Source organism: Eulemur rufifrons, chromosome 16 (assembly GCF_041146395.1).
Source record: "Eulemur rufifrons isolate Redbay chromosome 16, OSU_ERuf_1, whole genome shotgun sequence".
In the NCBI taxonomy this organism is placed as follows: domain Eukaryota; kingdom Metazoa; phylum Chordata; class Mammalia; order Primates; family Lemuridae; genus Eulemur; species Eulemur rufifrons.
Window position 1 is genome coordinate 87,202,896 of NC_090998.1, and position 61,411 is coordinate 87,264,306.

Below are 61,411 nucleotides of genomic sequence, written 5' to 3' on the forward strand. Positions count from 1 at the left end.
TGACGACCTTGTTAAATGTGACGCCCTCATGACACCTGCCACTTCAGCCCCCTTCCTTTATTTTTCTTCCTAGCACCTATCAGCAGCCACTGTACTCCACGTTTGCTTTTTTATCTTGTTTGAGGTCTGTTTTTCTACACTATAATGTAAACACCACAAAAGCAGGCAATTTGGTCTTTTATTCACTGAGGGCTCCAGAAATAAATACATATGTGTATATGTACATTTTAGAGATGGGGTCTCACTAGGTTTGCCAGGCTGGTCTCGAATTCCTGGGCTCCAGTGATCCTCCTGCCTGCACTTCCCGCCTTCGCCTCCTGAGTAGTTGGGACTACGGGTATGTGCCACCACTGCCATACCTGGCCCCATAAATATTTAATGAATTGTCAGGACTGCCACTCTGAGTTGGCTCTAGGTTTTACTGATTGGGAGGACTAGAGGGCTAGGGCCATACCCGTGCTTCAAACTCAAACCAAGCATCCACCCCATCCTAGGCTCAGAGAGATCAAGTAACTTTCTCAAGATCACACAGCCAGGAAGTGCCAGAGCCAGATATGGAACATGGGTCTCACTGGCTCCTATTTTACTTACAGTAAGAGGAACAGGCAGAAAGCTCATTATCCTTGTTAAGCAGCTATGTGTAGCCAGTTCTATGCTGGGCCAGGATGACTTGATGAGAGGTCTGTTTCCCCCACTGGTCAGTAAGCTCCTCATCTAGAAGGAGTCACATTGCATTCATGTTACCATCTCCCCAGTGTCCAGCACAGGCCTGGCATATACCAGGCACATGTGATTTCTAAGTGACTTAGCAAATGAAGATGCTCTGTAGTGGCCTGTGGAGTCAAGTAATCTTCCTGCCTTCCCCTTCCAAGTAGCTAGGACCATAGGTGTACACCACCACACCCAGCTAATTAAAAAAAAAAAATTATAGGGACAGAGTTTTGCTATGTTGCCCAGGCTGGTCTTGAACTCTTGGACTCAAGTGATCCTTCTGCCTCAGCCCCCCGAAGTGCTGGGATTACAGGCATGAGTCATTCCACCGGACCTAAATTAGTTAACATTTCTGATCTTCGGTTGCTGTGAAATGGGAGTGTTTGTAATTAATCTTTCAGGTTACTATGTCCTCATAAATGTAAAGGTTTCAGAATAGGAGCTGGCATATAGACAGTGCAGAATAAAGATTAGTTGGGAGGAAACTGCATTTTGAGAGTGAGCTGCAAGTCAGTGGAAATGTTGAAATGGAAGTTGAAAACCACTGGGCAGGAATGTTTTGTGGTCTCTGGGGCACTGACTGCAATAATAGATCTTCATGCTGTAATTTTAATACTACACATCCATTCAACATTTACTAGGTGCCTGGAACTGTTCTAATATGATCCTTACCTTTTACTTTGCACTATTTCATTTCCTCCTCACAGGTACTATTATACTATCCCCATTTTACAGATCCCAGCACTTTGGGAGGCCAAGGCAGGAGAATCGTTTGAGCACAAGAATTTGAGACTGCAGTGAGTTATGATTGTGCCACTGCACTCCAGCTTGGGTGACAGAGCGGGACCCAGTCTCTGGTCAAAGAAAGAGAGAGAGAGAGAGAGAAGGAAGGAAGGAAGGGAAGGAAGAAGAAAAAGAAAGGAAGAGTAAGAAAGAAATAAAGCAAAAAGAAAGAGAAAGAGGAAGGAAGGAAAGAAAGAAAAAGAGAAAGGAAAAGAAAAGGAAAGAAAGGAAAAGAGAGAGAAAGAAAGAAAAAAGAAAAGAAAAGAAAAAAAAGAAGAAGAAAGAAAAGGAAGAACGAGAAAGAAAATCAGGCACAGAGAGATTAAGTCTCTCACGGACTGTGGCCACAATGAACCAAGGAGAAAGAGATCAGGAGTCAGACCCGCCCATGCCAGCCCTCTGAAGAGCCCTCTGGGGACCCGGACTGGGATGGGGACTGTGCCCAGGCTAAACGTGCTGCGAGTCCCGCGCTCGGAGGCATCCGGGCGCCGCCCGCCTCCGCCCCGCCCCTTGTGTTCGGCCCGTCCAATCCCATAGTGTTCATGTAAATGAAGCACTTAGAGAGAGCCTATGCGAGAGCGGCAGGGGCGTGGTCTCCCGTCCACCTCCCGGGCAACGTTCTGATTCATTGTTATTAATAAAATAAAGAGGCCGTGACCCTGGCACTCCCACCCTGGCAGCCCCCGTGCGTGGAAACCTGAGCCGAGGTTAGTCCTGGGCAGCGGGAAAGAAGGGATGGGGAGGGGAGGCCTAAGGCAGGGGCAGGGGTCGACAGTTACGGGGAGGAACTGGTTGACTGGCTGGATGGAGACAGGTCCAGGGGTCCATTCCCTGGGTGGGGCATGCGTATCTGCTTAAGGTTTTTCATTATTATACCCACATCTCAAGTGCATTTTAGAGAAGGATTCTGCCAAGTGGCTGGGGGTGGAGGAGGAAACGGGAGCAGCGAGGAGCACATGAAGTAGAGCCCCCCCCACCCGCTCCCAGGGAAATAAGCGGCATTCCCTGTTGAAGGCGATGCTACAAGATGGGTGGGACCGATACGTTCCCCTCCACCACCCCCTTTCCACCTGGGAAAGACTGGGGAGATGTCCACTCAGGGAAGATCGGAGATCCTGAGGCCACCGAAGGGCCAGTGGGTGCGTCCTCCGCCCCCACTGCCCTTTCCCGGTTGGTTCCTCTCTCCAGATCTGATGGAGGAGAAGGAGCCTTGGCCCTGGCTGTCCCAGGAGAGGACCTGAAATTCCTCAGCTCTCTGCGGAGATTGCCAGCAAAGGCCTGATCCCCTGGGATGCTTTGAAGGAAACACACCAGGTGAGGATAGGTATGGGCAGGTGACCTGGGGGCACCATAAAATGTGTGTGTTTTGGAATGTTAGATTCCTCCCACCTCCCCACCCCCCTCCCGGGGCGCTCTGTATGGGTAGAGAGTGCATCTTTAAGAGACTCTGCTGACCCAGTTTCCGCTTCCAGGGCATGGACATTGTAGCCCCCAGGGGCACCCAGAAGGGAGAGCCCTGGGCACAAGTCAAGATGCCAGGGTTTCTTTTGGGCTAAGCTCTGCCACAAACTTGCTGTGTGACCTTAGGCTGTTCACTTTTGTGCAAGACTTTGTCCTCCATCCTGAAAATACCTGGCCAGCCCTTTGCCTCACTCCCTGTGCCCCTTACTTCCACCTCTGAGAAAGCCAAAGGCACACAGACTTGGATTTGAATCCAGCTCAGACACTGTGACCTTGAATGAGTTAGGGAACCTCTCTGAGCCTTAGTTGCCTGATCTGAAATAGGCATTAATTTGACCTAAAATGCAGAGTAGCTGTAAAGCAAGAGTGTTTAAACTTTGGGGTGCACTAGAACCACCTAGGGCACTTGTTTAAAATGCACACCCCCAGGCCTCACCCCCTGGAGAGTCTGACTGGGTAGACTGGGAAAGGGAAGTGGGAATCTGCAGTTTTTTAAGAGACAAAGTGTTGCTATGTTGCCCAGGCTGGAGTATAGTGGCTACTCACAGGCATGATAATAGAGCACTATAGCCTCGAACTCCTGGGCTCAAGTGATCCTCCTGCCTCAGCCTCCCCGAGTAGCTGGGACTACACTGTGCCTGGCTGGAATCTTCATTTTTATGAGCATCCCAGGAGGGTGTAATGCAGGGTTCTTGAAGTACGCTTTAAGCAACACTGCAGTAAGGACTAGAAATCACACATCAAATGCTTGGCAGAATACCTGGGTGCTTGGTAGGTGCTTAGTGTTTGCTGAGTGAATAAATGAATAGATGAGTGGATGGAAAACCTTATTTCCTTGGTCCTTGTCTGGCCTGGGGAAGCTGGGACTGGGGTCCAGTTGTGTGGCCAGCCAGTCATCTGGTTCTTCCCTCCCCCAGGCCCCACCTAGAGGGTCAGCCTTTGGATTGCAGGAGCTGCCCTGGCCTGACTCACCCAATATGGAGGACATGGCTGGGGATGCCCCATGTGAACACTTTGAGGCCAACGTGCTTACCCAGAGCAGCTGTCAAAACTGCTTCCACCCTGAGGAGGCCCACGGAGCAAGGCAGCAGGTGGGCCAGCTTTCCCAAGTGGTTGGAGTGGCTTGGGATGGGGAGTAGGCGATGGGCTGGGCCTGGCTGCGGCAGTGACTTGCAGGTGAACCCAGATGCTGGCCTTCCTCCCGGCTAGAGCCTCAGTTTTCCCATCTGTGCAATGCAGGGGTTGGACCATGTGAATGTTTCCCAATCTTCAGTCACTTGCCTCCTGCTTTTATGATTTTTATCATAGCCTCATCTAGTCTGCTACTTACTTTATTGTTCTTTAAATCAACGTCTTTTTCCCCTTCTGAAACAAAACTTTACTTCACCAACACAAATAGAAAACTAAGATTATGTTCTGTATATAGAAACTTTAAAAAAAAAAAAGAGACGAAAACACAAAACAGAAATGTCATTGAATTCTAACTTGAGAGTGTTATCTACAGGAGGCTTTGAGCCTGAGTCCTGCTGTCTCTTTGTCAAAAAGGGAGATTAGCCAGTGGTAGAGAGGCGTTAAATATACACCAGCACCGGCTGGAGACTTTCTTCTCGAAGTTATTGTCGGAGTGAAAGAGGAGTCCTAGTGTTACCCTGTGGTTGATGTGGTCTGTTGCTAAGCCCCTGTAGACATAATGCAGAGCACCTGGTACCACGCTACGAGAGCCGTGGGCCCGTGAACCTTTGAGGGCCCTTCCAGCCTTCACCTCCTATGGCTCCGTCATTCTCACTGGGGTCTGAAGCTCCTCCTGGGCCAGCTTTGTGCTGGGTTAGGCTCCAAGAGGTAGCCATTGTAAGGGGTTTGCTGCTCAGCTTTGGGGCCAGGCAGGCCGGACTTCCAGTCTGAGGTTTGCCATTACCTGCTGTGTGACCTTGGATCATTTAAGTTCTCTGGCTTCACTCTCTCTTGGGTAAAGTAGGGGCACCAGGCTTCTCACTCAGGGCATCTGGCCCTGCTTAGCCCAAGCCACCTGTGGCGAATTCAGTTCCTCTCTTCCCCTGACCAGAAAAGTAAACCTTGGAGATTCCTTTTTATCTGTCCTGATACCTCCCATAACAGCTCCCCTGTGCTCACCCCCAAGTTCAGGGAACAGACGCCTGAGAGTCCTGCGAGTCCATCTCCCATGCAAAGAACCTTCTCTCAGCAGGTGGGGAGATAGCAAGTGTGGAACAGGAGGAGAACTTGCATTCAGAAAGGTCTGAGTTCTAGTCTTAGTCCTGCCATTTCCCAGCTGGGACCTTGGGGCAGCTTATGTATCCATAGTTGTTAAATAGATGCTTAAAATGTGCCAGGCATTATGCTAGATGTTGGGGAAATATTGATAAATCAGACAGACACAACCCTGGCTTCACAGGGCTTGTACTCCAGCAAGAGAAATGGAGAGTAAGAAAGTAGTCATGCAAATGCTTATGAAGTCATGGTTGTGATAAATGCCATAAAGGAACAGCAAGTAGCATTGGAATAAACAATAGGACATCAAGGACAGTGTCTCCATGGAAATGACATTTCATTTGCTTGGTAAATGCTGTGTAGGCATTAGCATTAGTCAGTGAAGAGGAGCGAACCAAAGGCCCTGAGGCATAAAGAAGGAGGTGCATTGGAGGAGAGGTCAGGGAGAGGCAGGGGCAGAGGAGCTATGGGACAGGATGGAAAATGGGTGGGCCTGGGTCTCACCAGCCTTGTGTGGCTTTGTGGACATGCTGAGGGTTGGGGTTCTATTGTGAGAGCCATGGGAGCCTCTGAAGATTTTAAACATGGGAAGACGTGATCTGATTTGCATTGTTTAAAGTCACTCTGATTGCTGGGCAGAGAATGGAGAGCAGGGTGGTGAAAGCGAATCAGGGTGACCAGCCAGGAAAAAGTACAAGTACTCATTCGTGCCAGAGATGACGAGGGCTTTGAGACAGAGACTCACAGACACATTTCAGAAGTAATTGAGTCAGAGAATCTGGGGGATTCAGGGGTGTGGGAGGGGAGAAACCACAACTGACTCTTGTTTCTCCAGCAGGGTACTGGGGATGGGTCCAGCTGGAGTTGTTTGGGGCCTGGTGTGAGGTACCCACAGGACATGTGGAGATGAGGGGAGGTTAGAGGACACAGCGGGTAGAGCTCGGGGGACTGGAGATAGAGGCTTGCAAGTCACCAGGATCTGGCACCGACCAGGGTCTTGCTCTTGGAGGAGGGTGTGAAGTGAGACAAGAGGCCTGGGTGGAGGCCGGGGAATCAGCATTTAAATGCAGGCCCAGGAGGCAGAGACAGCAAGGGGACAGAGGACTAGCCAGAGGGTTGGAGGCAAACCCAGAGTGTACCCCACTCCCCAGAGGCCAAGGCCAGGGACGGTTTCAAGATCAGAGACGGGCACTGGTGTCAAATCTTTCACTTTCTTGAGTTTGCAGTTGCTCTGATGCTGCAGAACTCCAGGGTTGTGAAACTCCTCCAAGTTCTGCAAATGCATGAGGGGTGACTGTCATGCCCCTGAGCCAGGCCCTGGGACCCAACTCTGGGCAGGAGACAATTCCCTGCGTAGCACATGTGATAGTAAACAACTGGCCCTCAGCCCCAGACAATGGCAACTGTCTCCTCTGGACCCTTCCATCTGCCTCCCTGCCCACCGCTGCCGCCACTCTGGACCCCATTCCGTGGCGCTGCGTGGTCGGGTATTGAAGGAACAGGTGGATTCTTCCCGCTGCCTGGTGCTGCTGCCGAGGTGGGGGTCTCCCACTCTCCCCATCTCTCTTTCACAGCAGGCCTCCAGCGAACCGAGTGTAGCCGTAGCCGGTTTTTCCTCCAGGGATTCTGGAACTTTGGCCCTATTTATCCCTAAGCTTTAGGTCAAGAGATTTCAGACATATGGAGTCAAAAAATCTGTATGTTGAGAAAGCGTCCCCAGCCTTCTTGGGCTGTGCGGTTCCCAGCCCGTCCCTAGTTACACTGGCACAGACTCATCTCTTGGGCCTGACGAAGGCGTCTCCTGGAGCTCAGCGAAGAAACAGGGTTGGCTCCAGTGCTGTATCTTCAGGCAGAAATGCCCGCAGGTCCCCAGGTGTCCCCGCCCGCCAGGCATGATCAGCTCTTGACCAACTGATCATGCAAATGCCTGGGAGCTCCAGCTTCCCTCAGCCTCTGGGCTCTGGTGCCTGTCCCTGCTCCAGTCTCGGCCAACTCTCCTGCCGGCTGGGGGAAGGGAGGTCAACCACGGGGCTCACAGCCCCGAACAGAGGCAGGAGGGTCCCGCAGTGTGCTGGGCACCACAGCCCCTTTACAATGTATTCTTGCTTGTATTTAACGTTATTCTGCCATTTAATATTTATAGAATTCTATTTTGTGTTCTTTCATTATATATTATATTTAAGACGTGCAGACTCTGTTGAAAGCCCTTTACAAACACTAACTCACGGAGGTGGGGCCCTCAGCGTGCTGGCTTCGTGGGTGAGATAACTGAGGCACACAGAGGAGTCACGTGGCCAAGGTCTTGGTCGCACTTCCTCCTCCATTTCAGAGAGGAGAAAACAAGGCTCAGAAAGGGGAAGCCACCAAGCGAGGTCACCCTGGGGAAGTGGAGGAGCCAACATGGGGCCCGAGGTCTGTCTGAGGCCAGAGCCTGTGCTGACCTGCCACACGGGACCCAGAGCTGGGGACTGACGGCTGGGCCTGCTCATGTGGGCGGTGGGTGGTGATGGGGGCTGGGTGAAGGCAGGGACGAGGTGCCATCGTCAGGCTGGGGGCCCTGCCAGGCCTGGCTGGTCTGGGACCCCTTGGTGATGCCTGGCGAGCCACTCCCTCCTGACTCATGCTGTGCCATCCCCTGGGTGGCCAAGGCGCCAGGCCCGGCTGTGGATCTGACACCTCCGGCTGCCGAGCTCTGATCAGAATCTGGCTGCAGGGCCTGGAGCGAAACTGAACCCAGATGGGCTCCGCTGGCCTGGATGTCATGGCAGACACCCAGGCCTCACTCCTTGGCACTGCCCGGTCCCCACTGGTGGCCTTCTTGGAACATGGAGAGCCTGTGCCCACCCTGGGGTGCTGCCCATGCTGCGGCCTCAGCCCTGAGCTCTGGGCTTGGAGTCCCCAGGGAGCCCATGCCCAGGCTCCTGCCTGCCCCAGCTCTCAGGTGAGCGGCTGGGATCAGGTTCCTGCGGTTTCATGTCCTGCATTGTTCTTGGCTGGGCCCGGCTTATGAAACTGTAATGAGGGGCCCCTGCTTCGGAAGCCGGCCCCTCTAAGGTTTCCGCTGCCTCTGCTGCCGCCGCCACCACGGCCCGGAGTCGGGGCCTGGGAGGGCGGCAGCGTGGGGGCCTGAGCCGGAGCCCCCCGGGGACGAGGGTGCTGACAGCAGACAGCCGCCACTGCCGGAGCCCGCTGCCCAGGTAACCCGAGAGGAGGCGGGGCGCAGGGTGCCATGGCCGCCGTCTCCCACCACCGGGGAGGGCCCTGCCATTCCTGGGAGGTGGGGAGAGATGGGGGGGCCTTCCTGGAGGGGAGCAGCCGTTCCCCCTGGGTGAGCCCAGCACCAGCCTTCGCAGGTGTGGCCTTGCCGAGGACAGGAGGGAGAGAGGAGTGGACGGCCAGCTCCAGGCCCCCACCCCCACCCTGGGGCCATGAGCCTCCAGTCCTGGAGCACCCCCGGCCTGTCCCTTAGTGGCGCAAACCTCTTCTTTCCTCCAAGGTCTTGTTTTCCTGTCTCCTCCTCTGTCAGACTACCTCTTCCCCCAGACCTCTCCCTGCTCTCAGGCCATATTGATCCTCCCCCGTCACCCCTGTCTTCTGCTACAAAAGACCCTTTGGGTCCTTCTACGTGCTTCTCATTCCCAAGCACAAAGTCACACACACACTCATAAGTGAACTTGCATGCGCTTATGCAAACATATGCATGGGTGCACCCGCCGGGCCTGCAGACATGCACGCACACGTGCACACATGTTCTCAATACCATGTGCACACACGTGTCCCAGACACACAGGCCTTCGTGCACACACATACCTGTACTGAGGCCCACATGTGTACACACATGCCCGTGCATGCACACACACCAGTACCTTTGCCAGCCCCCAGCTTGGATCCCAAGGGACGCTTGCCGCCTGATGGGCAGCTCTCCTTGAGGAGTATGAGATCCAGGAGGAGACGCCTGAGACTCCCACACCGCCCGGGGCCGGGAGGGGCTGTGCAGGAGGAGGGGAGCCCCCACGTGGGTGCTGAGCTGCCTCCTCTCTCCAACTCTGGCCCAGGAGCTCAGGAGCCCTTCAAGTGCCGAAGTGCCCTACTGCGACCTGCCCCGATGCCCACCTGCTCCTGAGGACCCACTCAGCACCTCAATCTCCGGCTGCCAGTCTGTGGGGGACCTGGGCCTCAGGCCGGGGCCCAAGAGGTGGGTAGAGCCCCAGGGCCCAGGGAAGGGCTCCCTGGGTAGGACACCCTCACTCTCCCCCCAACACACACCCCTTCCCATCTGTCTGTGGTGGCTCTGGCACGGGTCACGTGGTCAGTCCATGCAGCCTGGGCGTGGGCGGACAGTAGGCATGCTTCTCAGGCCACTGGGAGAACTCGGGTCAGACTGTGCCTGCTTGCGCTTGGGGCGCTAAGCCTGCCCTCCCTGACCCTGGCTCTCTGTCCCAGTGGCCCTGCCCACTCCGTAATTCCCCAAGACCTAGCTCAGCTTTGCTCTAGGGCATGTGGTAGCTGTGTGCCCACCCTGCAGTGGGCATGGCCCGCAGCCTGCTCACATTTCCTGGTTCCCTTTGCACAGCTTTAAAAGATTAAACAGTCCCTGCACCCAGGGGCCCCTGCTGTCACCCACCTACCTGGGTGGGCACTGCTTCAGACCCTAGGACTCCTTCCACCTTCAGGCGTGAACTAAAGTTCCCCTTTAGGATCATGGTACCTTGGGAGACCATGACCTGAGAGTCTAGAAACCTGGGTCCTAGCTTCAGATTCATCTCTGATGAGCTGCAGGACCTTGGGCAACTTACTCTGTCTTTCTATGCCTCAGTTTCCCTGTTTGTAAAATAAGAGGGGTTGAATCAAAACAGCATTGCTTTGGAAACATATGCTCCTCACAGGTAGACATTTTTTTTTTTAAAAAAACCACAGCTTTGCTATCAAATGTTTCAGAAAGTTTGGGATAAATGAAATTGAATAGCTTTCCTGCAGGACTTGTCAGAGCCTTTAGTTTGCAGGCATGCATTGTAGCTTTTGGGTGAGGAAGACAGAGAAATATGTAGTATGTCCCAAACTTATTTGACTACAGAACTCTTTTAGGATCATCACCCATTACCATCCTCTAGACCAATCTGTGGGTCACTGTTTGGGGATCCTGCCAGCTCTAAGCCTCTTTGAGCCTGTGGCTTCTCTAAAGCAGGGCTTTCTCTGCCCAACTCGCTGGGCATTCAGGCTGGTGACTCTGTCATGGCTCTTGGAGCCCTGTTGCCTTTCACATCCCCCAATTAGCCAAGCACGAGTCTGTCTTACTGAGCTTGGGGTTCTCACTCCTTCAGTTACAGAGGGTTGGGGCTGGGGCAGTAGTCCTGGTTCACGACACAGCTCTGCCTTTTCCTACCTCTGTGACCTTGGTCAGTCTCTTGACCTCTCTGAGCTGTAGTTTCTTCATCTGTACAATGGGAATCATTATGCTTACTTCAAAGGGAGGCTGTTGTAGCTCTATGGGGCAGCTCATATAAACAGCCTAGCACATACCTGTAATTCCGGCACTCTGGCAGGCCAAGGTGGGAGGATCCCTTGAAGCCAGGAGTTTAGACTAGTCTGGGCAACATAGTGAGACCCCGTCTCTACAAAAAAGAAAAAAATTAGCCAGGCATGGTGGTGCTCACCTATAGTCCCAGCAACTCAGGAGGCTGAGGCAGGAGGATCACTTGAGCCCAGGAGTTCAAGGCTGCAGTGAGCTTTGATCATGCCACTGCATTCCAGCCTGGGTGACAGAGTGAGACTTTGTTTCTAAAAAAAAATAAAATAAAAGCCTAGCACAGAGACAGCCTGGGTGTTGGCGCTGTCTTCCACACTGACATATGGACTCCAGGCCCCGAGTGAGTGAGCGAGTGTACTTGGGTGGGGTGGGGGTGTCACTCCTCTAGTTCCCCATTACGTTTTGGGAAAAAGTCATAGGTCTGTCTCCTCTCCCAGGAGCCTAGCCCCATCAGCAGGGCTCCCCAAAGAGGGCCCCACAGCCACCCCCAGAAACAGGAGCTGGGAGCTCGAGGCGGTGCCCTATCTGGAGGACCTGACCTCCTCCCCATGTGGCAGCTGCAACGAGGGCCCCGACTCTGACACCAGCTCCAGCCCTGACTGCGACACCCCTGATGGTACCAGCGACGCGTCCTCTGTGGTGAGCTGGGGGCGGGAGATGGGGGGACAAGAGCAGACCACTCCTCCGTCCCCAGCCCCGGGTTCTGCCGAGACCTCCAGATGAGGGCTGAGCCTCTCACACCAGGGAATGGGGGCGAGGTCCTCTGGACCGTTAGCCGGCACCGCAGGCCACCCTGAGCAACACCTGGAGGGGCAGGGGCTAGCCCAGGGTGGGCTGGGAGTCTGGCTGTGGAAAGATGGAGAAAGGAGTTTCAGTGGACCGGGAGAATCGGCAGCGGGCTCAGGCTGCCAAAACTCTCAGGTCACAGAAGCCCGGAGTGTGGGCCGTGGTGGCCAGAGCAAGGATGGGACTGGGCCCCTGGGCCCTGCCCTGGTCACACGCTGCTGTGCCCCGTGACCAGCCCTGGCGTAGATTTCCAAGGGACACAGAAAAGGAAGCAGGCTGAGGTGGGGGTGTGTCTTGCAAGGACTTGTGGGGGCATTTAGCCAGGAAGAGAGAAGACCCGGGAGCCTTTCCTCGAGTGTTCACACTTGGAAGGGCAGCCGGGGGCAGAAGGGGCAGGTCCGTCCTGTGAGACCTCTGCAAAGGAAAGTGACAGGGAAGTGAGGGGCCTCAGACTAAAACACCGGAGCCCGCACACCCACCGCGTGGCCCGCACTGGGCACTGTGCTGTGGCCTCAGCGAAGACCCGGCCCAGGGAGAGACTGTTACGGCCCCTGCGGGGCTGAGGCTTAGAGAGGGGAAGCGGCTTACCTGAGGCCGCTGTCTGGGAAGTGGTGCAGCTAGGATTTGAACCCGGTACTCTCTGGCCCCTGGGGGTGTGTCACAGGCACATGCTGGGCATACGGCGAATGCTCTTCCAGTGTCAGCTCCCTTCCCTTCCTTCTACTCCTCTCACACTTGGAGTGTGGCTCCTGGGGCCTTTCTTCTCCCCCAAACCCACTTTTTCCTCCCGTTCTCTGGCAGGAGTGGGACACCGTCAAGAGGCGGGAGGAGACCCCCAGCGGGGACAAGCTCACCACGATGATCCCGCGGAGGCCGCAGGAGGGGCCCAGAGCTGACAGTGCCCAAAGGGCTCCACCTGTCCCCACCAGGTCCCCTGCGGGAGGAGACACTGCAGCCCAGAGAAAGGAGGGTGAGTCCTTCTGCCAGTCAGTCCCGTGACTATGGGTGGGGTGATGGCCTGGGACCCCCCACATGGCCATCTCCCTGGCTCCCAGAGGAGGGCCCTCTGGACAGATGACGGCGTGCTAGCCGAGCAGACGGCCCGGGCGAAGGGTTGGAGGTGGGCCTACGCGGTGTCCTGCAGGCACTGCTGGAGCATCGATGGGGGCGTACAGTTGAGCCACACGGCGCCAGGCCTCAGGAGCCTAATCAGGGAGTTTGGACGTTCTTCTCTAAGTAGCAGGGAGCCACAGAAGGTTTTTTAGGAGGGGAGTCATGTAATTTAACCTGAGCCTTAGGAAGTTCACTAGGGCAAAGGTGGAAAGGATGGACTGGAGCAGGGCGAGGCTGAAGGACGAGAGCAGTCAAGAGACCCCTGTGCGACCGGTTCAGACAGGAATGACTGGCTGACGCTAAATCCCTGGGTGAGCTTTTCGGGGAACAGGATATTCACAACCTCAAAGTGTCACCCCTCAGATTATGTGTTGATTATAGAGGAAAAAGGCACCCTTGGGATGGGAGATCTGGCAGGCACCGCCTTAACCAAGCGGTCACATCCCCAGAGTGGGACAAACTGGCATCAGACCCCCCCCCCATGTGCTACACCGGGTGGACACGGCATCCCTTCCCTTCCAAGCCGTCCTGCTGAAAGGGCACTGGCCGCCTCTAACCCAAACAGAACATCGGACAGCCCGAGAGCGGAAGCCGTTCTGCAACATAACTGGGCGCCTCATGAGAGACGGGAAGGGCTGGGGAGCTGTTTCCAATTAAACGAGGCTACGGAGACAAGGAAGTGGAGAGCCGTGTGTGACCCTGGTGGCATTCCAGACAGAAGACAGAGCTATGAGCAGCATTACTGGGCCAACTGGGGCATTCTGAATATGGACTGTATGTTAGATAGTAGTATCGTATCACTGTGCCATTTCCTGAGCATGACAATGGCACCGCGAGCGGGGAGGTGTCTGGATGGCTTCAATTGCCTCTCACGTGGGTCAACAAGATAGTGAGGGGCAGGTAGATGGGAGGGCAGAGATATGGTGGATGGATGGATGGACAGACAGACAGAGCAAATGAGACAAGAGACAAACTTAGGAACTGGTGACTGCGGGAAGGAGAGCCATACGGATGGTGGCCATACCGTTGCTGCCACCCCTCCTAGTGCATTGCAGTCACGCAGGTGACAGAGGGAGAAACCTGGATTAGGGCCATGGGCGTTGGGTGAGGAGGGGACAGAGAGGAGAGAGCTTTCGGAAGCGGACTTGATGGGATTCGAGACGGAGGACACACAGCTGCAGCCCCTGGCCCAGGTGTCCGCGTGGCTGGCCGTGCACTTCGTTGAGAGCGGAGGGCAGGGGCGGGGATGTGCCTAGGGCTGGCCACGCTGGATTTGAGCGCCCCAAGGAAGAGGTTTCAGGCTGTGGATGCTCAGCGAAGGGTCAGGGCAGGGGCTGGAGCACGGGGGAGGTGCTCAGCGACTGACTTACTGCCCCCAGTTGATCGTGGCTGAGGAGACGAGATGGTGATGAGAACAGCAGCAGCGTCTACAGCAATGCCTCACTCTCCCGGATATGCCGGGCATGTGCTGAGTTAGTGCCTTGCACAGGCTCGCTCTGGATGCCCCTGACCCCTCTGTCCTTCCTCACTGGCCACTCCCTCTCGCTCACCTTTGCTGACACCTCCTCTGCCCCACCTTTATTTTTTATTTTTTGAGGCAGAGTTTTGCTCTGTTGCCCAGGCTAGAGTGCAGTGACATCATCATAGATCACTACAACCTCAAACTCCTGGGCTCAAGGGATCCTCCTGCCTTAGCCTCCCGAGTATCTGGGACTACAGGTGCACACCACGAAGCCTGGCTAACTTTTCTATTTTTAGTAGAGATGGGGTCTCGCTTTTGCTCAGGCTGGACTTGAACTCTTAAGCTCAAGCAATCCTCCCGCCTCAGCCTCCCAGAGTGCCAGGATTACAGGCTGAGCCACCGCGCCCGGCCCTCTGCTCCACTTTTAAATATCGGACGCCCTGGAGCCCAGTCCTGGGCCCTTTCTGTTCTCATCCTGCACACCTGGCTGCTTGGCCTACAGTACTATCTGGAAGAAGCTGGTGACTCCTGAGTCCCCACTCCTCTCCTTGATTTCTTCCCTGAACAGCAGCTCTTCTCCACAACCCTACTCTCCACTGGGTGTGTGGTGGCCTCTCCAGCTCCATGCAACATGCCTGTGTCACCCACTAAGCGGTGCCAGCCTCTGTCCAGTGCTGGAGAAACAGCAGCAAACAAGACAGGCAAGGCCCCACCCTTATGGAGCCGACAACCGGAAGGCGGACAGAAAAGCACATTTAAAATAGATTGGAGGCCGGGTACGGTGGCTCATGCCTGTAATCCTGACCAACAGTGAGACCTTGCCTCTACAAAAAAATAGAAAAATTAGTCAGGAATGGTGGCGCATGCCTGTAGTCCCAGCTTTTCAGGAGGCTAAGGTGGGAGGATCGCCTGAGCCTAGGAGTTTGAGGTTGCAGTGAGCTATGATGATGCCACTGCACTCCAGCCTGGGCAACAGAGTGAGACTCTGTTTCAAAAAAAAAAAAAAAAAAAACTCAGAGCGTGGTAACTGCCACTTGGAGAATCAGCACGGGGCTGTGAGCGTGACTGGTGGGACAGGGGGTGGGGGGGCCTTTCTGGGGTGGGTGAGATCTGAGTGGCCAGAGGGAGTCGGCAGGGCAGAGGCCGTAAAGCATGGACAGAAGTGGGGGTCCGAGGAGTGGAAAGAGGCTGGAGCGTGGGAGCAGGTGGAACATGGGAGAGCGCGGAGAGGAGGCTGGTGCAGGGGCGACCTGCAACTTGATCCCCCTCCAAACTGGTTTTGATGTCACCGGCTGGCCGGTGGGTCAGGCCCCAAATCTTAAGTGATCCCAGTTCCCCTTTCCTCACTCTTTAAGTCATCGGTAGTTCCCATTAGCGCCTTGTCCAAAACACACCCCAAATCTGTCCCCTTCTTGCCATCTTCACGACAACTCCTGGCCAAGCCACCGCTGATTGGGATTCTTGCCAGAGCCTCCTCCGGGTCTCCTGTTTCTGCCTCCGTCCCCCTCGGGCCATTCTCCCCACATTGTTTCAAAATATTAATCAGATCTTGTCCCCCGCCCCGCCTGAATCAGGCCCAGGGAAGAGGGTGTGTGGAAAGAAGTAACAACACTAGGGAACCAGATGCCTCCCCAGGGTGCGAATGGTCTGACGGGCCAGGCAGGATTTCTTACTTGCTCTTAAACACGCTGAGCCCCGGGTGGAGGAACCTCCTATGTGACCCACTTGATCAGAGGCGGTCACCACTGCCCACCTGGTGGCAGGTCCCTGAATTGCAGGCCGGGGGCCAGGGCCCAGGGGAATTAGCCAGCTCTGTGACACCGGGATTCTTGACACCTCTCTCTCCAGGCACCTCCCAGTTTGCACAGCTCTCTCCACGGGGCGGGCTGTGCAGAGCCCGGCTGGCTCAGGGACAGGACACAGAATGCCCAGAGACATCTGGAGGGCCTACTGTGTGCCCACTAAGGGGCTGCAGGAATGAAGTCAGATCCTGGGTGGGCCAGGCTCAGAGGAGGCTTGAGATGGTGGGAAACAGAAGTTTCTGGGGCCGAGGTTCCAAGGCAGCCTCTGCTCCCTGGGAGTGGTGGCAAATGCCATCTCGGCGAGCACACATGCCCAGTGGGCGGGAGGCTCCAGGACGAGGCGGGAGGCAGAGCTGGAGCACGCAGCACCGTGTGCACCGGGCACCCACAGCAGCTGAGCGCTCTTCCACACCCCGCAGCTGGGAGGGAAAAGGCGAGGCCCTACCCTAGGGCCTTGCTGGGGAGTGAGCAGTTAAATCATGAGACGGACAGGGTGAAGGAGATGGATGGGGAAGGCCTCTCTGAGCAGAGACCCCAAGTCCAAGAGGAGCCAGCCAGGCAAGGAGGGAAGAGGCAGGAACAAAGGCCCTGGGGAGGGGAGCTGTCTGTGCCATCTGAGGAACTGCAAGGAGAGTAAGTGGGGGAAGGGGCTGTGGGGGTGCTGAGGCCGGGCGGGGTGGGAGCAGAGACCAGACCCTGCAGAGCCCTGCCAGCCCCGGGAAATCCTGGATTTATTTCAGTTGCACTTTGGAGCCCCTGAAGTTTTTTGGTTTTTTAAAAAACTTTTTGTTTTGTTTTGTTTTGTTTGAGACAGTCTCCCTCTGTTGCCCGGGCTAGAGTGCAGTGGCATCATCATGGCTCACTGCACCCTCAAACTCCTGGGCTCAAGTGATCCTCCTGCCTCAGCCTCCCGAGTAGGTGGGACTACAGGTGTGCACCACCATGCCCGGCTAATTTTTCTATTTTTTTTGTAGAGACAGGGTCTCACTCTTGCTCAGGCTGGTCTTGAACTCCTGACCTCAAGTGATCCTCCTGCCTAGGCCTCTCAGAGTGCTAGGATTATAGGTGTGAGCCACCTCACCTGGCCAAAACTTTTTGTTTTGAAATAATCTAAGATTTATAGAAGAATTGCAAAGATCACACAGAGAGTTTCCATTGTACTCCTCACCCAGGTTCCCCTAATCTTAACATCATATATAACCGAGTACAATGACCAAAATTAAGAAACTAGCACTGGTCCAACACTATTAACCAAGCTATAGACTATTGGAATTCACCAGATTTTCCACTAATACTCTTTTCTCTTTTAGGATCCAATCCAGGGTCCCACATTGCATATAGTCACCCTTCTCTGTGTCCTCCAATCTGTGACAGGTTTCCTGTCTCTCCTTGTCTTCCCCTGAAGAGTTGTGAGCAGGGTGATCTGATCACCTTTGCCCTTGGAAAGGGTCACCCTGAATGGAACGATGACATGGGGACAGAGCACACATTTTGGGGGGCTACTGCAACCACCCAGTGGAGAAATGACGGTGGCCTGGATTAGGGAGCGGGGTGGAGATGCGAGAGGCAGGTGGATACGACATGTATTTTAGGATGGCCGTGAGGGATCAGCCCAGCAGGCAACAACAGCACAAATTTTGAGTGTGCCGCATGCTCAGATCTGTGCCAGGTGCTGGAAACTCAGACTTCAGGGACACCAGCTCAGAGGCTACAAAAGGGATAGAGAGGATCTTGATGCATGGATCTTACGTATGTATGCAGGCAGTTGTGGCTTCTTCACTTCGCTCCTGAAGCAGCAGCCCAGGGACATGCATGTAGCTGGTGGCCAACACCTACTCAGTGACTGAGGGATTGAGGGGGGTGGAGGGTGACACTGAGGTCACAGTGACCCCATGATGGGCTAGGAGTTGTGAAGGGGTCCCTGTTGAGGGCAGTTACAGTAATCCCTTGGGCCAGTGCTTCTGAAACTGTAAGTTGCATGCATATCACGCAGAGGTGTCCTCAGTGGGACCTGAGATTCTACGCTTAGCAAATTCCCAGCTGCTGGCTCACAAGAGGTTGTCCATCCCTTTGTCCATCCCACGCTCATGGCAGCCCTGGGAGGAACCTCTGTGGCAGGAGCACCTGGGTACAGGAGGATTCTGGGGCTGATACATGAAGAAGGCTCATTAGCAGAAATCTAGGGAATTTCTCAGAATCTGACAGCAGGAAGTGGAACTGCGAAGGGAGAGTGGTTAGGTAGCCATGCTGGGTCCACCTCTCCCACTCTGGGGTCACACGGGCTATTGTCAAAACTGCTGTCCACGAGATTGCTTCTTTTCTGACTTGTCCATGGACCCCAGACTATGTGGTCGTCCAGCTCTGGAACCCACCTCCTATTGACTGAGTCAGTCTGGGTCTCAGTTTCAAATTCCTGACCTGAGCTCAAGACCGGCATCCCAGATCTTGTCTAATCAGCATTAGAGAGCTGGAGTCACTTGGTATGGACAGTGAGACCTCTAAGAAGAGGGTATGGAGTCTGCCCTAATCATTGGTCCCAGGGGACAAAGGAAGGTCGCATGTGAAAGCGGCCTGGACCCCTCCGCTTACCTCAAACCTTCCTCTTCTCTCTCCAGACGATGGCGGTGGGAGCCGGAGCGCAGGACAGCACTGGGCGAAGCTCCGTGGAGAAAGCGGGTACTCCTCCTTGGAGAGGCACCGGGCGGCACTGACCGGGGCTTCCTCCATGACACCACAGAGTGGGCCTCAAAGTGCCACCCCCCAGGCTTCCTCTGCCCAGAGGGACATTGCCCAGGCGGTCTCCACACAACGCGGTACCCCCCGAGCTTCCTCTCCTGCCCGAATCACCCAAAGGGAAAACCCCAGGACATCATCCACCCAACAGGACACCCCCAAGGCCTCTCAGTACACCCCCAGAGCTTCCTCTCCCTCAAGAATCACCCAACGGGACAACCCCAGAACCTTATCCACCCAACGAAACAATTCTCAACTTTCCTCTCCCCCCAGAGTGACCCAGCAAGACAACCCCAGAACCTCTTCTACCCAACAGGACAACCCCCAAACTTCTTTTCCTGCTTGTACTTCCAAGCAGGAAAACCCAAGAGCATCCTATGCCCAATGGGACAATCCCAGATCCTCTTCTCCCAACAGAACCACCCAACGGGAAAACCCCAGAACCTTCTGTGCCCAACGGGACAATCCCAGATCCTCTTCTCCCAACAGAACCACCCAACGGGAAAACCCCAGAACGTCCTGTGCCCAACGGGACAATCCCAGATCCTCTTCTCCCAACAGAACCACCCAACGGGAAAACCCCAGAACCTTCTGTGCCCAACAGGACAATCCCAGATCCTCTTCTCCCAACAGAACCACCCAATGGGAAAACCTCAGAATGTCCTGTGCCCAAAGGGACAATCCTAGATCCTCTTCTCCCAACAGAACCACCCAACGGGAAAACCCCAGAACATCCTGTGCCCAACGGGACAATCCCAGATCCTCTTCTCCCAACAGAAACACCCAACGGGAAAACCCCAGAACCTTCTGTGCCCAACGGGACAATCCCAGATCCTCTTCTCCCAACAGAAACACCCAACGGGAAAACCCCAGAACCTTCTGTGCCCAACGGGACAATCCCAGATCCTCTTCTCCCAACAGAAACACCCAACGGGAAAACCCCAGAACCTTCTGTGCCCAACGGGACAATCCCAGATCCTCTTCTCCCAACAGAACCACCCAACGGGAAAACCCCAGAACATCCTGTGCCCAAAGGGACAATCCCAGATCCTCTTCTCCCAACCGAACCACCCAACGGGAAAACCTGAGAATGTCCTGTGCCCAAAGGGACAATCCTAGATCCTCTTCTCCCAACAGAACCACCCAATGGGAAAACTCCAGAAAATCCTGTGCCCAAAGGGACAATCCCAGAGCCTCTTCTCCCAACAGAACCACCCAACGAGAAAACTCCAGAACATCCTGTGCCCAACGGGAAAATCCCAGTGAATCGTCTCCCAACAGAGCCACCCAACGGGAAAATTCCAGAACATCCTGTGCCCAACGGGACAATCCCAGAGCCTCCTCTTCCAACAGAACTGCTCAACAGGACAACTCTAGAACTTCTTGCATCCAAAAGAACACCCCCAGATCCTCTTCTACCCAACGAGACAACCCTAAAACCTCTTATACCAAATGGGATACCCTCAGAACCGCTTGTACCCAAAGGGACAACCCACGTGCCTCTTCCTTTAAACGGGACAACGCTAGAACCTCCTCTCCTCAATGCTATACCCAAAAGGACAATCCCAGACCATCATCTCCCCATCGCTCTGCTCAACGAAACAATCCCAGGCCTTCCTCTCCCCACCGTACTAACAAAGACATCCCCTGGGCCTCCTTCCCCCTCCGGCCAACTCAGAGTGATGGCCCTCGAACCTCTTCGCCATCTCGCTCTAAGCAAAGCGAGATTCCCTGGGCATCCATTGCCCTCCGACCAACCCAAAGTGACAGGCCTCAAACCTCATCTACCACTAGACCAGCCTGGTGTGACCCACCCCAGTCATCTGGCCCCACTCAGCACAACTCGCTGTCCCGGGCCACGTCTTCCTCCCACAACCCAGGCCAGCAGAGTGCCTCACGAACTTCTTCACCTCTGCACCCCACTCCCTGGGCTGCTCCTCAGACCTCTCCTGAGCCCTCCCAGCCTCCATGTGCTGTGTGCATTGGGCACCGGGATGCCCCTCGAGCCTCTTCGCCTCCTCGTTATTTGCAACATGACCCCTTCCCCTTCTTCCCAGAACCCCGTGCACCTGAGAGTGAATCACCCCACCACGACCCCCCCTATGTACCACCTGCTGTGTGCATTGGACACCGGGATGCCCCCCGGGCATCCTCACCCCCCCGCCACACCCAGTTTGACCCCTTCCCCTTCCTCCCAGATACATCAGATACCTCTGAGAACCACTCCCCCCAACATGAACCTCCCCAGTTCCCCCCACCTGTGTGCATTGGGTACCGAGATGCACCCCGGGCCTCCTCGCCACCACGCCAGGCCCCAGAGCCCTCCCTCCTGTTCCAGGATCTCCCCAGGGCCAGCACTGAGAGCCTGGTCCCTTCCACGGACTCTCTGCACGACCCCCCCCACATCCCAACCCCTGTATGCATTGGGCACCGGGATGCACCCTCCTTCTCGTCCCCACCACGCCAGGCTCCTGAGCCCTCCCTCTTGTTCCAGGACCACCCTGGAACTAGTATGGAGAGCCTGGCCCCCTCCACGGACTCTCTGCATGGCTCCCCGGTGCTGATCCCCCAAGTGTGCATCGGGCACCGGGATGCACCTCGAGCCTCCTCCCCGCCCCGCCACCCGCCCAGCGACCTAGCGCTCCTGGCACCCTCACCTCCACCAGGGAGCTCCGGGGGCTCCCGGGGCTCAGCATCCCCTGGGGAGACCAGGCACAACTTGGAGAGGGAGGAGTACACTGTGTTGGCTGACCTGCCGCCACCCAGGAGGCTGGCCCAGAGGGAACCAGGGCCCCAGGCGCAGTGCAGCAACGGGGGCCGCACCCGCAGCCCAGGCCGTGCAGAGGTGGAGCGCCTCTTCGGGCAAGAGCGCAGGTGAGCCCAGGGCGGGGTCACCCACGTGGGCTGGGGAGGAGGCTTGGCTCAGAGTTAGGTTGCCAGAAGAAAGCGTTCAAATCCCCCTGCCCTGCCGTTTACTGGCTGTGCAATCTTGGGCAAGTCACTACACCTGTCTGTTTCTGCATATGAAGAGGTTTTTTTGAGGATCAAATGATGCTGTGTGTAGCTTAGTGGTTAAGAGCCAAGACTGGAGTCAGGCAGGCTGAGTTCAAATCCTGGGTAAAAGCCACTTCCCAACCTGTGTGACCTGGTAAAGTGATTTACCCTAACTGAGCCTCAGTTTCCTCATCTGTAAAATGGGGGAGAACCTTACCACATTAATTTAAATGAAGTTGAACTCTCAAACTCTTTGTTTGATCCAGACTCATAGGTTTATTTTGTTTTTCTTTCTTCCTTGCACAAGGGAGAAGAATATGCCCACGATTGTTTTCTGTGTTAGCAAAGAAAACTCACGGGTCCCTACACGGTTCAGAAAACAGAGATGTTGATTTAAAATGTATGGCCAGAGCCACATATTTTAAATAGAACTCACAGAATTACAGCCTTTTTGATGTTAAATGTTACTCTCTGGGGACACAATGACAACACCTGAAGTCCAGTTGCCGTGTGAGTCTCCTTAGTTAGCAGTACACACCACTGAAGGGGAAACGTTTCCTCCTGATCCTCCTGAGATTTCTTTCCCCAGCAGTTCCAGCCTGGAGTTGTCAAGGACTAGACCTAGTTAGGGTCAAGAGAACAACAAAAAGTGGTCTGAAAGTCTCAAAACTTTCAGTGTATAATTCAGTGAATTTGAGTATATTTACCAAGTGGCACAACCATCACCATGATCACATTTTAGAATATTTCCCTCACCCTAAAGGGCTATGTAATATTTAGTATCTAAAATTCCTCTCTTTGCCACTGTTCTCTTAGATTTGAATCTACATGAGAAACTTTATCTCTTATTCTTCAAGTTTCCTTTTCCAGTAAGCTTGATCCATTTCATATCCAGGTGACAACTATGTAGTCCCAGTGCTAGTATAATTCTTTCTTTGGCCTTTTTAAAAATACACGTTTTTTTAGAGCAATCTTAGGTTCACGGCAAAATTGAGCAGAAAACAGAGTTCCACGCCCACCGTCTGCCACTATCAATATCCCACACTAGAGTGGTACGTCTGTTACAATCCGGGAACCTACACTGACAAATCACCCTAAACCCAAAGTCCATGGCTGACATTAGGGTTCATTCTTGGTGTTGTACACGCTGTGGGTTTGAACGAATGTGTGACAAGCATCCACCACTGTAGTATCATAGGGAGTAGTGTCACTGCCTGTAAGTCCTCCGTGTCTTCCACCTTTTTTTTTTTTTTTTAAATAATTTAAAGAGGTTTATTCTGAGCCAAATTTGAGGACCATGGCCGGGAACCACGCCCAAGGGGTCTTGAGCGAGTGGACTCCTCAACTTTTTTATGGTTATTATTTTCAGCCTGATGTCAGTTTGCATACCTTTGTCTAATCTGATCACTCAGCAGGGACACTAAGGTTTTTAAACCAAAGTGAATTTTTTTCTTTCTATCTTCCCCCCAGGATAACTTTTAGACAAGATCGGGCATGTTCCGGGTTGTATGGCCGTAGACAATAAGTTGTAGAGAGATAAAGTGTTTATAATAGAAATCAGGAATATGTTTACACTTTTATGAACCATTTAATTGTTTACATCTCCAGATTTCATTCTACTGTCTTTGAAGTAGATTATTTACCTTTTAATCAAGGTTTTATAACTCCACTAATTAAATTTTTTCCTCTTACATGGCATTTTTCCAAGTAGAAACCATTTGTCCTCTAAAGATGAAATATTTAAAACTATTAAAATATCTGTGTAAGGGACAGACTGGAATTTGCTGTCCTTGCGGACTGGTGGGTGTCTTTTCTCCCATTTATTCAGCTGACATGTATTTATTGAGCATCTACTGTGTCCGAGCATTGTTCTGAACCTGGAAAATTGTCTTAAAGGGCTACCACATCAAAGTATTAGGAGTTTTAGCTTGATGTCTCAATTTTTTTTCCTTAGATGCCTTTGGAATCTCTTATCTTAGCGTCATATAAACCTTCCGTGATCTCTTGAATTCAAAACAGAGCCGTCTTTGGACTTGCTAGACTTGATGGCTTTGGTCCTTTAATTCTCTCTGGAGGTTGAAGAACCCATCTAAGCTTCCAAAGGAAACATGTTTCCTTTGTCATCCCTGACACAGCCACACCAACCCTCAGGAACAGGTGGCCCGAGGAGACACTGTTGCTTCAGCATCAGAAAAGCGGGGTCTCCGTTGCGGTCTCGGGAGGTTCCTGAGTCCCTCACGCCTATCTCTCAATTCCGCATGGGGGAGAAAAGGAAGGAGCAGTCTCAGCAGGAATGCTCACCGAGCAAGCTGGAGTTTGTAAGGAAAGTGCATCCGTTCGAAAGAGACGCCCATGTGCCTTGCCCACTGCACCGAGTGTTTCCGCCATTTCCCATCCCCCCCAGTAGGGAGGAGCTTCCCACCCAGTCATGTCTGGGGCTTCTGCTTCACAAGGCTCCTACACCCAGCTCTGGGGGAAACTCACTCTAAGGCCTCAGCTCTCACCGAGCAAGGAAACTCACTCATCAAGTTCCATTAAAAATTGAACCTGCTCAGGAGACCTCAAGCTTAGAAACACTCCAGGGAAATTTGGTTCCTCTCCGAATCAGCTGCTAAGAACTGCTGAAAACTCAAATTACTGTACTTTATGGATCTGATTCTAATGACATTGGCAAAAGCCATAAGACAACACAAACCCCAATCCCATACTTTTTACTCTTCAAAGCCTCTGCGTGGTCCCAACACGGTCCCTTAGCTGCAGGCAGACGACAGAGCGCGGGTCGCGCCCCTGGAGGCCTGTGCCGCGCTTCCTCTTACCTGGGCTCTCCGCCGGGTCCAGGGGCATCTTTTTCAAGCTTCTCCTCCCGATTTGGTTCGGCCACCAGAGACACGGCTCCACTTGCCAACTGAGCTGAAGTCAGACTCGCAAACTCCATGGAAATAAATATTCACGGAGTAGTTGGGTCTTTTGTTGTGGCACCCTTAGGTATGGGAGGGGAGACTCTGTTTAGTCTTCCCACCTTGCAAGGGAGGCGTCATGTTAAATGCTAATCACTGTGGCTCCCAAAGACTACCTGGGACTAGCGACTCTGTACACAGGTTAGAGATCATCTTTGTCAGATGCGGCAACAATGCCTGAAGTCCGGGTGTCTTAGAAGTGACATTTGCCTGGACGGTTTATGTTGGCCTTTCTGCAGTTGTCAGGGAGGAGAGAACGTTTCTTCCTTCTGATCTTGCTGAGAGCTCTTTTGCCAACAGCTAGGACAGCCTGGACTTTCAAAGGCCAAGTGCTGGAATTCTGTTAGCACCAGGGGGAATAAAGGCAGAGAAATCCAAAATGTACAATATGGACAGGAAAAGGGCAGAAAGAATGGACGGTGAGGGCACGTGACATTCGGCTGCTCTCGTCCCCACCGCATGGGTTGTGGGGTCAGATCATACGTACAAGAGCTTGGTGCCTGGAGCATAGGAAGTGCTCAATAAACATTTGCTGTAATGATGATGTGTGCACTGTGCCTGGTACACAGTAGGTGCTCAATAAATCATAATTCCCACAAGGACCAGTCTAACCTTATCTGGGCTGCTTGGGGTGGTGGTAGCAGGAAGTACTGAGACAGGAGGCAGCCATGGCAACCAAGGCCAGGCCCCCCACACTGCCTTCACTCGCCCCTTTTCTCAGACCATCTTCACAACAGCCTCAGGAGGCAGAATACGGCCGTGTTGATCAACCCCCATTTTTCAGAAGGGGAAACTGAGGCCAGCCCTCGCTAAGGGCACTTCAGTGAGCTTGCAGTGGGTCCCTGGATCTCCTACATCTCCTCCCGGGGGGTGGCGGGAGTGGAGCGGCTCGGGTGCTGGGAGTGGGACAGTCCCAAAGGCCCTCAGAGGAGCGGCTGCATTTGCTCATAGGAAGTCCGAGGCACCGGGGGCCTTCCAGGCCCGGGACGAGGGACCGTTGCAGCGGCCCAGCCAAGGTCAGAGCCAACCTCTCCGAAGACAGTCCAGCCCTGCCCCCAGCAAGCAGGTGAGCACCGCCCCGCAGCCCCGACACCCCAAGGGGCAGCCACTGCTTCTCCCCTCCCCCTAGGTGCCAGGCAAGGGTCCTGGGCAGGGAGGTCCTCTATGAACATGTCAGAGCCCCAGTCATGGGTGTCCCCCTCTCCAGCTCACCCCTCTCCCTAAGGGCCAGTAGCTCTTGGCAAAATATAAAGGACCCCAAATTAGTCCCTTGAAGACAGCCCCCCCATGCTGTCTACTTCGTTCATTAGGTACCTGCTATTTTGAGGAGATTTTGGGGAAAGCCTCAGATACATCAATCTGGCCCTAAAGGCTCTCTCTGTGGGGGTGGGGGGGGTGGATTTGTGTCTCTAAAGAAACTTAGAGGGCAAGGCCCACCACAGAGGAATGGGGTATCAGTGGTGGAAAGTCTAGCACCTGATACCCCAGGTTGGAATCAATATCTTGGGGGGAGGGGGAAGCCAGGAAAGTGAGCAGTTCTTTGCAGATCTCTTTCTGGAACTGAGAAAAGTGGGTCAGAAGGAAGAGCTGACCCCCCCAAAGTGGGCCCTATGTACTTTCAACCTGCTTTGATCCAGGCTGCTGCATGGACAGCCTTGCCTCTCCCAGGCTGGGCTAAGACATGCAGAGGCCACCCAGCCAGCGGGAGCCTCACCTTGCCCCCTCACCTCATCCTCAGGTGACCAAGCCCCCTGCCAAACAGGCAGAACCAGCCCGGCGGAGCCGAGCGGAGCCCCCTCATCCCAGGAGTCCTGAGAGGCAGTCTGAGGGGGACCGGCGGCTCCAGGGGTCCTCGCTGTCCCCCAGGATATCAGCTAGGACCCCTGAGAGGGAGCCACGGACAGAGAGACCTCCAGAGAGGGGCCGAGTGGGCCCAAGACAGCCTCTGGGGGGGTGGAAGAGTCAGGAGGACCTGCCAGGGTCCCAGTGCCCTCACAGGCCCAGGGAGAGGAGCTGGAGTGGCCAGGAGGGCCCGGGCCCTGGAGGCTGGCGAGGATGTAGGGAGCCCAGCCTGGGGGCTGCCAGAGCCTTGGAGGACACACAGAGGGGCCCTCCCAGGGAGTTCAGGGAGAGCTGGGGGCAGGCAGAGGCCTGGGGGGAGCCCCCCGAGAAGCCGGCCCGGAGGGCCTGGGGCAGCCTGCAGGAGCTGTCCAGTCTCGACCAGCCTGTGAGCCCCCCAGAGAACTCCTGGGTAGGCCCGGCAGAGTTCTCACACCCCCGGCAGCCTGAGACAGCCACTGCCGTGGGCTGGGGGGCTGAGGGAGCGTGCCCACACCCGCATGGCCCTGAGAGGCAACCCGAGCTCGACTGGACTGACCTGCTGGGCCTTCTCCGGGCACCTGGAGAAGGCACCTGGGCCCGTCTCCCAAGGCTGGACTGGGAAGGCCTCCTCGAGCTTCTGCAGGCCCGGCTGCCCCACAAGGACCCCGCTGGACGCCGGGGTGACTCGGCCAAGGCTTCAGGGCCAGAGCCAGGTACCCCAGGCACAAAGGGTGTCCTGGAGCAAGAGCAACACAGCCAGCCTGAAGGTTGGGCCGAGGCCACCACAGTCAATGGACACAGCCCTGGGCAGTGTCCCCAGAGCCCGGCTGAGCCGCCCAGCCCTGCCTACACCTCCACCCAGTGGCCAAAGACCAAAGTGACAAGTGGACCAGAGACCTCAACTGTGGACAGCCCCAGACGCCCCAGCTTGCCAGAGCTGGAGGTAAGTCAGTCTCCCCTCCGAAAGGTAGCCAGAAAGCCAGCCCATCCCAGACAAGGCCCCTTCGAAAGGCCTCCCCTTTGAGTAGCCTCAGCTCCTGCACAGCCTTTAGGCTTAGCCCTCATCTTCCCTGCTGACCGAGACCCGCCCCGACCACCAAACTGGCCCGACAGTGGTAATGGCCGACATGTTTTTCAGCATTTACTACATGCCAAGCCCTAGTCTTATATGTACTTTCCCCATTTAGTCTCCACAGCAACCTCATGAGAAAGATGCTATTTATTTATGGATTAGGAAACTGAGGCACAGAGTTAAGCCACTTGCCCAAGTCACACAGTTAGTGAGGGGTGGAGGCGTGGAACCCAGGTCTGGTCGGTGTAGACCTCCTGAGGCCTCAGGCAAGATGCTCTGGCCAGGGCCTGCTCTCCTCCTGGCCCACCACACCTGGTTCATGTTGTGTCTGGTGGCTCAGACCTGCCCCTGCCTGGGACTGCAGCCAATGTGGTCATGTCCCCTCCCTTCCCCGCTGCTGTACCCCAAGTTTCTGAGTCCAGGACAGCGTCCCTGATCCTTCTCTGGCCCCTACACCTCCTTTCAGACACAGAGAAGAGGCTGCATAAGTGCTCACTGGGTTGAGTTGGCTGCCAAGACAGGCTGCTTAAATGAGGGCCATGTGCAAAGCAGGCTGAGTGGCCAACACATAGTAGGCAGGTGCTCACCCTTCCCTGCCTCAGTGGTACCTTGGTGCTGCCTCAAAGCCCAGGGCATTTATCTGAAGATGGGGGAGGGTACAGGAGGAGGGTCCTGGAGCCCAGAGCCCCGCAGCCTGGCATCTGCTCCCCAAGAGGATGGCACATGGTTTTGGACACCAGCCTGTCTTGGCCTCAGTCTCCTTCTGTAAAATGGGACCAACTGCTTCTCTAACAGGCACCATTCAGTGATGCGGAGACTCTTGCTTATCCGTCCAAACCCTCCCCATCTCCTCAATGCAGTCTGAGGCTGCCTCCTGCCCGGATGCTCAGAGCTTCCAGGCAGCAGGGTGTGTCCTGTGCCAGGCCCTGGGAGCTCCTTTACATGTCTTGCCATATGTGTCTCAGGTGGATATGAGGCAGTGGCCACTGTCCCCATTTTATAGATGAGGAAAATGAAGCTCAGACTTGTCAGGCATTTGCCACGGGTCACACGTGCATAAGTCGTGAGAAACAAGATCAGTGTCCACTCCAAAGGCTGTGCTTTTAACCACCACGTTGTGAAGCCCCTGAGCTCATGAGAGGACTGGGGACACCCCACCCCCCCATACTTCCCTGTGCCTTTTATCAGTTAACCATCTCATCAATTCAGCAAATAGACACCAAAAATGCAGGGATGACCCAGCTTGGTCCTGCCCTCAAGCTGTTGTTAGACCGGTTGGGGAGGCAAGCAGACCACAGGCAGCTCAGGGAGGATGAGCTGCTCTGTCCTGGTAGACACTGGGGTGCTTCAGGCTGGCCTGGTCCAAAGGAAGGCAGGGGTTGGATAGACCCTTGCAGGAGTTTGTCCAGTGACTCCTGGGAGTCCCGGGAGGCCAGGAGATGGTGAATGGGGAGGGTGGGAGTACCAGGTGCTCCCCTCTATGAAACCCTTGGCATGGCATTCAAGGCCTTCTTCCCTTCCTTCCAGCCCAGATTTGCCTCTAGTTGTGCTAAGCTGACTGTAGGGCACACATGTCCCTGCCTTTCCACATGCCGTTCTCATTGCCTAGCATGTTCTTCCCTTCCCTCTCCAGCCACCAAGCGCTTGTTCATTGTTCAAGTCCTAGGTTAGATGCCCCGTCCTGAAAAGCCTTTCCTGAATACTCGACCCAGCCCCAGGCTCATAATAGTCCCCTTCTGGGCTTAGCAGTTTTGCTTCCCTCCATCTGTCACACTGGTTGTCATTGCCCCATAAGAAACATGAGCTCGGCCGGGCGCGGTGGCTCACACCTGTAATCCTAGCACTCTGGGAGGCCGAGGCGGGTGGATCGCTCAAGGTCAGGAGCTCGAGACCAGCCTGAGCAAAAGCGAGACCCCGTCTCTACTAAAAATAGAAAGACATTATATGGACAACTAAAAATCTATATAGAAAAAATTAGCCGGGCATAGTGGCGCATGCCTGTAGTCCCAGCTACTCGGGAGGCTGAGGCAGTAGGATCGCTTGAGCCCAGGAGTTTGAGGTTGCTGTGAGCTAAGCTGACGCCACGGCACTCACTCTAGCCTGGGCAACAAAGTGAGACTCTGTCTCAACAAAAAAAAAAAAAAAGAAACATGAGCTCCATGGGGGCAGGAGATGGGCCTACTTTTTCTCTGTACCTCTGGTCCCAGCCCAGGGCCTGACATAAAGGAGGGGCCCAGCTCGGTGGATACATGGGTGCTTGAGTGCATGCAAGACAGACGATGGAGGGGTCAGTGGGTAGATGATGGGTGAAGGACGGATGATGACCATATGGATGGGTGATGGGTAGATGATGTATGTTAGACGAATGACAAATAGACAAGTGTTGGATGGATGACAGATGGGTGGATGATGGATGGATATCTGGGTGACAAATGGATGATGGACAGATGATGGAAGTTGCTTAGGTGATGCGTGGGTACATAGAAATGAAAGGATGGATGCATGTTGGGTGGAACGTGGATGGACAGTTGCTGCATGGATGGATAAACGGCAGATGTTGGATGGTGAATGGATGTTGGAGGGTAGGTGGACAATGGGTGGATGGAGGAAAGATACATGGGTGTTTGGTGTGTGGATATGATGGATCAATAGAGGATGACATGAACAGGGCAGACAGTGGATGTCGGATAGATGAGAGGGCGGGCAATGTGAGGTGCACATCGAATGGTTGGTTGGATGGATACATGGATCTACTGTTGCTGGATGCTGGCTGGATGTTGGCTGATAGATGATAAATGGATAGATGAAGTGAATAGAGATGATGGATCCCAGGGAATGAGCCAGGCTAAGCTGTGTCCTTGCCTTTCTCCAGTTCCAACCAGCGGAGCCTGAGGAGTCAGAACCAAGCAGAGGCCAAGACTTCCTGACTGAGCAGAAGCAGGCAGACTCGGTAGTTGGGTCACGGGCATGGGCACATAGGGAGGGGAAGGGAAGGGAAACCAGGTGGAGGTGGGTTGAGTTCCTTGGAAGAGCTCTGGGTCATCCAGACCGAGGCTGGCTCTGTCACAGGGTCATCTGCATGCATGGGGGGCCTTGAGAGGGGGCTCTGGAGGAGCCCGTCAGGAGTCAGCTCTGGCTCAGGGACCTGGGTAGGTGGATGATCCTGGGGTCAGAAGCCCAGGGCTGTTCTTCCAACTTGCTGGATTCCCTGAAAAGGTCACTGCCTTTCCCGGGAAACTGGTGGTTTGGCGCTGATGGTTTCTGAGGACGAGGTCCTTCTGGTTCTAGTGGGCCGGGCAAGGCTGAGAGAACGAGCAGGGCTCCGGAAGCTGGGGTCAGAGGGCTGAGGAGGTACCACAGTCAGCTGGCCCTGGAGGGACTCCAGGGTCCTGGAGGCAGGACAGATGTGTGCAGGGGGCGGGACCCACCAAGGCTGCTCTGAGGCCTGGCTGCAGCTGGCGGCACAGCTCTGCCCCGCCCTCCCCGCGACCTGCCAAACAGACTGTTCTCATCACACTCAGCCTCCAGAGAGGTGAGGTCAGAGCTGAGGGCCCTGGGAGGCGGGGGACAATGAGACAGACTATTTGGGGCTGTGCTTTCCTGTCCTGCTGTTCCCCGCTGCCTCCTGAAAAGCCAGGTGTGACAGGGAGCATTTGTCTGGCAGCCTGGAGCCCCCAGTCCTGGCCCTGCTGCTAATCATAGCTGGGGGGATTCTGCCCAGCCCCTCACTGTGCAGGTGAGGAAACAGAGGCAGGGGAGTCATGCCAGGTCACACAGCCAGCCAGTGGCCGGACTGTAACTAGAACCCAGGGCTTAAGACCCCCACCCTGACATGCTGCTGCCCGGCTCTGCCCTCATTTCCTGTGTGGCCTCGCTCAGCAGTGCTATGACTGCTAGAGGGACCGGTCTTCCCATCTGTGACATGGGGAGGGGATGGCGACCCTGATCAGTGAAGGTGCTCCCAGCCCTCCTGGAGGCTCTGACAACTTTGTTCTTCCTGTTTCTGGGTTATTTCTTCACATTTCCTGGAGGCAGTTTGTGAACAAAGAAGAAAGAGCAATACGAGGGCCCCCTCTAGTCTCTATGAAATGGGGCTGTCCCAGCAACACGGAAAATCTCTCAACCCTCCTCTAGGCAGCCTTGACTGGACAGCATTGATAACTGCCTCATTCCTTCCCTCACATACACGCACATACACTTAGCGAGCACCTTCTGTATGCCTGTGTGCAGGTCAGAGGTGAGAGTGCCACCAAGGAGCTCAGTCTGATGAGACAGTTGCACGGTTGCGGTTGGGATTGTGACCAGGGGATGGTAGCAGGGTGGGGCACTGTTTTCCCCAAAGCCCTCCTGGAACTGTGCTTTGATGCTTCAAGTTCCACTTCCAGAGAATCTGCAGATTCTGGAGAGTTGGGACACTTGGGCTCTGTCCTAACTTTGCTATGTGACTTTGGGCAAGTCCTCTGCTTTGCTGGGGCCTCGGTTTCCCCAACAAGGATGACTCCAAAGGGGGAGTATTTTGGAGTTCTGCCGGGGGTGTCTGTAGAAGTCTGCGACTCATTCCTTTCACTCAAGCTTGGGTCACAACCTAATGCCCTGCAGGCCAGACAGCTAACAACGGTGAGAAGGGTGGGCCCGGGGGCACTTGTGTGACCCTTGCCTCCAGATGGTTGCTCATGGGGAAGATGGGCCCAGGCTGCCCACATCTTTAGATATTTCAAGAGGAGCTGGAAATACGTGTTTATACATCAACTCTCTTAATTATTTAACATTGGAACCTAATGAAAAATAATCTGAAAACACCATGTGGGTGGAACACACACCTGTGGTCTGCATTCCCCTCTCGCTGGCAGCCGGGGTTTGACGGTCAGGGGTGCGGTGCACAGCCACGGTGCTGAGCCCGGGAGCCCTGTCAGTCAAACACAGTGTAGTGAGAATCAGTTAACCAGCTCTTCCTCGGCAGCTCTGGGAGGGGAGAAAGATGGGAGCCCTGGGTCATTGCCGGGGCATGGCAGAATGGGCAGGGGAGGCTACAGCCAGGGATGTCCCCATCCCGCCAAAGGGACCTGGGGCCAACACTGGACCCTGTTTGACAGGCAGACAAGAGGCCAGCAGAGGGCAAGGCTGGGAGTCCACTCAAGGGCCGACTGGTGACCTCATGGCGGATGCCCGGGGACCGGCCCACGCTGTTCAATCCGTTCCTGCTGTCTCTGGGGGTCCTCAGGTGGCAAAGGGTAGGCTGGCTCCAGTGGGGGGGGGCTGGAGGGGCGAGGGTGGATAGAGAGGGTGAGGGGAGGGAGGAGGTTGGTGTTAGGCAAAGAAGAGAGAGTGGGGGCCGAGAAGGAGGGACGTGGGGCCCCCACGTGAAAGGAGAAGTGAAGCAGAGCTCTCAAGCTCCCCAGTCTCTGCCAGTGAGTGGGTCCCCTCCTCCAGTGCAGGGCTGGGGGTGTTGGCTTTCGGGGTGACGGAATAATCCCACAGCTAAAAGCTTCTAATCAGCAACGTCCTGCCAGCCCTGGGCCCAGGGGAGCCAGGTGGGGGAGGGGGAGAAGGGAGGGCGGGCCTTCAAGGGGTTCTGGGATTGCAAAGTGAGTCTCAGACCTGGGCCTGAGCCAGTTTCTCAAACATCTGGCGTTACGTAACCCTCCCCTGCCCAGAGAGGCTGTAAACACTCAGGCCTCTGGTTGGGGTTTCCTCAAGGGCAGGGCGGGGAGGTGGCTGTGACTGGCTCCCTCGCACCCTCTTCACATCTGCAGGGCCACAGGCTGGCTCGTGGGATCTCTTCTCTCGGTGACAGGCTGACTCTCACTACTGTAGGCTCACTAAGTGTTCCAGCACTAGGCCAGGCACACACAGACAGCGTGTCCATTCTACAGATGAAGGGGCTGAGGCTCAGGGAGGTCAGCTGACTTGCCTGAGGCTGCACAGCTAGGGTGTGCAGGAGCTGATTTCCTCATTCCCGGATAAGAGAAGGGTTGCAGCCAAACTCTCGCCTGTGAGCCTCGGTTGCCACATTTGTCTATTGGAGAAAAATCTACAGAGACTCAGGGATGCAGGGAGGGCTCGGGGAGACCAGGATGCACAGAGGTCAGTGCGGAGGGAGGTTGTCCAAACACTAACCCTCCCATCCACTCTATAATTTCCTTTCTTCTGCTCTTTGGGGGTTAAGCCACCCATCTGGTGCCTTCAAGCCATGGGCGAGCATTCCCTTATCAGACTGACTAAAGGTCACGGACACACAGCATGTCTGGCAGGAGGGGTCAGGTAAGTCCTCTCCTCGGTAGAGAGAAGGGGGCGAGAAATGGGGGAAAGCACTCTGGGATAATAATGGTGATGATAACCAGCAATTATTGTGCACCTACTATACGCCCAGCTTCCAGCACAGTGCATGGCATGCCTGATTACATTTGATCCTTACTACCAGGTGAGGTTAGATTCATATTGTCCATTTTACAGATGAGGAAATGAGGCTCAGAGAGGAAAAGTCACTTGTTCCAAGTCACACAAGGGGCAAGAGACAAAGCTGAGATTCAAACCCTGTTCTGGCTGACCTCAGAGCCAAGTGTTTACAGCACCCCCCGCCATTGCCCTGAGCCCTCCTGCAGCCCCTAGAGTCTCTGCAAATCTTCCCCATTACATAGACGTGACAACTGAGGCTTGGTGAGTGCCACTGCAGTTGTTCTCTCACCTGGGAAAGAGGAAAGTCAGCAGCTAGGGATGGAACTGCCAGCAGGGCCTCCCATACAGTTACTTAGAGCAGCCCATCTCTTGGGCTGAAGTAGTGAAATTAGCCCAACGCCAAGAGCCAGAAAGCCTGGCCTTGAGTTCTGTCCTGCCTCTAACATGTTGCGTGCTACAGGCCACTGTCTCCCTTCTCTGAGCCTTACCTCATTATCCTCAACAGAGTAACAGCTGGAGGCTCGATAACCCCAAAGTTTGTGACTCTGGTCTCTGCCAGTTTAATAACTCACTCCTGGGGCTGTGCCATCTCTGTCCTACCAGGATGAGTTGTGGTCCCCTCCTTTGTGCATTCATTTGTTTGACCCATGTTTACTGAGGATGTACTGTGGGCTGAAGTCCTGGGCTGGCTGCCAAGATACAGACAAAAAACACTCCAGCCCTGCCCACAAAGAGCACAGTCAGGTGAGGACACTGACATGTACCTGGCTAGAACAGTGTGGTCATCACTTTAGTGGGGAAATGTATCGATGCAGGGGGCACGGGGCAAGGAGTTTCTAAGTCTGCTGCACATTTCCTTTGGGCTGAGACTTGAAGGGAGAAATTTTTCAGGCAAACAAACATTTAGACGGCGGTTGTGGGGAGAGAGAATGAGTATACGAGTGTGTGCATGATTGCGTGTGTGTGTTGGGGCACAGAAGACAGGAAGGGAAGTGTTCCAGACACAGCAGAGCATGTGTGCAGTCAGCAGGTACAAAGGACCTGGCTCATCCTGGGAATTCCCAGGAGTCCAGTGTGGTTGTCCCTGTCATGTCAAATGTGCGCGTGGCTGGACAGAGGAGGGCAGGCAGGGGACAGATTATGGTGGATGCCGGCTGCCTAGTACAGGAATGTGGAGCGAATCTATCAGCACTAGTGATGTATGGAAGAACTTTGAGCAGGGAGTGGTCTGGGCACTGGGTTGAGGGTACTAGAAGGGAAGTCCCAGAGGCCAGGAAACCAACCAAGAGGCTGGTGCTGTTAGGTGCCCAGGCCACTGGGCCAGGACCTTGGTGGTGGGTGAGATCTTCTGTTTGTTACTCACTCTCCCAAGGACTGAATACCTGAGCCAGGTGCAGGGGTACCACGGGAAAACTCAGCATGGGTGCCAGAAGGCCAGTTTCTAGAGTTAAATGGACTTACCCATAGCCTCATTCCTCAAGGGGGAGAGCCTCACAGAAGGAAATATTAGGAAAGAATTCCAGCTCCTTGGGCCTCCATTTCTTTATCTGCATAATGGGGATAGTAATTATAAGAGCAATCATTTCTGAACCCCAAATCAAGATGGCAGAGTAATTGAAATGGCCATTATTGCAAGTGCCCCTGCCCCCTACCTAAGGATAGCTAACTAAGAATAAAGAGATGGTCACAGGTCCTTTACTAGAATTAACACCTAATTCTTTTTTTTTTTTTTTTTTGAGACAGAGTCTCACTCTGTTGCCCAGGCTAGAGTGAGTGCCGTGGCGTCAGCCTAGCTCACAGCAACCTCAAACTTCTGGGCTCAAGCAATCGTCCTGTCTCAGCCTCCCGAGTAGCTGGGACTACAGGCATGCACCACCATGCCCGGCTAATTTTTTCTATATATATATTTTTAGCTGTCCATATAATTTCTTTCTATTTTTAGTAGAGATGGGGTCTCGCTCTTGCTCAGGCTGGTCTCGAACTCCTGAGCTCAAACGATCCGCCCACCTCGGCCTCCCAGAGTGCTAGGATTACAGGCCTGAGCCACCGCGCCCGGCCAACACCTAATTCTTAAGGCAACCTCACAAGGTAATAGCATTACCCCATTTTACAGAGGGTGAAATTGTGGGAGACGCGAAGAAGTTAAGTGCCTTGCCTAAGGTAACACACTGCTTGAACCACTATGCCTGCCACAAAGCTACCTCGTACATTTTGCGATGCATTCCACCAAGGTCCCTCCTCATCTGCAGGGCTCACTAACTCCCGCAGGCAAAGTCCTCAAGCAAGTACTCCGGGAACATGAGCAGTGGGTGTGTGATACCCGAGAACCCAGAACGAAGTCCTTAACCCAAAAGGACCCGCTTGTAAGGAGTGGGCTTTGAGGGAAACCCTACCATTCAAGACCTCACTTTGTGTCCAGCTTACTTGCTAGGAAGTTCCTCTCTTCTTACTGTGTGACTTTGGGCAAGCGGGGTGACCCCTCTGAAAGTCCTTTGCTCTTAGTAAAATGGGGACAAGGAGACTTCCTTTTCAGGTCTGTGATAAGGGCAAATGTCGATTACTCAGGTAACTAGCGGGGTTCGGCGAGTGGGACCTGCTGAGTCCTTAGTACTGGATGCTTTGCCCACGTCCCCGTCGGGCGACTAGGGGCTGGGGCGGGGAGCGTCGTCTGGGCAACGAGGGGCCACTCTCTGTCCCCCTCCACCCCCGGCCGTGGCCGGACGGAGTCACCTGCGCGCCGGGCCCTCCCTTCCTCCCAGCGCGCCCGCGGCCGAGCCGGCCCGCCCTCCGGCCGCCACCGCCCGCCGCCCCACTCCCCGCCCTCCCTCCGGCCCATCCGCCCGCAGCGGCCGCCCTCGCGCGCCCGTCCCGTCGCGGCAGGCCCCGCCCCGGCCCGGCCGGCGCTCGGGTTGGCCGGCCCGCCGCCCCGCGGCTGTTTGTCCCGGCTTCCCCGCCGCCCATTGGCCCGCCCGGGTCCTCCCAGGAAGTTTGAAAAAAAAAAAAAAAAGTTTTATGGGCGGATGGAAGGGGCCGGGGCAGCGTCGGGGAAGGGAAGGGCCGGAGGAGCGGCGGCGGGCGGCCGAGAGGGGCGGCGGCGGCGGGGTGGCCGCGCCGCGGAGCCCGGCCCGAGAGCCCCTCGCACCTCGTTGCCTCCTGCTCCCGCCGCCCCGGGGCGCCGCCATGACGGTGAGTGCCCCCGGCAGCCCTCCGCGCCCGGCCGAAGCGGGGCCGAGCCGCCCCTCCCGGCAGCCCCCTCCTCGCTTCCCGATGCCGAGGGGGTCTTGGCCGGAAGACAGGGCGACCTCAGAGGCTCGCGCCGGCCAGACCTGCCTCAGCTTCCCCGCGGCCGCCTCCTCACCCTCCCTCACCGACTCTCCCCCAGGAACCCAGGCGACCCCCAAGAGATGGGAACTGCCCGTCCTGGGCGCCGCCCCCTCCTTCTGCCCCACGTCCCGAGTGGATTCTGGCCGCCCCTTTCCCACCTCCCCTCCAGCCCCCTAGGGAAGACCCGAGTCCCCCAAGCTGCCAGGGGCCCCCGGGGCTCCCCGGGCTCCGCGTCGCGGGAGGAGCGGACATGGGCCTGGCCTGGGGCTCGGGGCTCGCCTGGGGCTGGGAGCAGGCGCTCCGTGGCTCGGATGGGTCACGCAGACCCGGGCCTGGGAAGGCTGGCCGCCTGTGTGGGCGCGGGCCCGAGGCTGGGTGAATGAGAAAGGGCGGGACCGCCCCACCCCACGGTCTGGGAGCCCATCCCGGGACGTGTGAAGCTCGGAATACCGTGTTCGCCCGGACTTACCCCCTCTCGGCAGCGCTGGGGCCTTGGGTGGGGCAGGCCTGCGATGGCGGGGGTTTACCTTTCTTATGGGGGTGAGCTTTACCCAAGTTCTATCAATTCCTGTGCCTTAATTACCATATTGAGCCTCTCAGCTGAGTTCCCTGTACTCCCCATTTCACAGCAGATAATCTGGGCATGGGGAGGGGCATTGGGGAGTTCCCTGAGGTCACCCCAAGTGTAAGGGAAGGAGTAGCCCCTTGCCAGGTCAGTCTGGCCTCCTGACCATGATGTTCTGGAAGGGAGGGGTGGGGCTGCTTTTGATTTCTGGCCAGAGCCTTAGGGAGGCTCTGACAGCCTGGTGGCCCTCCTGGGGGGAGGATGAGCCGGCTGTGTGTGCACATGTGTGTCCTCCTTCATGTGAGTAGAGACCCTGATGAGGAGTGGGCTGGGCTGCTGGGGGGCGTGGCACTCAGGGCCGCTGCCCTGTGAGTGTGATGGCCTGGCCTCTGCGCTGGACTTCCTCAGTCTCCGCACATCCTGCCACCTCCCTGCTGGCCCTTCCTGTCGTCAGCAGCCTCCCCTTCCCTGTCAGGAGCAGGAGGGATGTGGGGGGAGGAGCTGAGTCAGTGTCCTGGGGCCAGGAGGAGGGTGTTTGCTTTGCCCACTGGGTGCCTGCCAGGCCCTGAACTGGGCGCTTCACGTTACCACATTTGATTCTTTAAGGTTGGTGGTAACATCCCCATGAAACAGATGAGGAAACTGAGGTGCGGAGAAATAAAGTAACATGCCCCAGGTGACATAGTTGATCCCTAGCTGAGCCAGAATTTATATCCAGGTCTGTCCGAGTTCTCATTCCTGGGAGAGATAAGACATGTATGTAGTTGCCTCTCCTGGGGCAGTGTGTGCGCAGCAGGGTAAGGCTGCTGGAAGCAGCATGTGGGGTGCTTGGAGGAGGGACAACACATCCCTGCTGGTGGGAGGAGCGCTTCCCAAGGAAGGTCCCCCTGTGATTGTAGGACTTTGTCATGTGGAGGTGGCCCAGGAAGGAGCCAGCAGTGTGGACGAAGGCTGGTGGTTATGTTTGGGGAATGGCGACAGCATGGAGAGGGGGTGGGGAAGGAGGGGCTTAAAGCTCGGAAAGCAGCATGGGCTTTGGTCACGGGTGGTGGGGAGCCTCGAAAGGTTTTGGAGCAGAAGAGGCTCATGATCACCATTAACAGACTTCACTGGGGCTGGGCGCAGTGGCTCATGCCTTAATCCTAGCACTTCGGAGGGCCAAGGCCAGAGGATCACTTGAGGTCAGCGGTTTGAGACCAGCCTGAGCAAAAGCGAGACCTCGTCTATACAAAAAAATGGAAAAATCATCTGGGTGTGGTGGTGTGCCCTGTAGTCCCAGCTACTCGGGAGGCTGAGGCAGAAGGATCACTTGAGCCCAGGAGTTTGAGGTTGCAGTGAGCTGTGATGACACCACTGCACTCTAACCCAGGCGATAGAGTGAGACCCTGTCTCAGAAAAACAAAAAAACGACAGTGTTCACCGGGTTCACCCTGGCTGCAATTCAGACCTGAGCCTGCTCCAAGCTGGTGTTCCTCCTGTACACCCTCTTCCTCTCTCCTGACCCTTTCCCTGACCCCATGCCCCGGGCTCAGGGGTCTGTACAGTGCAGTGGCACAGTTATGTGAGTGGGTGACTGCTTAGGGGCTCCGGGGAGCTGGTGATGCTGGGGCTGGGCCTGGAGTCAGGATCCTCTTCCCCGCTTTGCCTTAGCCTGGGTGCAGCTTTGCCCCAGAGCCGCATTCCCCAGCCACTGCCGGGCTCAAATTATATACCTGCTCACTTGTTTACTGTCTGTCTCTCCTAAGATCCACCAGGCAGGGGCCATAGCTCTCATTTGCAGCTGATTTCCTGGCCTAGAATAGTGCCTGATGCTTTTTTAGAAAGTTCTTTTTTTCTACAAACACTCCTTGAGTCCCCTGTCTGTGCCTGGTCCTGGGGGGTGAACAGCGTGTCTTCGACTTTGCGTGGCATCTAGTCTAACCTTGGAGGGATAAATAAATGGCCTCCAGATAGTCAGGGATGCCGCGGAGGCCTCTCCAAGGGGCTGTGGGAGGGCATTGCAGGGGCAGCTGGTGGTGTGGTGTGTGGTACGCACTGGGAAAGGGACCTCAGAGGTGGCAATTAAGCTGATCTTAAGGCCTGAGCAGGGTCTTGCCTGGTCGGCGGGGAGGAGGCAGCCCAGCGTTTCAGGCAGAGGACACGGGCACGTGTGAAGGGCTGGGGGTCCTCGCATGCTGGGGATCTGCAAGGCCTGTGCGGTGGTACAAATGGGGGGGGGGCCCTCAGCAAGGGGCGGCCAGGCTGGAAGGGTGCGTTCCAGCTGTTGTGGCGTCCTGAAGCAGGGGCACTTTGTTTTGAAGCCACCTGGAGCCATCCGTGGAGATTTTAAGCAGGCTTGTGGTGCTAGGCCTTTTTGAGTGAGTCCCCTTGGCAGAGTGTGCTCAGAGGGGCTGTGTCTGTGGTCCAGGCAGGAGGCGGGCTGGCCTTGGCCAAGGTGGGGGTGCGGGCCTGTGAGAAGCTGTCAGTGCTCCTGACAGGACGGAGGAGAAGCTGAGCCTCCTGCAGCTGGAGGAGAGGCGGGCGGAGCAGCCGTGCGTGAGGCTGCAGCGTGAGACAGGTTACCAGACCTTTCCACGCTGGGGGCAGGTTTCCCTGCCAGGGGGGTTTAAAAACTCCATGGCAGCCTCCTCTCCCCAAGGTTGCTGTGCCATGTCATGCCCGACGTGGCGTGTGGTACGTCTGTACTTGGCTCTGGAGGGTCGCCAGGCTTCTCCGTGTATAGGTACATTCAGTCCTCTCAGAAAGCTTGGGGGAGAGCAGGATGCCCCCATCATTTGCCACATCAGGCAGCCAGGGCTCAGAAAGGGGCTGTGAATTAGGAAGGTTACAGCGACTCCACTTCCCAGGCAGCCCCTGGGGTCCCAGCCTGTCATTCGGGTGGGGAGCCCTTGGCCAGTCTCTCAGAGCCCGTGGCTGCTGTCCTAGTCCTGGCGCAGTCCAATTGGCCCACGCTGCTTGGCCCTCCCAGTGATGCCAGCTTCATGGGCCCAGGAAGCTGGGGTAGGGGGACTGCCCCCAAAATGCAGGAGTTTAGATCAGAGAGGTAAAAGAAGGTAGCTACTTATTCGCAAGTTTTCCCTGAGGCCTGCTGTGCTAGGCCCCATGCCAGGCCCTGGGGCCACAAGAGGTCCCAGACTGAAGGGAAGTGGAGCTAGGTGTGGTCACCAGTCTTTAGTCTTAGCCTGGGACCACTCTGGGCAGCTTCTACCCCAGGTAGGAGACCGGGTGGGCAGAACAGAGAGCAGCGAGGATGAGCACAGCCCCAGGTTTCCCAGCTCTGAGCAGAGCCCGTGTCCCCTCCCTCAGACAGGTAGCAGAGAAGGGCTGAGACGCAGTGGGTAGGGGTGAGGCTGCCAGCCTGCTGACGTCCCCCGACCATAGCAGTGGATGGTTCTGGATCCACAGCAGCCCAAGCCCCTCTTGGTCCACTTCCTCCACCTGAGAAAGGGCTCCCCGGGGGGGCAGGGCAGGTCAGGAGAGGTGGCTAGGTCAGGTGGCTCTGGTTTCCAGCTGCCGCTGTCGCTGCCCACCCCACTGAGCCATGCCACCGGCTCCCTCCATGCAACCAGACACCTTGGCCTGGTGAGGCCTTGATGTAGGTGCTGATAGGTGGGCTCAGAGCCATGGCAACAGGTGGCTGCCTCTTCCTTGCCTGTCAGCCTGGCCCTCCCTGCCTTGCCATTGGGCAGGAGCTGACACCACAGAGGGACCAGGACCTAGATGAGAGAGGTTTCCTCAGCAGGCAGGGACGGTCTGGTGGCTGGCACCCACCAGATGGTCATGGTCAGGAAAATGCCAGGATGAGCAGCTTCTTCATCTAGGCCTGGGTGGGGGTGCCTGGCACAGTCCCCTGTGGAACATGCTGCCGCTGGGAGCCCCCAGGCCCCAGCGCTGTGTTCCCCTGGGCAGCTCCCAGAAGGTAGGGCTTGCCATGACTGAGGTGCCATTGCCCTGGCCTTCCCAAAGCCATCTAGGGCGGTCCAAGGGCTTCTGACCCCAGCCTGGGATTGGCTCTACCTTCCAGGATCTTCAGGAGACGAGAGAAGGGCAGGACTGGTTGGACCACAGGTGGATCAGTGGGTCAGGGTGGGCAGGAGCAGGAGGCACGTTCCTGGCAGGCCACCTGGGCTCTGTCAGAGAGAGGAGCTGGACAGTTTGCTCAGCCCTGCTGGGCCGGGCTGTTCTCTGGGCTTTCTAGGGCTCTCTTCATAGGCAGAATTCCCCCAGCCACCCCCTCCCACTCTCAGATGAGGGGGTGGGCTGGTGGGGGAGTTTGGCCATCTGTGGTGTATGTGCCAGCTACCTAGTGCTCACAGCTCCCAGAAAATACTGGATTTGGGGGAAAGGGGCCCAGGCTGCCTCAGTGGCTAGGGAGCCTGCTTGGATTAGGGGTCACCTGGGTCCCCAGCCCTCTCGACTGGCTTTCCAGGACCTCAGTCCTGCAGGACTTGGGGCAGAATGGGTATAGCATGCCTTCTTCGCCAGCCCCAGTTGGCTTCCTGCTGGGCCTGACTCATCTGCCTCCTCATCTCCCCGCAGCCCGATCTGCTCAACTTCAAGAAAGGATGGATGTCGATCCTGGACGAGCCTGGAGAGGTAGGAGGGCCCAGGAGGAAGGGGGAGGAGACTGGCTTGTGCCGCTGTGGGGCCCTCAAGGACAGCCCAGGAGGCTGAGCTGTCCCGGGTATGTCCAGCCTGCTAGACACCCTGGCCTCTGGGAGTGGGGGTGGGTCCAAGGTGGGGGCAGAGGGTGCCAGTCATCTCTGTGCCTCCTGGAGCAGTCTGCTGTGTGTGAAAGTGACACACACTGCAGGAGTGGAGGCCACCTGGCACCTAGCCCCTCACGCCCTACGCCCCACCCCCTGCTCTCTCCAAGCACCTTTTGGCCGTCGCTCCTCAGGACGACCTTGGCTGGGAGTTGAGGGTCTTCACAGAAGGGCTCATGGAGATTGGCTGTCACACGCAAATTCTCAAACACTCGTCCATAGGGCTGGGGCTTAGCAACCCAGGGCCCTGCTGGCTGAGTCAGAGCCTCCTCTAGGCCTCAGTGGCCACGTCTATGACGTGGGCATAATGGGCAGTGATGACTTTTTCCAAAGTGGATGACAAGGTCACAGAGATCAAGCGTAGAAAGGGTCCCACATAGCCCTTGACACATACTGACCTTTCCCGTCCTCTGATGTATCTGCCCTTGGAACCAGAAGGGACAGTGGCTGTTTCACTAGCTCCGCTCTTTCGGCGGCCAGGCTGGAGCCTGGAAGCTGGAGCTGGCTTCTTGCCCACCCTGCCTGGGAGGGGACGTCGCCCTACCCCAGCCCTGCATGCGCCTGTGGCTCGGGTCTGTGTGCGGCCCGCATGCCGGGCAGGGCTCAGAGCCAAAGGGAATCTCATTGTGTTTCCGGCCCACATGTTTGATTCCCTGCAGCCCACAGCCTTCCATAACCGCTGGCTGCCACCCGTCCCCCGGTGGCTGCTGTCCAGGCTCACACAAGGCCTGGCACCCTGCCAGTGACCCCTTCCCGGCCTCCCCACCCAGGGTCCCTAGAGGGCAGAGGGATTATGGGCCCCACCCAGAACTGGCCGCTACTCAGCCTCTCTCACAGGGTTTTGGAATGTCCAAGCTGGAAGGGCCTTGGGAGTTCGGCCAGCCCAACCCCTTGGTGCACAGACAGGAGACAGGCCCACGAGGGTGTCCGTGTCTTCCAGGCTTAGCAGCACCGTAGGCAGACCCAGGCCTAGAACTCAGGGTGCCTGAGGCCCACGGAGCTCCATCCACCTCCATCCCAGATAGTCATAGACTAGGCCTGGAAGGGCCAAAGAAATGATTCGGCGTAGAACCCCTGCCCTGCTTTACAGAGAGGCAGTGGAGGTCCTCAGCAGCATGTGGTCCACTCAGCGAGAGCAGAACAGTGCTAAGAGGGCCAGCCTCCTAGAACAGACCCCAAAACCTGGCGTCCGCCCCTATGCCAAGTGCTTGAGAGACACACGGGAGGGTTAGGCACTTCTAACCTCAGCAGAACGTTTAGGGACTTCTTAGTAGCCCTACTTTACAGGTCAGAAGACTGAAGCTCAGAGAAGGGGCGACACTTGCCTCAAGGCACGCAGTAGCAAGCGAGCCGCTGAAACCCAGGTCTCTTGGGTGCCAAAACCCTGTTTCTCAGGGGAAGCGGTGTGGAAAGAAGTAGAAAGTGTCATCCTTGTATACCCTTGAGATCTTACCATCTTCTTGAGGAAAGAAAGCTAAGTACTTGAAGCAGCAAACATTGTGGACAGGGCTCCATGGTGTGGGGAACCCCAGGAGGGCAGGAGACTGGGTGACATGCACAGACCCTGGCAACGGGTGGACCTCGACTTGCGTTCCACTGGAGTGACCAGAGCCCAGAGGTGGGGGGAGCTTGGGGTAACATGAGGCTCTTCTGGTGCCCGCACCCCTTTCCTATGTGTCCTGCCAACCTAGCCCCAGCTGGAGCAGAGAGGCACGGCAGAAAGGTGCTCAAATCACAGATAAGTGTACACATTAGCGTGTCCTCACTTGCTGCGTGTGTGGGTAACTAGCACGCAGATGAAGAAACAGACCGTGCCCGGCACACAGGGGCCTACCCTGGGCCTCCTTCCAGTCCTGCTCTCTGGGAGCCCTTCATCCTTGACCATTGTGGAGATCCGGGGGGCATATGGAAAAAGACTTGCGATGTTCAGGTCCCACTTAGTCCCTGACTTGCTAGGCAAGTGGCCCTACGCAGGTAACGACCCCTCCCTGATCTGTGCTGTGCAGGGGGTACCTGAGGAGCCTTGGCGATCTTCAGGAAGGGTCAGGGAGCATCAGTAAATCAGAGAAGGGCTCCAAGAAGGAAAGGGAGTTGTGGTTATGGAGGAGAAGTCGACCCATTTCACAGATGCTGTCCCTGAGGCTCAGAGAGGAAGTGGAGGGGCCAGGCCTCAGATTTGGGTTTTCTGACCCTAAATTGCTGCTCCGCCCCTACTGTGTGTAGAATGGTCACCCTGGTGGCGCCCAGGATGCCTGCAGAAGTGCACACACGGGCTCTTTCATTCTGCCCTCCTTGCAGCCTCCCTCCCCCTCGCTCACCACCACCTCTACTTCGCAGTGGAAGAAGCATTGGTTTGTGCTGACGGATTCAAGCCTCAAGTATTACAGAGACTCCACTGCTGAGGAGGTGAGACAACGGGGCCCCTCTCTCCGTAAGGCACTGATGCATCCGGAGAAGGGGCTGGGGTGGCCTGGCTGGGGTCAGTGAAGTGGGTCTTCCGGGGCCCACACAGACCACGGTGGGTGCTCCTGCTCTAGGCCGATGAGCTGGATGGTGAGATCGACCTGCGTTCCTGCACGGACGTCACCGAGTTCGCGGTACAGCGCAACTATGGATTCCAGATCCATGTGAGGCTGCGTGCAGGGGGTATGGGGGCGAGGGTGGGGGACAGCATATCTGGAGGCCCCAGAGGAGGTTTTGGTGTTAAATGTGGCTCACCATTGAGACTGGCACCCTGTCACTCATTTACCAGAGGCCCTGTGCTCAGAGCCAGTCAGAAGCTCTGGTGTCAACATTAGCTTATCCGGGATGATGGTGGGGCTTTTCCCCAGGCTGGTGGAAGGGAGGTTTTGTGCCGGCTGCCCGCTCTGGACTCAAGACCTTAGATAACTTCCTGGGGAAGGGCCACCCTCCCTGGGGTCCATGGTGGGAAGGAAGCCACGGGGCTGGTCATGTGGCAACCTACCCCTGGGGTGGACTTACAGACGAAGGACGCTGTGTATACCTTGTCGGCCATGACCTCAGGCATCCGGCGGAACTGGATCGAGGCTCTGAGGAAGACTGTGCGTCCAGCTTCAGCCCCAGATGTCACCAAGTATGTGCTGAGCTGGACCAGGGCCTTGAGGGAGGCACTTACCTGTGCATCCCTGGGTGGGGTTCTGGGCACTCACCTGAGAGCCCTGTGGCTCTGACTTCTGGGCCTCAGTTTCTCTATCAACAAAATGGGAAGAGGGCAGTGAGCATTCTTGGCATTCATGCAGAAATACATGGAGAATTTGAGGTTTGGTCTGCCATGCCTGTATATCCCCCCACATCCTAGAAGACTGGGAAGGGGCCTTGGCTCCTTGGGGAAGATGCCTGTGGGTCAAAAGCCCCTGCTGGGTGACTATCCTGTCTCTGTGCCCTGCGGGCCATGTCTAAGCTGGTGTCAGGGAGAGGCCCGCCTAGGTAGTCTGGCCTTGGTAAACATCCCTCTTGGGGTGAGGAGCTCACTCCCTCTGGAGGCTGCCCTGGGTAGAGGGAGGCAGGAGAGCTGGGTTACCTATGGAAGAACCCCCACACGTGTAAACCCCAAGATGCCCGTGGGGACCTGGAACTTGTAGCTGCTGGGCAGCAGGAACAGAGCGTGGTGTTGAAGTGGGTGAGCCGGAAGCCCCCAACCTGGTCACACCCTGGCTGTTCAGCCTTAGGCTGGTGCTTCCCCGCCTGAGTTTCAGATTCCTCCTTTGTCACGTTGGCGTGTCATGTCTGTGCATGTGTGAGGATGTGCCTGGAGCCCTTTGTAAACCCTGAAGTCCTGTGCAGTGGGACTTATTTACTATATAGGCTTGGCTGCTTTATCAAAGAAGCTCCAGACACGATGGCTTAAACGAGACAGATGTTTATTTCTTCCTCTGGGGAACAGTCCCCAGGTATGCAGTGCAGGCCTGGTGGAACAGCTCTGTGGCTCTCAGCTCACAGTGTGGCCAGAGGGGACTGCTTAGGTTCTCATGGAGTCCCAGCCCTTTAAAGGGAGCCACCTGCCACACCTACTGGGCGGGATGTAGTCACGTGGCCACACATAGCAGCAGGGTATGCTGGGAAGTGTAGTTCTCGGCTGGGTGACCACATACCCAACAATGGCTGAGGAAGGAGAGAACTGTCATAGTTGTTCCGTCTCAGCAACTTGTGTTCTGTGCACCCAGAGGTGCCTGTCTTCAGCTCCTCAGCAGTGACCGTGGGCATCCCCGCGATTCCACTGTGAGCCTCCTGAACCCCGGGCCCCGTCTCTGACACATTGAACTCATTGATCACCTTTTGTAAAGGGCCTCCTGGTTGCTTTCCACATCCACCCACCTAGTCCTTACATCCTCCCTGTGAGGTGTTGTCCCATATTACAGATGAGTAAACTGAGGCTCAGAGAGGGCAAAGGAAGCCAGATACCCTGGTCCCTCTGCTGGCGGGTGGTGGAGCTTGGATGTTCCCAGGGTCTACTAACGATGGAGCTTGAGTTCTCAACCTCTAGTTTGGGCTGCTTCCTCCCTGGGCTCTGTCCCCAGCCCCTGGCACCTGGATGATGCTCTGGAAGTGCTCACTGTGGGGCTGATCAGGCAAGGCCCTGCCTGATGTGACTCTGCTGGTGCCCTAGGCTCTCCGACTGTAATAAGGAGAACACGCTGCACAGCTACGGCACCCAGAAGGGCCCCCTGAAGGCGGGGGAGCAACGGACGTGCTCTGAGGTCATTGGCCGGGGCAGCCCTCGGAAGGCAGATGGGCAGCGGCAGTCCTTGGACTACGTGGAGCTCTCCCCGCTGACCCAGGGCTCCCCGCAGCGGGCCCGCACCCCAGCCCGCGCTCCTGACCGCCCGGCCAAGCAGGAGGAGCTGGAGCGGGACCTGGCCCAGCGCTCTGAGGAGCGGCGCAAGTGGTTTGAGGCCACAGACAGCAGGGCCCCCGAGGTTCCCGCTGGTGAGGGGCCACGCCGAGGTCTGGGCGCCCCCCTCACCGAGGACCAGCAGAGCCGGCTCAGCGAGGAGATCGAGAAGAAGTGGCAGGAGCTGGAGAAGCTGCCCCTGCGGGAGAACAAGCGGGTGCCGCTCACTGCTCTGCTCAACCAAAGCCGCGGGGAGCGCCGGGGGCCCTCGAGTGACAGCCACGAGGCACTGGAAAAGGAGGTAGGTATAGCAGCTGGCCTCTCTGGGAGCACCTTCACCCACCAGCACCCCTCCAATCCCTGCATTCATGCTCTGGCATTTGTCTTGTACACCTACAGTGATGGGGAGCTCACCCCTGAGCCACTGTCTGGCACCTCAGACTCCTTTTGAACTTGAATCTTCTTCCCTGGACCTTGGTGTTTTGTTTTGTTTTGTTTTGTTCTGTTCTGTTCTTCCTAGTTCTGCCCTCAGCAGTCACAGAGAAGAGAAAAGGGGAAGAGAAGGGAGAGACCATTTACTGTGCACCTCCTACATGCCCAGCCTTGTCCTAGGCCCTCTTTAACTACATTGACTCACGTAATCCTCACAACAGTCCTGTGATCCCATCGGGTAGACCTTGTCACAGTTCTCCTGATGGGAAAACTGAGGCTCTAAGCTGTTTCCCGTGCCACCTATATAATGTGGTAAATACCTCTGACCGTGCTGTCTGTTCCCAACCCTGTCTAGTCTTCTGTGGGCCAGGGCTCTCCCAGGTCATTGACCTGGCCATCCCGGAAACAGCCAGATGTCCCCCGTACCTACATGTCCGCACCTGGGCTACTTGCCCTTCTCCAACCCGGGGCTGCTCGTAAGCATCCCAGGGAGCTGGGCTTGCATCCATGTGGCGCCGGAAGCCTGTGGGCCCTCACTGCCTGCCACCAGCCCTCTCCCCGCTTCCAGGCCCCCCCTGACCTGGCCTCCTCCCCTCACAGGTGCAGTCTCTTCGGGCCCAGCTGGAGGCGTGGCGTGTCCGAGGGGAGGCTCCTCAGAATGCACCTAGATCCCTGGAGGACGGCCACATCCCCCCGGGCTACATCTCCCAGGTAAGGCTGAGGAGCTGTTTTGTGGGGAACGGGGGCAGGTTTCTGGTTGCTGTGTTCTCATAAAACAGCTCAGTTTTTGGGAGCCCTTCCTGTGTGCTGGAACCTGTGTGAGGCATTTGACATGCATCGTTTCATTTAATCTCCCCACAGCTAGTGGGCATGATCACTGTGCCCATTTTACAGACAAGGCCACTGAGCTCTGAGAGGTTATGTGACTTGCCTGAGGTCACCCCGCCTGCAGGTGTCAGAGGTGGGATTTGAGCATGGGTCCAGCTGACTACAGAGCCTGTGTGTGAGTCCCCGTGTGACACTCTGCACTTGGACCCTTTCCTCTGCACCACCCTGGGGGAGTGGGGAGCTAGTGGTCCTGGGAGTTACCCCCTAAACACAGGGAAATTCTGCTCATACCTGCCAGAGCCAAGGCCCTGAACAAGGAGGTCTGCAGCACACGGGAGCCTCCAATGGCGCTCAGGGAGCTCACCTCCTCCTAAGACAGCGGTTGTCGACCTGGGTGATTTTGTCCCCCTGGGGACATTTGGCTATGTCTGGAAACACTTGGTTGTCACAACTGGGACAACTAGCTCTCCAGAAAAAATGTGTGTGTGTGTGTGTGTGTACACGTATACTTAAATAAATTAATTCTAAGTTTTACTGATATAAAGGATGGTTAGTACACAATTTATAATTTACAAATAAAAAAAAGCCTTTTTATTGTGAATTCCATATAGCAAATGGATCTTTCTCAGAATGCTTTCAGTGATTTTTCCATACTCTTGTATCCATAACTAGTTAAGAAACAGCTGTAGCTCTAACACGTGTACTGGTTGACGTTTTTGTTTATGCCTATGAGTAAGATGAGAAGATGTATGTTGAAACTTGGTCAATGTTGTGAGCAACTTCTTTGCTGAATCAAATAACAGTTTTCTATGGAGAATATTCCTGCAATTTTTTGTTCTATTTACAATGTAATGGTTATAGATATGATACACTTTTAAGTTTAATCTGCATTATTAGCATTTTTTCATCCCTTAAGTCTGGGCAATGAACAGAACAATAAATCAATCTCTGATCTGTAACATTTACCAATTTCCATGGTGTAAATACTCCCGCTAGCGTGGCCGTGAGCTGTCACCATGAAGTCTGAGCACGGACTTGGGAAGAGATGGCACGCGATTCTGTACGTTTCCACCACACAGACACAATAGATGGGAATCACCACAAGAACACATAGCATATAAAATTCAGTGAAATAATTAGGAAGTGATACATTTTGAGATCTGTTACCTTGGTGTTTTTTTTTTTTTTTTTTTCCCCCTCTCAAACTACTGGCTCAAGTGATCCTTCTGCCTCAGCCTCCCGAGTAGCTGGGACTACAGGCACATGCCACCACACCCAGCTTATTTTTCTATTTTTTGTAGAGATAGGGTTTTGCTCTTGCTCAGGCTGGTTTCAAACTCTGAGCTCAAGCAATCCTCCTGCCTCGGCCTCCCAGAGTGCATTACTTTGTTTTTAATATAATTAATTTAAAGTATATAAATTTAATTTTTAATAATGGCCATGCATAATAACTGCTTCAAAAAGTTTATAAAAATTTAACAATCAGCTGTCTACAGTCAGCAGGCTGAATGAAAAAAGAATGCTGGGATCCAGGCCCTGGGCAGGAGCAGCCTTCTAGAAGCTTCCAGGGGGAGGTCACAAGAGGGGCTTCTGGGGAGGCTTCCTGAAAGATGGGCGCTGAGCTGAGCAGGACGTGTGTAGGGTATTGGCTGGGGTGTGAGGTGGAAGGCCCAGTGCCTCCAATGCCAAGCTGAGTTAGAATCTCATTCCACAGACTTTAGGGGGTTTGGGATCTGACAGTAACATCAGGAAAGTGTATTGGAGTGGAGGGGGCCTTAGGGCAAGGCCCAGGCAGAAGGAGCCAGGACCACAGCTGAAGGACGGTGGAATGTCAGGGGGTCTGGAGGGGGAATTTAGGACTCAATCCCTGGGTCTGCAGGAGGCAGGGGGGCGCGGCTGGGGCCTGTGGCTGGGGCTGCTACACAAGGCCAGGGCCAGCTAGGGCTGAGTGGCAGATGGAGAGTTCAGCTGGAGGGAGATGGAGAGGGGGGTTAGGGCCTGAGGCTGGGGTGGGTAAGGGAGGGGCTGAGCTGTCAAAGCCTCCTCTGGGGCAGAAGAGGGGGTTGGGCCCAACACCACAGCCTGAGGCATGGGAAGACCTCAGAGGCCCCCAGCCAGGGGGCTTCCAGCTGTGCTGCCTCTGGGAAACTCCCCGGGCTACTTTCTGGGTGGTGGGACTGGGAGGGCTGATCACACCCACCCCAGACCTGAGTAGCTCCTTCCTTGTCCACTTTACTCTCAGAACCTGCTTTAGATTTCCTTTGGGAAAGGTTTCTGTCGCTAAGGCGAGATTTGCAAAACACCGCTGTGGCTTCTCAGCTTACAGGTGGGGAGACTGAGGCCCAGAGAGGGATGTGGCGTTTGAGCTGTAGGCAGGCTTGTGTCTGGAATCCAGGCTTCCTGGTCCCCAGGGGCCCCCATGGGCTGCTCCAAAGGCTGTCATTTCTCTGTTAGGTTGGGGGGCAGGGCAGGGGCAGCTGGGGGTTGGGAGGTGAGAAGGGAATAATTGGGAAGCAGAGCCAAAGACTGGGGTGTAGGAGTGACCCCAGATGCGGAGAGCGTCACAGAAGAGGAGCTGAGTCATCTGTGTCCCCCTCAGGCACAGGAGGAGGCAGCTGGAAACTCAGAGGACCTAGCCAGGTGACAGCTGGGAGATTGCCCAGCTGCTATCTCAGGCGGGTGGGCACCTCTCTTTCAGGGCGGGGTGGGGGGCTTGCCACTGTAGGACAGCTGTCGGGGGCTCCGGGGCTTTGCCCACTGGACTTCAGCGCCTCCTTCACGCCTATTGCAGTGGGGGCCGTGTCAGAGGTGCCAGCCAGTTTGAGGACAGCGTGGGCACTCAGGAGGGTGGGTCAGAGAGCAGCACCTGGCCTTCTGGGAGCCCCACCTCGTGAGCTGGTTCCCCCTCCTTACATCAGCCCTGTACGCCTGTTAGGTGTTAGGTCTGCCCGCTGGCCAGGCCCTTTGAAGAGCAGCAGCCCCCCCGGCCCCCCAGTATTGCCAGGCTTAGTACAGGTACATGGTGGCTTCCCTTCGCCCTCGCTGCTCACGTCAGGGACTGCCCGTGCCCAGGGCTTCAGGGCTGCTCCTGTGAGGCCTGTTTCACAGATGCTGAGACAGAGCTCACAAAAGGCAGGAGCTTGTGCAGATTCACTCTGAGGTGCAGCCTGGACTAGGACCTAGTCTGTGTGACTCCAAAGCCAAGTTTTTTGTCCTAAGTGGGGGATATACAGAGGGCAGGTGCAGAGGCCCAGTGGGCCAGACACCTCCACTGGAAACACCTCGCCCTTGCCCTCCCCCCAAGCCGGCCTGCTGCAGCCCGGGGCAGCTGCTGAAGCCCTGGGGGACACAGGATCCCTCCTCTGGCCCTCTGTGCCTCAGTGTCTTCCCTGGCTCTCCCCCTTCCCTTTTTAATGACCTTAAGCAGTCTTTTTTTTTTTTTTTTTTTTTTTTGAGACAGAGTCTCGCTCTTTTGCCCTGGCTAGAGTGCCATGGCATCAGCCTAGCTCACAGCAACCTCCAACTCTTGGGCTCAAGCGATCCTCCTGCCTCAGCCTCCCTACTAGCTGGGACTACAGGCATGCACCACCATGCCCAGCTAATTTTTTTTTATATATATATTTTTAGCTGTCCAAATCATTTCTTTCTATTTTTAGTAGAGACAGGGGTCTCGCTCTTGCTCAGGCTTGGTCTCGAACTCCTGACCTCGAACGATCCTCCCGCCTCGGCCTCCCAGAGTGCTAGGATTATAGGCGTGAGCCACCGTGCCTGGCCAGTTTTTTAATTATATAAAAATATGTTTACATTTTCATAAATGATTCATACAAATTAAAAGATAAGAATGAACACACCCGCCCCAGGTGTCACCTTGGTGACCGTGGCCGCTTGTCTGTATTTGTTTCCTGTGGCAGCTGCAACAGATGACCACAGCTGCGTAAATAACACAGCTCTGTTACCTTACAGGTTTGTAGGGTAGAAGTCTAACGCGGCCTCGCCAGGCTACAGTCGAGGTGTTGGCGCGGCCGAGTCCCTCTGCAGGCTCTGCGTCGGCTCTGCTTCCTTGCCGTCTGGTGGCCGCCCGCGTTCCTTGGCCCGTGGCCCCTCCCTTCATCTTCAGAGCCTGCAAAGGGGAAGTTGAGTCCTCACTTCACATCTCTCTCATCTTTCTTTCCTGGTCACGCCTCCCTCAGACCCTTCCCTTCCGCCCTCTTCACCCACTTTTAAGGACCCTTGTGATTACCTTGGGCTCACTGGATAATCCAGGATGATCTCCTGCTTTGAAGGTCAGCTGATTAGCAAACCAATTCCCTCTGCAGCCTGAATTCCGCTCTGCCACGCCATGACACAGTGGCAGGTTCCGGGAGGAAGGGCGGGACGTCTGTGCTTTCACGTTCACGCACTCGGACGTGCAGCTCTGTGTGGTGATCCCACGTGTGGGGTCGCCCCATGCGTGTTGTCAGAAACCAGTCACCGCCTGTCTTTCCGGATGCCTTTCCGCAGCAGTCACACGGGCCGCTCTGTCTTTTAACGGCCGCCTGGGTCCTTTGTGAGGCCACATCATTTATTTAAAGGTTCCCCTGCTAGGCATGTAGGTTGTTGCCAGTTTTCATCTGTTGCCATAGGGAGTAGCCTTGTGCAAGAGTCTCTGTATACACGTGGCTTTCTGTGGGATCATTCCTAGGAGTGGAACTTCTAGGTCAAGGACGCTGTCATTAAAAATGCGATGATGCCACCAAACTGCCCCCCACTGCACACAGTCATGGTGGGCGCTCCCAGCAGTGGGTATTATCAGTCGTTTATGTACTCGCCCATCTAGTCTTCTGTGCCCCCTTTCCTACTGACTCATCCATTTCAGCTCATTTACTGAGCATCTGCCCGAGTCGGGCCCTGACCTCGGCCCCGGGCACTGGGCTGGATCAGACATTCCCTGTCCTCGGGGAACTTATGGTTTGGCAGAAGCAGAGCCTTTGGAGGCAGGGAAGAGGCTGCCCAGAGACAGAGCTAGGAGAGGCATTGAAACTGCGCTGCAGGTGAAGTGAATTACCTGGGAAGAGAGAGTTGCCAAAGGAACATTCCAGGTAGTGGGAATAGCATTAGCTGATGCTTAGAGGTTTGAACATGCTGTGAATTGTTTGTAACTATGAGGTTGCTTGGCAGACAAGGGCCGGGGATGGGGCCACAGGGTGGGCCCTGGGAGCAGGAACTTGACCTGACAGGATGGGGAGTCCAGAGGGCTTGAGGCCTGAGTCTCGGTGAGGTTTGTGGATGGGGAGCGGCGGGGGCCACCAGAGGTGCTGGGGTCCAGGGAAAGGTAGTGCGTCTGCCCCTGAGGCTTCCCGCCTGGAGCCTGGGAAGGGCCACTGTCCCAGGCGGTGGGGGCGGCCTGTGACCTCCTGGCCCCCGGCCCACAGGAGGCGTGCGAGCGCAGCCTGGCAGAGATGGAGTCCTCGCACCAGCAGGTGATGGAGGAGCTGCAGCGGCACCACGAGCGGGAGCTGCAGCGGCTGCAGCAGGAGAAGGAGTGGCTCCTGGCCGAGGAGACAGCGGCCACGGCCTCAGGTATGGACCCTGCGGTGCGGCATGGTGGGCTGGGCCACGAGCCTTCATGCCCAGGCTCCTCCTTGCCGCCCTGGGGAGGATTTTCAGTAAGAGACAGGGGTCTCAGTGCCACATTTGGGGCAAGGGGTCAGGAGGAGGTTGGAAGCCCCCAGGACTGGCCTCTGGCCCTACTTAAAAAAGGGAAAACTGAGGCATTAAGAAACTCCCTGCCACCATGGGTTGTGACTCCTCTCCTCAGGAGCCTGCAGCCACTGGGGAGTCTGCCTCAAGCCACACACTGGCCGGTGCTAGGGGAGAGCTACTGACCAGCTGCAGACCCGCCCTCAGGGGAGTACCATCTCCCTGGCACACGGCCAGGCCTTCCTGACAGTGGGGGGGAAGGTGTGGGCACTGCCCAAGCCCACTGTGTGCCAGGCGCTGGCTTCACATGTTCCCCACGGGAGCACCTTAGTCCTCCCAGTGCCCCAGGGAGCAGCCCCTTTTCACAGATAAGGAAATGGGTGCTCAGAGAGGTTAGTGACTTGTCCCAGATGGTGCAGCTTAGAGGTGGCAGAGCTGGAATTGAAGCCCAGAACACTGACTGCAAAGCCGTGCTTGGACCCCACCCTGGTCTCCCAAGCCAGCAACAGGAAATGCCTGAGGTAGCGGACAAGTCCCGCCTGCCCTCTGTCCACTGTGCTGTGTGCCCGGGAGCATCCTAGGCACCACCGAGGGGCTTGCAGAGTAGCAGGAATGACAGACAGGGTCACATGATGCGGAGCTCACAGCCTGCTGGTGCTATTGCCAAGTGCTTCATGCACTCACTGAGCCTGGGGCCGGTGGGTTTTGCATTTTAGGAAGACTGCCCAGCACAGGCGCCATTTATTAGACACCCCGTGGCCCTCAGCAGGGTCTGGGCTTTGCCCTGATCTAGCAGTGAAATTGATGAAAGTCACATTAGGTGGGAGAATAAAGATCATAAGTAGCCTCATGTCTGCTCAGGTCAGGGATTGCCTCCAAAAGAGTGATGAGGAACTTTCAGTGTTCGGAGCTTTGGGATTTTGAAATTGTCGATAAAACTCTGGATGAAGCTTGTTTAGTCCTAACAACAACCTGTGTGGGCGTGAAAAAACCCTCAGTTCTTGGGGGCCCACAGTCTGAGAAACAAGCCCGGCAGGAGCTAACGTTTGGGCATTTACTCGGAGCCACGCCTTGTGCTCCACACACATCTTCCAATAACCCTGTGGAGGAAGGTGCTGCTGTTATCCCCATTTTCCAGATAAGGGACCCGAGGCACAAAGGGTTAAGTCACCTGTGCAGTGTCACATAGATTGGTACTGACTGCAGAGCTCTTGACCACGAGGCTGGGCGAGGCAGATGGGCCTTGTTCGAGAGCCCTCCAGGCCCTGCAGGAATGGTGCACTGTGAGGGTCTTACCCAGAGATCACTAGCAACACGAGGTACCAGTGCTCACTGAGGTGTCTCCCCAGCAGGGTTCAATAGACAGGATTGTCCTCCCTTGATTGGTAGGCTCAGAGAGGTTGAGCAACTTACCCAAAGCCACTCAGTTCATGACATAGCCTGAGCTGCTCTGGACTCCTGGTCCAGTGCTCTTTGCACACCACTCCCTGGTCCTGTCCCCACTGGTACATGGGGAGTCTCAGAGGAGGTGCATCTTGGTGCTGCTGGCCCCTCTCCAGTCTCTGCCTCTCTGCCCTGCTTTCAGCCATCGAAGCCATGAAGAAAGCCTACCAGGAAGAGCTGAGCCGGGAGCTGAGCAAAACACGGAGCCTCCAGCAGGGCCCGGATGGCCTCCGGAAGCAGCACCAGTAAGATGGCGCCTGGGCCCCGCTGCCTACTCATCTAATGAGTTGAGGGACTTTCTTGAGGCCCCTTGGCAGAGGACACATCGCTTTGCCCCCAGCTGAGACCCCTCTTCCGGTCTCTTGGACAGCGAGGAGGGGACTCAGAAGGAGCGAGACCTCAGCCAGACCCCCATACCAGTCCTCATGGACAGTTTTTCAGGCCCCCTCTTATCCTGGCTAGTCCTGGCCTATGCCCTGCTCTTCACGCCTGCAGTGTCCCCTGGAGCTGGGCTGCAGTGTCACTCTTGACCAGTAGGTGTCTCCCTGCCACTGAGCAGAGTTCTGGAATGTTGGCGCTACAGGGGCTTTAGAGATGACTCCTCCAAGCCACCCTCTCAGAGAGGAGGCACCTGCAGCCCAGAGAGACTGTCACTGATTCGCACCCCCACAGCAGGCTGAAGGCAAAACTAGGGAAGGAACGCGGGAGTCCTGAGCGGCCTCCAGTCTGCCATGACCTGACTCCAGGCTTGGCAGGAGCCAGGGAGCCCATGCCGTCCTTCCCTCCTCCTCCGGGCAGGTCCGATGTGGAGGCGCTGAAGCGGGAGCTGCAGGTGCTGTCGGAGCAGTACTCCCAGAAGTGCCTGCAGATCGGGGCCCTGACGCGGCAGGCTGAGGAGCGTGAGCACACGCTGCGGCGCTGCCAGCAGGAGGGCCAGGAGCTGCTGCGCCACAACCAGGTGGGCCTGGCCCCGGGACGTGGGGGCACGGGTGGGTCCCAGCATCCCTGACCTTCTCACCCTCCCAGGAGCTGCATGCCCGCCTGTCAGAGGAGATCGACCGGCTGCGCAGCTTCATCGCTTCCCAGGGCAATGGCTGTGGGCGCAGCAATGAGCGGAGCTCCTGCGAGCTGGAGGTGAGCCCCTAACGGGCTGCGTGTCACCGGTAGCGGGAAGCACCAGGTCTCCCAGGTGCTGGGCCACCCAGCTAAGCCAGAACACCTGCCATGTGCCCAGCAGCCAGAGTCCCACCCTCCCATCTGGGTCCTGTCACCTACCTACTATGTGACTGGCATGTCACTCCCCCCTCCTTTCGGAGCCCTGGTAGCTCATCTGTAAAATGGCATTAGCACCTCCCTTGCTGGGAGAAGTTGGAGTGAGCAAATGACGGGGGGACGCCAGGATCACCCTAGTATTTGCTTTTATTTCTTTAACAGACACTCACATCAGGCTTCGCTCAGTACCTAGAGCTTCTATAAGCCCTCTCTGTCTGTTCACTCATCGAATCTTCCTAACAGCCCCACGCGTTAGTTGCTGTTACTGTCCCCATTTCACAGTTAAGGAAACTGAGACACAGATAGATGGTCAGTACCTTGCTGAGGGTCGCACAGCCGAGCCGGGATTTGAACCAGGCAGGCTGGCTCCAGTCTAAGCTTTTAAGCCTCCCCAGTCCTGGTGAATCTGTCTCCCTTTCTGTCAAGCCAGTGACACCTGGCCCTCAGGGTTGGGGAGGCCCCTCCTGCTCTGGGGTAAGCAAGGCCTCAACACAGCCTCCTCTCGCCCCCCTCGCCCCCCTCGCCCCGCAACGAGGGCCTGGTGCCGTGCTGGGGCTGGAACAGCGCCGGCGTTGGTGCCCCTCACGTGGTCTGCACAGGACGGGGAGGGAGGGCAAGGGGAGGATCAGAAGCGCTTGCTGGAGGAGTCTGCTCGGGAGGTGGAGGGTCTTGGTGCAGGCTGGGGGCTGCTTTCTAGGGGCTCGAGGCAGGGAGAAGCCAGGGCACAGGGTGCTGTGGGCCTCTGGCCCTGGGTCAGCCTGCCCCCGTGACCCCAGGTGCTGCTGCGAGTGAAGGAGAATGAGCTTCAGTACCTGAAGAAGGAGGTGCAGTGCCTCCGGGACGAGCTGCAGACGATGCAGAAGGTGGGTCCCAGCTGCCGGGCCGGGGGTGTCAGCAGGGCGGGGCGTCCGTCCTGTCATCCTGCGCGCCTGCTCTGCGCGGGCAGCCTCCTCGCCTCCGCACTTCTCAGGCTCTTCAGTGCCTGCCCCGTGAGGTGTCATCATCCACCTTTACCGACCAGGACACCGAGGCCAAGAAACGGGAAGTGACTTGCCCAGGGCCACACTCGCTTTTATTTATTCAGCATTATTTAATTAATGTATTATTATTGAGCACCTACAGTGTGCCAGGCACGGTGCTAGGTGCCAGGGACATAGCCGTGAACAAAATAGACCAAAATCCCCGCCGTGTGAGGGATTTTGCTTGCATCCCAGGGAGGAATAGGCCACGTTGCCGGGAGTTCGGAGGGCCAGATTCAGGCTCAGGGCTGAGTCCGTGGCCTGCCCGGGCCACCCTTGGCTGCCGCATTCCTGCACTAGCGCCCTCTGCCAGTTCGGGCCGGAAACGGGCGTGTGGGTAGCTCTGAGGGTGCGTGAGCTGGTGAGCTGGGACTGCGCACGCTGTGCTTGAAGAGCAGGCAGCAGGAGCTCGCGGAAAGGCTGAGCGCCGGGCCAGGCTGGCCTGGTTCCCATCCCGGCCATTCACTGCCCTGTGAACTTGGGCGCAAGCTTCACCTCCCGCTTTCAGCTCTCAAACGGGATGCAAGTGACAGTGTAACCTGTGTCCCTGGGTAGTACCAGGAGGGGTATGCCAGTGCCAGGGCCACCTGGGGGGCTGAAATGTGGGGGCTGCTCAGCTGGCTGGCCAGGAGCAGAGGAGGCTTGTGCCAGGTGGGCAGGCGGGGAGGGGGTATCATCGTGCCCTCATAGCCTCCTCCCCACCCCTCAGGATAAGCGCTTCGCCTCGGGAAAGTACCAGGATGTCTACGTGGAGCTGAACCACATCAAGACGCGATCGGAGCGGGAGATCGAGCAGCTGAAGGAGCACCTGCGCCTCGCCATGGCTGCCCTGCAAGAGAAGGAGTCGACGCGCAACAGCCTGGCTGAGTAGAGGTGGGTGCCGGGGTGTGGGTCCTCCAGGGTGCGCGGGGGGTGAAGCCGAGGGGACTCCAGGCCTGGAGGTGTGAGCTCACAGCTCACCCACACCTGACTCAGTGGGCCACCTGGACCATGGCACTTCCTTCTCCTGGCCTCCATTTCTCTTCCCATAAGTGGGACGATGGCACCAGCAACACGGGGTTGTCGAGGAGACCCAGCCAGACCGGGGCAGAGGCTGCCGATCAGCTTGAGCACGCTCCCTGGGAGGTGGGAGCGCAGCCTAGATCCCCAGCCTGACTCCGAATGGTTGGCACCCCTCCTGGTGGCAGATCCAGGGGCACGTGGCTGAGCTCACAGCGTTCCTCTCTCCGAGTGTCACCCCTCGGACATCACTCCTCAAGGCCGAGGCTGTGCAGGTGTTCTTGATTCAGCAGGGCTTAAAGCGTTTTTCTTATGCCTTTCCTAATGCCATGTCCACCGGAGTGTCCTTTTCTGACAAGTCCTTGTGACTCCCTAAGGTGCACAAGCGAGGCCACCCTGTGGGCCAGGCTGTCTGGGGAGAAACCCAGAGAAGCAGACCTGGCTCAGCCGTCGGGGCTGGGAGGAGGCTAAGGACCCACTTGCCACCGTGGCCTCAGCCCGGCCCGCCCGTGTCTTCCAGGTCCTCGTGGTCCGCCCAGCTGCACACCCGCCAGCGCAGGAGGACCGGCGCCCTCCCTCCCTGCTGGATGGACGTCAGAAGCCAAGCTTTCCCCCACCCTCTGTGGGCCACACGTTCACTCGCACCCACCACACACACACACACACACACACACACGTATGTACACATGCACACACACTCTGCGTATCTGAGCGCGCCCCTCGCACTGGGTCTTACTTTGCACCTTCTTCAGGATTTTATATGTGAAGAGATTTTTATATAGATTTTTTTCCTTTTTTTTTTTTTTCCCAAAACACTTTATACTTTAAAAAAAAAAGCAATTCCCGGTGGCTGTGTGCCTCCAACCCTGGCTCCTGCTCTGTCTCCAGCCACCTCCAACTTGGGCTTTGGGGCTGGTGGCCCGTCCCCAAGGGTCTAGCAGGGGCCCAGGCAGGGCCATGGTGGGTTGTCTCCGGTGGGGAGAGGCAGGGAGCCAGCCACCCTCTTCCTCCCCTACCTCCTACTAACACTTCTGCCCTGAATGGACTCATACCCTGGGACTCTGGACAGAGGGACAGATGGACAGAGGGAGCCAGCAGCTGTACCCACGGCCCCACCTCTAAGGAGGGCGTGCTGGGCATGGAACTCCTGGAGCCACCCATGAAGGCACTTCTCTCCTGTCCCATGAACCTTCTTAACTTAATAAAATGTTCCAGCAGCCCTGGTGTCCTGGATGGCTGGGCAGAACGAGCATGGAGATTGGGGTTTCTTAATGTGGCTTCCACCCCCCACAAGCACCCCACGCTTCCTGAGGCAGTGGCATCAGGAGGGCAGGGTTGAGAATCCAGTTCCCCCATGAGGCGAGGACTTTGATGGTGCGGGTGTGGCTTGCAGGCCCAGGGAGTGTGTTAGAAATATCAGCCCCGCCACCCGACCTACTGAATCAGAGTCTGCATTTTAATAGGGCCCCCAGTGATTCACATAAACCAGCTAATTTTTAAATTTTTTGTAGAGACGGGGGTCTCGCTATATTGCCAGGCTGGTCTTGAACTCCTGGCATCAAGCAGTCCTCCTAATTTGGCTTCCTAAAGTGCTTGGATTACAGGTGTGAGCCAATGTACCCGGCTGTCAGTCCTTTTCATTTGAGCTATTCTAATCGTGGGGAGGGTCACGTGGGGCTGGGAAGCGGCCACATTCCACTGCTCCCAGAAGGCTGTGAGAACTGAGGAAACCCCGACCCAGCCTGCGGGCTGAAGAGTGCTTTTGGAAGTAGCATTGAAATACAACCTTGCCGGATGGAAAGATCAGGAAGGGCACTCCAGCACAGGCAGCAGCAGCAGCAGCAAATGTCCTGTAAATATACCTGGCGTACGTAGGGAAGACCCACAGGAGAAGGACCTCCTGGAGAGTGGGGAAGTGAATCCCATTCCCTTGCCAGCGATTGGTTCAGGAATGGGCACGGGGTGCCTTCCAGCCAGTGAGATGCGAGGGGAGGTCTTGGCTGGGGGCGGAAGGGGTCTCTGGGGAAGGTCTTGCTTTTAAAAGGGGGCACAAGGAGGGGAGGCCTCTCCTGGCCTTGCTGCCGTCTTGCCTCACGGGTATGCTGCGCCTGGCAGAGCAGAAGGGAGGAAGAGCCAGGACCCCTGAGCCATCCGGTCACCAGGCCTTGGCACTGCCCTGCTCGGGACTGCTTTTCTTAGGAGGTAAGGAGCAGCTCTGAGCCACTCAGAGGTGGTGTCTGGCAGCCCTGGTGTCCGGAGAGTTGAGTCCAGAGCCTGCGCCCACCCTCACCATCTCACAGTCCTCCTGGGCAGCCCTCGATCCCACCCTCTGCCTCCGTCCTGGCTCAGCCTGACTCGGGGCCCCCATCTCGCACCCCGACAATGGCA

At 56.2% G+C, this 61,411-nt stretch overlaps 1 protein-coding gene across 3 annotated transcripts; it reads left to right on the plus strand.

The window, feature by feature from the left end:
• The first annotated feature begins 3,932 nt into the window (after nt 1-3,932).
• Nucleotides 3,933-60,475, plus strand: TRIOBP (TRIO and F-actin binding protein). Of its 3 annotated transcripts, XM_069491801.1 has the most exons (22): nt 3,933-4,046; nt 9,237-9,376; nt 11,146-11,347; nt 12,296-12,464; nt 18,487-21,478; nt 25,507-25,621; nt 26,294-27,319; nt 30,321-30,398; nt 32,542-32,679; nt 42,273-42,329; nt 44,798-44,905; nt 45,037-45,126; nt 45,484-45,593; nt 47,127-47,652; nt 48,384-48,494; nt 54,023-54,170; nt 55,876-55,978; nt 56,532-56,691; nt 56,760-56,867; nt 57,782-57,868; nt 58,734-58,897; nt 59,544-60,475. In XM_069491801.1, the coding sequence occupies exons 1-21, from the start codon at nt 3,933-3,935 to the stop codon at nt 58,893-58,895; spliced, it is 6,744 nt and encodes a 2,247-aa protein (XP_069347902.1). In that variant the 3' UTR covers nt 58,896-58,897; nt 59,544-60,475. The 3 variants fall into 3 exon arrangements, with proteins under 3 accessions (XP_069347902.1, XP_069347904.1, XP_069347903.1); XM_069491802.1 differs by lacking the exons at nt 3,933-4,046; nt 9,237-9,376; nt 11,146-11,347; ... (4 more) ...; nt 30,321-30,398; nt 32,542-32,679 and adding an exon at nt 36,857-37,030; XM_069491803.1 differs by lacking the exons at nt 3,933-4,046; nt 9,237-9,376; nt 11,146-11,347; ... (11 more) ...; nt 58,734-58,897; nt 59,544-60,475 and adding exons at nt 36,853-37,030; nt 48,645-49,212.
• The last annotated feature ends 936 nt before the right edge of the window (nt 60,476-61,411 follow it).

Excerpts from the sequence above, each read along its gene's own strand:
- TRIOBP (XM_069491801.1), top strand. The coding sequence starts at position 3,933 with ATGGAGGACATGGCTGGGGATGCCCCATGTGAACACTTTGAGGCCAAC. Across the intron at positions 32,680-42,272 it reads GGGTCCTCAGGTGGCAAAGG|CCCGATCTGCTCAACTTCAA; the intron begins GTAGGCTGGCTC and ends ATCTCCCCGCAG. Across the intron at positions 57,869-58,733 it reads AGCTGCAGACGATGCAGAAG|GATAAGCGCTTCGCCTCGGG; the intron begins GTGGGTCCCAGC and ends CCCACCCCTCAG.